Source organism: Pyrus communis, chromosome 5, assembly GCF_041283825.1.
Source record: "Pyrus communis isolate YQ-2024b chromosome 5, ASM4128382v1, whole genome shotgun sequence".
In the NCBI taxonomy this organism is placed as follows: domain Eukaryota; kingdom Viridiplantae; phylum Streptophyta; class Magnoliopsida; order Rosales; family Rosaceae; genus Pyrus; species Pyrus communis.
The window spans coordinates 20,715,546-20,787,634 of NC_142569.1; the positions used below are offsets into that span (position 1 = coordinate 20,715,546).

General features: G+C 37.7%; 4 protein-coding genes and 1 pseudogene across 4 annotated transcripts; 3 read left to right on the forward strand and 2 right to left on the reverse strand.

Moving 5' to 3' along the window:
- Nucleotides 1-10,246: 10,246 nt before the first annotated feature.
- Nucleotides 10,247-12,060, reverse strand: LOC137726853 (protein ALP1-like). The gene has a single exon (XM_068465809.2). It carries the CDS (start codon nucleotides 11,855-11,857, stop codon nucleotides 10,595-10,597), a length of 1,263 nt encoding a protein of 420 aa, XP_068321910.2. The 5' UTR covers nucleotides 11,858-12,060; the 3' UTR covers nucleotides 10,247-10,594.
- Nucleotides 12,061-20,976: 8,916 nt separating this feature from the next.
- MBR2 (RING/U-box superfamily protein) lies at nucleotides 20,977-28,438 on the forward strand. The gene is made up of 6 exons (XM_068464985.2): nucleotides 20,977-21,384; nucleotides 23,630-25,383; nucleotides 26,511-26,561; nucleotides 27,499-27,597; nucleotides 27,690-27,833; nucleotides 27,949-28,438. The coding sequence occupies exons 2-6, from the start codon at nucleotides 23,728-23,730 to the stop codon at nucleotides 28,078-28,080; spliced, it is 2,082 nt and encodes a 693-aa protein (XP_068321086.2). The 5' UTR covers nucleotides 20,977-21,384; nucleotides 23,630-23,727; the 3' UTR covers nucleotides 28,081-28,438.
- Nucleotides 28,439-36,527: 8,089 nt separating this feature from the next.
- On the forward strand, nucleotides 36,528-39,751 carry LOC137724944 (transcription factor bHLH95-like). The gene is made up of 3 exons (XM_068463580.2): nucleotides 36,528-37,019; nucleotides 37,731-38,198; nucleotides 39,578-39,751. The coding sequence occupies exons 1-3, from the start codon at nucleotides 36,597-36,599 to the stop codon at nucleotides 39,674-39,676; spliced, it is 990 nt and encodes a 329-aa protein (XP_068319681.2). The 5' UTR covers nucleotides 36,528-36,596; the 3' UTR covers nucleotides 39,677-39,751.
- A 17,724-nt stretch (nucleotides 39,752-57,475) lies between these two features.
- LOC137726137 (U-box domain-containing protein 26-like) lies at nucleotides 57,476-59,100 on the reverse strand. Its single transcript, XM_068465015.2, has one exon. The coding sequence runs from the start codon at nucleotides 58,951-58,953 to the stop codon at nucleotides 57,703-57,705; it is 1,251 nt and encodes a 416-aa protein (XP_068321116.2). The 5' UTR covers nucleotides 58,954-59,100; the 3' UTR covers nucleotides 57,476-57,702.
- Nucleotides 59,101-63,625: 4,525 nt separating this feature from the next.
- On the forward strand, nucleotides 63,626-64,591 carry LOC148696963 (uncharacterized; annotated as a pseudogene).
- The last annotated feature ends 7,498 nt before the right edge of the window (nucleotides 64,592-72,089 follow it).

Below are 72,089 nucleotides of genomic sequence, written 5' to 3' on the forward strand. Positions count from 1 at the left end.
TGCTACTTCATTTCAATGTCTTCTTCTAATAGCTCAATCTTAATCTCTTTTATGGGCTCATTAGCCACTTGTTCTATGGGTTCAATAACCTATTTTTCTTTATTCTTATGTTGATCAGTTTCCAAACCTATTTTCAATTTCTTTTCAAGGTGTCACTTGACTTTTGCTGCATTCTAAGATATTAGAGTTCTTGTTTCATTTTGGTAAACTTACTAAGTAATGACTCATGGTCTCTAGAAATGACTTGAAGGTTGTGCTCAAAAGAATGAATATAATGCTGGCTTTGATGGAAATTAAAATTAAAGCTATCAAACTCTTGTTCTAAGGCTCTAATTAGTTTTTCATGACCTAACCTTATGCTTGGCTGTTTGATTTGGATATTCCAAAAATTATCAAAGAGAACTTGTTGCATATCAGAGAGTTTTGGTACCCTAGATCTATACCTCAGAGTTGGATTTCTGATTCCTTCAACAAGAGTGTCATTAACGTTGAAAGTGGGTATTAGTGGTGATGTTGGTATGCTTATTCTATTTTGGAATCCATTGAATGATGGAGGTCCATGGTGCATCATTATGCTATTGAAAGATGCTCTTTTACCTTGTGGTCTTGTGCTATTTGAGGATGATGGTTCACGATATTCCATTCTTGTTCAACCAATCTTGATAAAATATCAACTAATGTATTGTCACTACCTTTTATATGTTCAAAATTTGGTTTAAAATCATTTCCTGTAATTGAATCAATAAAAATTAACTCATCTTCGGGATGCCTATTTATTAGCATGTATCTTGTTATAATGAGAAACTATATTTTGACAATTTGTTATAATCGTAAATACTTCATTATGTAAAAATAAAGAGAATGCTTCAAGTGAGTTAATTATTCCTAAAATTTCTAAATCTGTTGATGGTAATCTTAACTGTACACCACTAAATTTTCCTAATGAATATCTGCAAACTTGTTCGTAAGACTTTGGTGACTCCTTGTGTTTTTTATGATATAGTATATTTGCCCATCCCAACGATGAAGCATAAGTTTCAACTATTTTGTAACTATCATCTAATAGTAATGTTAATGGCTTAAGTTGAGTAATTTCTTCCTTTATATTTTGAACTAATTTAATATCTTCACTATTAAAATATGTTTGTCCTATTTTGCTAATTTTACTATGTAATATTGTTATTTTTCTTCCTAAATCAGGGATAAAATTTCTTGCATAATTTAACAATCCTAAAAATGATTATAATTGCTTTTTGTCTTCTAGCTTATCTGGAAATTCTAAGACCTTTTTAGCGATATGATCTTGTAATTGTATTGTACCTGACTTGATATACATTCCTAAGAATTATATATCTTGCTTTTCTAATTCTATTTTATTTTTGCTAATCACAATTCCATTATTAATAAATTATTGTAAAACTATCTCTAAGTGCTTTGTCACATCCTGGCCCGGGGCGGATCACTTCCCGGGCCTGTTCCACCACCGTAGCACGATATTGTCTGCTTTGGGCTTACCATTCCCTCACGGTTTTATTTTTGGGAACTCACGATCAACTTCCCAGTGGGTTACCCATCATGGGATTGCTCAAGCCCCCTTCTCGCTTAACTTCGGAGTTCCTACGGAACCCGAAGCCAGTGAGCTCCCAAAAGGCCTCGTGCTAGGTAGGGATGAGAATATACATTTAAGGATCACTCCCCTGGGCGATGTGGGATGTCACAATCCACCCCCCTTAGGGGCCCGACGTCCTCGTCGGCACATCACGACCAGGGTCAGGCTCTGATACCAAATTGTCACATCCTGGCCCAGGGCGGATCACTTCCCGGGCCCGTTCCACCACCGTAGCACGATATTGTCCACTTTGGGGTTACCATTCCCTCACGGTTTTGTTTTTGGGAACTCACGAGCAACTTCCCAGTGGGTTACCCATCATGGGATTGCTCAAGCCCCCTTCTCGCTTAATTTTAGAGTTCCTACGGAACTCGAAGTCAGTGAGCTCCCAAAAGGCCTCGTGCTAGGTAGGGATAAGAATATACATTTAAGGATCACTCCCCTGGACGATGTGGGATGTCACAGCTTCCTATGTTCATTTCTATTTTTACTATGTACTAAAAATATTATCTATATAAACATTACAAAAATTATCATATTTCTTGAAAATTTGAAGCATTTTTAAGTTCAAATGGCATAACAAGCCACTCAAAATGTCATTCTGGACAAGTAAAAGTTGTTCACTCAATTGATTCTTCTGCTAATCGTATGTGACAAAATCCTGATTTACAATCAAATTTGCTAAAATATTTACTCTCCTAAATTTTATTTATAAGTTCATCCTTAGTTGGTAACTTATAACTATCTTTATATGTATTATTATTTAATCTCTTGTAATTGTAAACTATTCTAGTCTTACCTCTCTTTAGCTCTGAATGTTTTCTCACAACAAATGCTGCTGATTTATATCTAGACTTGGAGGGTCTAATTACTTTTAAATTTAACAACTCTTCTATTTGCTGCTCAAACTCTTGTTTATCTAATAAATTACAAGGCATATCAGTTGTCTTAATGGTTAAATATGAATTAATTATATCTAATTTTGATAATATTTTATTTTTACTCCAATGTAATTGTGGGTCTTCTCCTATGATTCTAATTTGTTCTGCTAACTGTAACAATTTTTTTAAACTCTTTGGTCTATCTAACTGTAATATTTCCATACGGGTTCCTTCTTCTAAAATCGGATATTCATGTTCAAATATTTCTTCATCAAACTCTTTTATATTATTATGCTCATCATTTTCTTTTGAGTTTTCTAAATAATGATTATCTTAGTCACTAGACACTTCTATACTTATGTTTTTGTATGCTTCTATAGTATTAATTTGATCAGTTATTGTAATGCTTCTTTTGAAAAATGTTATGTTAGAATTTATAAATAAAACTTTTCAAAAAATTAAACCTAAAAATGAATGGGTATGATCCTACTGTTGAAACAAATGTTAATGGTAAATTAAATTGTTGTTTTTCTACTTTAATAGACTCATTATTAATACAATATGTTAAATAAATTGGTCCCTCATCAAACTGTGTTATTCTCATTGGTTTTACTAATTTTTGTCTATATTTTTCTGGTACTAACTCTTCTCTTATGACACTCTTTATGCTTCATGTATCTATCATAGTTGTTGTTTGTATTTTGCGTTCTTTTGCTATTTCTATTTCACAATTTATGGTAATTAAAGAATTATTTTTTGGTTTTTCTATACTATAAACAATATTTCCTAATATTTCAGTACTTTCTTATGATTCTGCTGAATTAATTTCTAATAACCTATTACTATAACACTTTTCACACAATATTGAATATGTATTATAATATTTATTTGGAACTAACTTGCTACACTTATGACATTTTTTTGGCCAACTTAAATTTATATATTTATACTCTTCTTCATGTTGTTCTTTTATGACTGCAAACATATATTCTTCTAAATCACTATTTGAACTACTTGAATTTTCTGAGTCTGAATATATCATATTGATACTTTCTATACTATAAATACTCTCATTATCACTTAAATCATCTAAACTATATATCGACTGTATATCATCATCCTCTTCTAACTTAAACAACTCTATCAAATGTACTTTATCTCTCGGTTGTTTACCTAATTTTGGATATTTAGGTCTAATATGCCTAACTTCTCCACATAAATAACATTTACAAATACTCTTATCTTTTGGTGTTTTATATTTTCTAATCCAAGGTCTGCCCCTTCTTTTCCTAAATTGTTTTGGAATATGTTTTCTCTTCCTATATGTTCTTGAAGGTCTTATTGCTAAAATTCTTATGCTGTTTATATGGTTTATATGACTTATATTTTTTGTTTTTTATATATTTTCTTATACTTATTTTTCTTGTCACAATCATATTGTTGTGGTAAATCTATATTTTTAAAACTTATATAAATTTTTTTCCTAATTTGTCTCTTAGCTTTTATTTGGCTACATTCCTGTCTATGTGACATCCCACATCGCCCAAGGGAGTGATCCTTATATGGATATTCGCATCCCTACCTAGCACGAGGCCTTTTGGGAGCTCACTGGCTTCGGGTTCCGTAGGAACTCCGAAGTTAAGCGAGAAGGGGGCTAGAGCAATCCCATGATGGGTGATCCACTGGGAAGTTGCTCGTGAGTTCCCAAAAACAAAACCGTGAGGGAATGGTAAGCCCAAAGCGGACAATATCGTGCTACGGTGGTGGAGCGGGCCTGGGAAGTGGTCCCGCCCGGGCCGGGATGTGACAATTTGGTATCAGAGCATAACCCTGGTCGCGTGTGTGCCGACGAGGACGTCGGGCCCCTAAGGGGGGTGGATTGTGACATCCCACATCGCCCAGGGGAGTGATCCTTATATGTATATTCGCATCCCTACCTAGCACGAGGCCTTTTGGGAGCTCACTGGCTTCGGGTTCCGTAGGAACTCCGAAGTTAAGCGAGAAAGGGGCTAGAGCAATCCCATGATGGGTGATCCACTGGGAAGTTGCTTGTGAGTTCCCAAAAACAAAACCGTGAGGGAATGGTAAGCCCAAAGCGGACAATATCGTGCTACGGTGGTGGAGCGGGCCTGGGAAGTGGTCCCGCCCGGGCCGGGATGTGACAGTCTAAGTATGTAATATACATTTTGAATTCTAAGTCCTATTGCAATATCATTTTTCTTTGGATGCTTTTGCATTCATTCCAAATCTTTTCTCCTATTGGTCTTTTTATTTTTGGCATATAAATATATAATAAATTAATATCACTAATTCTACATGTTCTTCCTAAATATTTAAATAAATCGGTAGTATACACAGCTATATACTGTAAATCACAAATTTGTAATTGTTCTAAATTTCTAATTGCTCTTATTTGTTCTTGTTCGCTTCTGTCATCTAACCTATTATGATCTAAAAATTCCTGTTTAATCAAAGTAACAAAACCATCAATATTAAAATGCATTTTAGCTATCTGATGCTATTCTAGTTTTTGAACTTTCCATGACTGGAAATAGTAAAAAACTAAACCATCTAAAGTATGCTCAAAATAATTTAACATATTTTGTGAATTACTAAAATCTAACATTAATGATGCATGTAAGCAACCTTTCTCCCATCTCTCAATCGTTCTTTCTCAATCTTGTGAATTTACATTATCTAAATTTAACATATTTCCTGCTATATTAATTTGTTATAATCCTCTCAAATATGGAATCCTATTTTTTGTAGGTGGTTTCATCGTACTTTCTTCTGTGTAATCTACTCCAGCTTGTTCATTATATTGTTCATTTGTTGGTTTCAAAAATTGTTGATCAGTTCTACTTGTGTATCCTGGATTTTCTACTCTTGATGTACTACTTTTTTCTACTGGATTACATTCTACTTTCAATTCTAATAGATTATTATATTCTTTTGATCCTAAAATATGTTCTAATTCTATTTCTAAAATTAATTTTTTCATCTCTTCATTTGAAATTCTATGTAGTCCTAAATCATATGTCTTATATTTTTCTAAATATTGTTCTTCATCTAAATGATCAATATTTTCTATAAGCTGATCTACAATATGATCAAAAAATTTCTCAACTAAATTAATATCTAAATTATCAAAAGCCATATGAATACTCTCATTTTCGATCTCTCTCATCCTCTTTTATATTTTCTAGTTGCTTGTAATTACTAAACCTAATTGTTGCTTTACTTGTGCTAGTTTCATATATTTGTACTTTATCTGGTTGTCTATTTTTTGTTACTTGTAAATTAGGTAATGTCCACTAAGTTCATTCTAAAAAGCTATTATCTATAGGTTTTGCTTTTATCATATTTACATGTTTGCAACCAAATGTTTGAACTAAATTTTGAAATTCTAAATTGAACTTATGATTATATTTATCAAAAACTTTACCAATATACATTAAGCTAGTACACAAATTTTTATACTTTCCTTTTGTATTATAATTTTTTGTTCTTATGCTTACTTTAATATATTTACTAAATTCATTTATTGTCATAACAGAATTAAGAATACAACGTATGACTGTTAAATTTAAACTTAAATCTACTTCAGCTGTTGTTATTGTTGCTTGTTGGTGATTATCCCATCTATCATCATCTATGTATACTAAGGCTTTTGTGCCTACTTGTGCATTGGTTAATCCTGCTATTCCAATTAATATTGTTCCTATGTGAATCTGATTGAAATGTGATTTTCTCAATGCATAACTGCTTCCTTACTAAGTAAATTAAGTGTAACTTCTTTATCAATATAGTTAATTTCATGTTGACTGATGCTACTTACAATTCTACTTCTATTTTTTTAAATAAACCTAATTGATATAAATTGTATTTATTTTTCTGTGTTTTCTTGAAACCTCTTCTAATAAATTCTTGTGCTTCTTCTTCATTTGGATAAATATCTTCAGCTCTAACTACTTCTTTTCCTTTTCTCCTAAAGAGTTCCATTTTATGTTATCCAAAGGATTTATCTTAGGTCTTCTAATATGATTATTTGTACTTAAAGTTAAATTTTCTAATTTTTCTAACAAAGATGGTGGAAGTGATGAAGATGCGTTATGTAAAACTTGATTTATTTCTGCTATTTGTTCTTCAACTTGATCTAATTTTTCAGCCAAACTTAAAACTAATTGAATAATTAAATTATTTTGCCTAATGGGAATATTACTACTAGCTACTTGTGTTGAAAAATTTGTTAAACCTACTGGTCCTTTATCTAACTTACTAATTTCTTTCAAAGCTTGGATATATTTTCTACTAGTTATAGAATTGGTCATTAAACTAATAATCTATCTATTTTATTATGCAGTTTATCTACTTGTTCACTCAACTCTTTTTGCACTAATTGATTTTTTGAACTTCTAATTTTAACTGCTTAACTATTCCTAATGATCTGAGTCTACTTGCTTAGGCTTACTATCTATGACGTCAATAATCTCTTTTATCTCTCTTTTGCTAGCAAATCTTTGAATATTTTCATTATTATCTTCTAACTAAGATGTAATATAATCTCTAATTGTTTTTATGGAAATTTTCTGAAAATGCTCTAACAACTGGTTTAACAAATGATTATGCTTATTATTTTCTAATTTTATAACTAATAATAAGATCTATAATACTATTGGCTTGTGGATTTTCTTCACTATGCAAAATATGATTATGCTTTCTCAATGGAAAATAACAAACTAAACTATTTTGATCTAAGGTTATTTTTCTTTTTTTAGGTTCACTAATTTCTAAATTAAGGTAATTTATCATAAATTATAGTCTACCTTTCTCTAAAGTTACGGCTAACTGGCTTCTTAGAAACTCTCTTTCTTCTTTCAAGGTCTCTAAAACTTGATATGTTGCTCTTTTTGCTTCTAAAACTTTATATTGCACTTCTATGTTATTATATTTACAAATAAATGAAGGATGTTCAAGATAACCAAGATAAAACTTTTGTTTCTTCAAAATCCTGCTAATTCTTTTGGATATATATGCTAGTCTTCTCCTTATACTAGTTATAGTTGGGTGTCTAGGACAATAAGTAACCGGTGGTTGTTGTTGATAAGGTCTATAAGGACAATAATATATGTTATTCATACAAAATTAAACAAGTGTGATATTAGTTATGTTAATGACTTCCGTTCTCAATGTACTTTACTATTATAATTATACTATTAAAATGCTAAACTTGGCTCTGATACCAAATTCGTAAAGCAAGCCTGGTTAAATAATCAAATGGCCATTATAACAATTAGACATAAAATCTTGCACATGAAACTCGACATGTTTTAACATGACAGCCACTCACAATGCAGGTATAAGGTCTTAACTATTGAACTCAAAGGTACGATGAACTCAGAGGTACCCTGGTTAATGTTCAATTATTTGTATGACAAGCATTCAACTATAACAGAGTGCTCAAACAAAGTATGAACATCAATTTAGCAAGTTAATAATATAACTACAATAGTGTTTTTCTATTTTGGACTAGAAGTTGAATTAAACAAATACACTAAAGAAGGAAAAAACTTACTTAAGACTTGGAAATTGCTTGAATCTGTACACTTGAACTTTTATTGATATATAGAATGTTTACAAAGAAGTGTTTACAAAGGATGCTAGGAAGGTTTCGGATGCTTGAGTGTATGACGATTGAAGTATGGTGTGTGTATGGTGTGAGTATGGTGTCTTTACAATGAATGGAACTCCTCTTATATAGATTGAATGAGGATGCTACGAAAAAAAAAATTTCTTTAAAAATGAATAATGTGGACATCTCCTTGGTATTTGTCATTTGTCACTTTGCTTCTACTGTTGCTGAAATTGTCAGCACTGTTTTTGAAACGTGATCTAACTTATTTGTCTTCTTTTGCATGTGAACTTACTTGTCTTCTTTTGCTTTGTCTTGATAAATGCATGTGAACTCTGCTTGCCTTTTTCTGTTTGAAGGCCTTCAAAGGCAACCTTGGCATTTTTGAAATTATTTGTCCTTATGGTTAAATGAAAGTTTTCTAGGGTTAAATGAAAGTTTTCTAGGATGTTTTGGATAGTTTTCCATATATAATGTGTGTATATATCTACCACAGCTAATTTAATCATAAAAGTTGAGTTGTTTGGTGAGGGAGGCTGTTTCTTGCTTTGATTTTGTTGTGCTTTTGGTTCTGAAGCGCGTGAAAAATAGGCAACGCTTTTTCTGTCCCTATCCTGTGGAGTCGGTCCTCAGCAGATCAGACTAGTCTAACTGTCTAAGAGTTCTCCACCAACCCCACTAGCTGGCTGCCTTTTCCTTGGAGCCACAGGACATCTCTCATTGCCTACTTATATAGTCGTTAATATGTATGCACAAGGATTTTGCTAACCACAGTCGCCCACTTGCCCTGGGCAACTCGCTCGTTCTTGTATATACACTTGCCAGGACAACTGACTCATACTCGTATGTACAATGAGTTTTGTTAGGAGACGACTGACTCAAGCATTGTTCCACTGTACACGATGTCCATACGATATACAATAATGGTTACTCTCACAACCTTTTCCCATTGATCCTAGTATGAGGTGGTGATTTTGATGCACTGTCTGTTCTGAAAGAGGATTTCCAACCTTTGCTTAATGTAAGGAGGCAATCTAGTTAGCAAAGCAGTGAAAGCACTACTGCTACGATCTAGGAATACCGAATACAGGACTGTCTACATACGAAAATGAAGCCTTAATCATTGTCACCAACACCGGTACATCACTAGAAGTGGTCATCAAAGCCTTAAAAACATGCTTCAGTGAAAGCACTACCGCTACGATCTAGGAATACCAAATACATGACTGTCTACGTACGAAAATGAACCCTCAATCTGTCAATCATTGTCACTGAAGCCGATACATCATTAGAACTGGCCATCAAAGCCTTGAAAACATGCTTCTGGGAATGGATTGTGTAAGATAAGAAGGGACTAGAGAATAGGACTAGGATGCAGTGTTAAGACTGACTGAAGAGTAATGTGAATATTATTTCCACTCTGGTTTCACGTAGGCTTTGAGGGTGTGCAATGTTGTCTAGAGGCCGACCGGCACTTCAAACTGAGCTGCATATGAGCATAGCCTATCATTCTGGAGGCAGTAGGTAAACTTGTATAAAATGGTTAACCAGTTTAGCAGTCTAAACCAGTTCCATAAGTGCAAGGTAGGATTGTGTACAAAGTAATACCCCAGCTACCATTACCCGAAGAAAGTAGCAATTGTGAAAAGCAAGGTTAAGCTGCTATCACACGGTGCAGCGATAGTGAATTGTACAACTGCTAAGCTATATAAGAAAGGGGCAGAACAGTCAACGAAGTTGGCTTAATGTCAGATGCTACAATGTGCAGTTTCCGCTATGGTGTTTTCGGTGTTGCTGTTGGCCAAGCGCAGTCAGCTTGGATAGGATTAGTAAAGGGAGGTTAGTTTGTTACTAGATTAGTTTCTGTTCTGGAAGATAGACGAATTTTTATTAGACTCGGGGCTTCGTTTTGAATGGGGAAAATACCCCATATTGTGCTCTGCATTCTGCAGAAGTCAAAGGTAACAAGTTACAAATGAAAGTTCTGCATTCTTCATACTCTTTTTTGTAGTTCTATAGTCCACAAGCTTCGCCGTTCTTGTTCGGATGTTGGTACACAGAGAGCAATATATCACAGCAAAAATACTATCTCCATTGTAGATAGATTAAGCCTTCATCAAGAAATGAATAACAATGTCCAACTAATAGATTCACATTCACAACAGGAAAAATCCCTATTTCCACCTTGATTATTGTATTCTGACATCACATGGGTACATCTTTAAACATAAGTTGTCAAAAATTGTTTGCAAAAGCAATATTTATTCAAAAATAAATTAAAAGAATGGGAAATAAACACCAGAGCAAATTGCAGCAGCAGTATTTAATCTATGGAAGCATAACTGTAATGCCGAACGAAAAAGTATCCAAATTTACCTGCTAAAACAAAATTGTTCTATAGCTACTCCCTCTTGAGAACCAATCTCCATGGTAGATTCAGTTGAACAAAATTCAAAAGTTTGTGTCTTGAAACTATTTCGCTTTCGTAGCCAATGCACTTCGAATAACAGAAGCCTTCCTCTCAATCGAATTCTCCTCCAAACTAGTATCCCTATAATACTGAGAGCTCTGATCATACAAGGAATAATCATCCAACCCATCACACAATGCAGAAAAGTCCTCCCTCCTCAACAAACCATTATGCAATATCGAACAAGCACCGATATAAGCCACTGCCATCTTCATCTCCTCTTGTATTGGCCGGCTCAAAACACCCCAATTCTTCAGACTTAGAATCGTCCTAAGCGCCGAAAGGCGCATCGCATTGTGTGCTGCATTGAAATGCTCTTCGGGTGAGCCCTTCACAGCATCAACGAAAGGGACCATAAGCCAAGGAAGCAAAGGGTACCCTCCATCTCCTATCAAGTACTGATTCACAGCCACCCCATTGACAGAAGCCGGAGGAGAATTCAACAACTTTCCCGCTTCAATATCCTTGTACAAGGTCGACGACCTTAGTACTCTTGAATCACCCTTATTGCCACGAAAACCGGCGACAATGCTGAGAATTCGTGACGAAGAATCCACCATGATTTGGGCAGCAATGCTTTCTTCTTGCACACCACCATTTCTAACAATCTTAAACCTTGTGCAGTCAATCACACCGCAACAATTGGGCAAACCAGTTTGGGTTTCGAAAGCCGCCGATACAGAATCAAGCTCATTTGGGTTGGGAAATTCAATCCAGAACCGGTAATTGGTGCAAAGAACTCGGCACAATTGCTTGGCGCAGAACCTGGCCACCATCTCCGAAACCCCGAATTGCTTTGAAATTTCGGGGTAGCTGGAGCCGGTGGACAGCCGAAACAAGCCCATACCCAGACGGAGATCGGCGGAGAGATTGAGAGGCGACCCAACTGGGTCACGACACTCGAGCAACGGCTCGAGTAACCCGCAGAGCCATTCGAAGGTGGACGAGGTCATTCTGAAGCAGTTTCTGAACGAGTCCGGGCTCCGACTCAGACCGAGTCGGACTGAGTCACCGCCGCCAAGTTCATGATCGCTGTCATGGTCATCGGGCTCAGATTCCCGTTCTGAGAAATGGGTTCGCTTTCGTTTCCGGGAAAGGGTGAGGAGGGAGAGGGCGGCGGCCGTTTCGTGGGATGAGAGGAAATTGTTGACAATTGGGAAGGCATTAGCGGCGGAATTGGAATCGGCGGAGTTTGGAGAGAGGAGGAGGAGGACGATGAGTTGGGAGATGGAAGAGAGGAGAGCTACGAGGGTGGCGGATTCCATTTTCTCATGAGCGTTTTGCTTTTGATTTTGTTTTTTTTTATTTTAGTTTCTTGGGATTCGTGGGATTGAATATCTCTGGGAGATGGAAGTACAAAGGCACACCTGGCTCTTGGTTCTTTGTACACTACTGGTATTTTGCCATCTTGGAAGAATCTTTTGGGGCACGTGAGAGTGTTTTTGGGAAATTTTGGTGGACATTTTGATGTATTTCAGACTTATTTAGCACTTCACGGTAATATTGTAGATCAATGATACATTTATATATGTTTAAATTTCTTATATAGCGTCTTATAATTAGATTGAGATACGATTACTTTGATGTCATCAGTTCATGTAAGTCCTCTCAGAAGCACGTGAGAGAATTCTTTACTTGGAATTTTTTGGTGGTTTCCTAATGTGAAAGATTTTGTGCTTGAAGGGGTTAATGACTTACATACACTCTTTAAGACGTCACTATGCTATCGTGAACCAATCGCATTGCATTATTAGTTTTAAATTTTCTATACCATGTTACATTATTGGTTGAAACACCATTATTTTGACATTCTTGTTTTACGTAAGTTAAAGGTCACGTGAAGAAATTCTATATTTGAAAATGTTAGGATACATTTTAATCTTAATGTGCAAGATTTGGGTCTTCAAGAGACTCCAAATTTACTAGCCTTCCATTCATTGTTTTTCAGTTTTTCTTTTTTACTTTCTTGCCTTTTCCCTTCTCCCAAACAGAGAAAAGAAAAGTTAAGGAAGAGACAAGGGAATGTGTCTTGAAGCTTTGAACTAAATCGACGCGTATACTTGTTTAATGGATCATTTCTTGTTAGTTGTATACGGTGTTATTCACATACTTTTTTTTTACTTCCTACATATATTTTGGTAATTTTTGGTTGTCGATTGAATGGATTGAGAATGATTAAATGTTAGAAATTAACATGCGACATGTGAAAGGTAAAAAGAAGTGTGTGATAGTACCATCCATACCATCCATACTAAAAAGATAGGATTTATATGAAAGAAAATATATTCGTTTTATGATCAAAATAGTAGGGATTTGTTTTTTTTTTTTTTTTGTTTCATATGCTATATTCCACCTTTGATGTGAGATTTAAGGTTAAAAATTATAATTGTCCTTATTCGTTGTGGAAATTTCAAGCTCGAACATTTGCACACTTGCATGTTCAAACACGAAGCTAGTTCATTTAACTATGGAAAGAAAAAAACACAAATGGGTTATAAACATACAATCCATGATCTATTACTGTGCCAAGTCGTGGGGCAATTGTTGCATTTTGTTGGTTAAATACGCCCTAAACATGAACAATAAATTTTATCTATGAGTTCTGTCTTATATTGAATTGGATTAGAATGGATAACTGCTATATCGAAAGCGCATTGAAGGTAAAGACCAAACAAGGCCGTATAAAATTCAAGCATACTTCTATGAGAAAAATGTGCTTTAATAAACCAAATGGGTCAAACGGACTTTGTATATGGGTTTAGGTTTCGGAGCCCATCTTCGATGTATAAATTGGAAGAGTCATCTGAACAAAGTTAGGGCAAGTGTTGGATTGGCGTTAAAAGCATTTCTCTCCAACCCACCGTATCTTGGTCGAACCTTCTCTCCTTTTCCTCCAATGTAGATTAATGTAGACTATCGTTTGTAATTATATAACCAAATTGGGTCAAAAAAACAGTAGAAATGTTTGGTTAAACTGGCTCACTAACAAGCTTGGATCATGTTAAAAACCCCATCAGAACTGTGGGTTACAAACTCTTAATTCATTTTGCCAAGGCCCAATATTGCACAACATGATTTTTTTTGCATATTGTAAATAGGAGTGCTAGCAACCTTTGCACTAATCTATGCATTGGGGACCTTTTCACTTACCAAGCGTCACATGTTATTTTGTACATAAAAAACAAGATCTTTAATGCTTTTAGCTAGGGATTAAAAATGAAAAACATAAAGGGTAATGTTATTTAAACCATATTTTGTGAACCAGAGGACGTGGTTGTTGGTAAATGGATTATTACTTAAGTATTGATTATTGTACTTATTTTCTATTGGCGGCACATCAAATTATTTGCAATTTTGATCTAAAAAATTGGCTATCTACATTACTCAAACATAAAACATAATTTCAAAAGCATTAAATGTTTTGTTTTGTATAAAATAATATATGACATTTGATAACGGAGTACCACATGTCTCGACAAAGAAGACGATCCTCATCATCCAAAAAACCAAAAACCTTAGGAAACAAAATAGGGATTGCAAAAAACCCGATGAGATTCGACGAGAATCTTGGCCAAGGGTCGTCAGGGATGACTGCAGATCATCGAGGACAGCTGTTCTCACAAAAAATTGGTGAACCATGGTGGTCTGGTCTTGGCTTCAGGCGAGGTTGGTGATGACAATGCCGAAACGGTGTCGTGCTTTTTGAGTTCAGGCTTAGAGCAGGGAAGCTCCATGTGGGCTCAGCTCGGCTCAGGCTACTGGCCTAGGTGCTGGTAGCTTGGCGGCGCGGCTCAAAACCGTTGATCGCATGGGTTTTTCAAACCCCAAGTATTTTTTGTTTTTTTTGTTTTTTGTTTTTTTATGTTTTTAATTCATAATATCAATTCACATAATAGCAATAATTTGAGTATAATGCATCCACTATTTATGTAAAATTTAAAATTCATAGAATGTAGATTTCGGTTATGCATTATGGTGAAAGTTTATGCCATTATGGCTAAAAAAAATATCGAGATAAACACCATTGTTTTGGAAGAACCTGGATTGTGTGATGATATTGATGAACCAATTTTGTATCAGAAATTTCCTTTCAGATTTTGTAGCGCAGCGTAGAAGTGTACTGATAACGTGTTGTGGCCTATATTTAACTAAGGAAAAGAGAGGGGGTGCAATAAAGAGAGAGAGAGAGAGAGAGAGAGAGAGAAGAGACTATAGAATGCTTAGTTATTCTCGTGTGTATTCCTCCCTATGCAGTGCCTATATAGAAAGAATAACTAGAGTAATAATAATCTAGAAACTAAATTTATCTAGGATTTACACAATCACAATTAAAGAAGGGAATTGTTATTGGCACTCCAAAGTTCTCATTTGGCACTCTAAACTTTTTATACTTAAAGGGAAAAACACACTTGTGAGGAGTGCAAAATGAAGTTTTTGGAGTGCTAATAACAGTTCCCTTAAAGAATAACATCTTTCACATTATTGATATTTTATTTTTTTGACAAATAATAGAATAATCTACACTAAACTCGTCAAAACTATAAGCGGGGAGATTCAAACACAAGACCTTAGGTGCAAGGGCGAACATTATGGTACCTTTGAAATGAAGTTTCATATTTTAAAATCTCTAATTTTTATACACGAGCTATAAATGAAAACGAAAAACTACTACTACCAAAGGCCACATATAGCAGTTCAAATACTTTTTTTTTTTCGAGCTCTCATGAAAGGTTGCACTTCACTCCAAATTTATAAAATCACAAGGGAAAAATTATATTAAGAAGTGTAGGATGATATATTTGGATTGCCAATAACAATGCTATATTCAATAAAAAAGAATAACAACACTAAATTCAATAATAAAAAAATAACAACACTTTATCTAATTTTTTTTTTTTTAACAAGCAATATTATATGCACTAAAGGGGTAGGGGAGTGGACTAAGCCTCATAATGGGCAAGCCATAAGAATGTGGTTCAAATTTAACTTTGGCGAGAATCGAACCTAAGATCTCTCACTTACAAGTGAAGATGAATAACACCAGACCGTAGTATTAAGTAACAACACTTTATCTAACTTAAAAGTGTTGATGGTTGATAAACCACGGAGGATTGAATCTTTGCTCCATTGGGAAGTTCCTCTTTCAGGTTGGTTTAAGATTAATGTTAATGGTTGCAAGAAGGAAAGTAATAATTCTATGGAGCAGGTGGTGTTTGGAGAGATTCTGATGGTAAATGGATTTCTAGGTTTTGCGCCAATTTGGGAACAGGTGAGATTCTCAATTATGAGCTATGGGATCTCTACTTGGGCTTACAATTGCCATGAAGATTATGAATTGATAAATTACTGGTGGAATCAGTCTCTGCAATCACAGTTCATTTGGTGTTGCAAGCTACTGGCAATAATCATCCTTTAGGTCCCCTTGTGTTGGCATGTCGATATTTGCTTTTAAGATCTTGGCAATGTGAATTTCGGCATGTCTACAAAGAAAAGAATTTTATGGTGGACAATTTAGCGACCTATAGCCCTAATTTAGATTTAGGTCATTTTTATTTTGATACTCCTCCTTGTTCAATTAGTTTTATTTGTGAGGATCGACTTGGGATGTCCCAGTCTAGATTTATTATTGAGTAGGTTTGTTTGGGCTCTTACTTTTAGCCCCTTTTTTAAACCGAAAAGAAATTCACATAATAGTAATATTTTGAGTATAATGCATGCACTATTTATGTAGAATTTAAAATTCGTAAAAAGTAGAGTTGGGTCATGCATTATGGTAAAGGTTTATGCAATTAAGGCTAAAAAAACATCGAGATAAACACCGTTGTTTTGGAAGAACTGGATTGCGTGATGATATTGATAAACAGGTTTGTACCAGAAATTTCCCTTCAGATTCTATAGCGCAACGTAGGAGCGTGCTGATACCACATTGTAGCCTATGTTTAATTGAGGAAAAGAGAAGGGGTGCCTCAAAGAAAGAGAGAGAGTGAAGAGATTGCAAAATGCTTAGGGATTCTTGTATGTAGTCTTTCCTATGCAGTGCCTATATAGAAAGAATAACTAGCAATAGATAATTTAGAAACCAAATTTATCTAGGATTTACAGAATCACAATTAAAGAAGTGAATTGTTACTAGCACTCTAAACTTTCTATATTTAAAAAGACAAATAAATTTGTGAAGAGTGTAAAATGAGATTTTTGGAGTACTATTAATAGTTCCTTTAAAGCATAACATTTTTCACATTATCAATTTTTTTTTTTTTTGGGATAAAGGATAGGATAATCTACACTAAACTCGTCAAAACTACAGAGAAGGAGATTTGAATATGAGACTAGGGGTGCAAGGGCGAACATTATTGGACCTTTGAAATGAAATTTTCATATTTTAAAATCTTTAATTTTTATACGTGAGCTATAAATGAAAATGAAAAACTGCTTCTACCAAAGGCCACATATAGCAATCCAACTACTGTTTTTTTTCTTTCTTCGAGCTCTCATCAAAGGTTGCGCAGCTCACTCAAAATCTATAAAATCACAAGGGAAAATTTATGCGAAGAAGTGTAGGATGATATATTTGATTGCCAATAACAACACTTTATTCAATAAAAACAAATAACAACACTTTATCTAATATATTTTTTTTTTGAACAAGCAATATTATCTACACTAAGGGGGTAGGGAAGTAGGTTAAGCCTTACAATGGGTGGGCCATAATAATGTGGTTCAAATTCGCATTTGGCGAGAATCGAATCTAAGACCTCTCACTTACAAGTGAAGAGGAAAACCACTAAATTGTAGTTTAAGTGGCAACACTTTATCTAGCCTAAACATGAAAAGATTATCAATAAATAAAAAATCCCTAATTTATATTTAGACAAACTTAAACTTGATTTTGCAAGCAAATTCAAACTTAAAATAAATAAATAAATAACCACTACTAAAAAATGCCACATTTAATAACCTAATTATCGTTTCTTTGTTATTTAAAGTAAAAACGAACAAAAAAAAAAAAAAAAAAAAAAAACTAACCCCTTTATGTTAGGGAATGGATCTCCTTCTGGACTTAGGAGGTTGAGTGACACACCCCGACCGAGATCGGAGCGTGCTGGCCGTCACACAAAGGTGACGTAGCCATGTGCACGTGCGGAAGCTAGTAAAGTAGTAATATAAAAGTACGAATAATTCAAAACTAGCATACAAGGTACTAAAATAAGTGCTAGCATGTGATATACAAAATCAGAGCAGGTCTAAAGCAGCCCAAACAAAAGACGATAACAGTAGTACGCCCGAAGGCGGCCCTACAATAGGGAGTGTCTGTCAGAACGCCGAAGAGCCCTCAAAGGAAACCACCGCAACGGCTAAGCAACTAGAACCTGGAGGGGCGCAAAACAAAAGCGTGAGTGGGCAAAAACAAAGCTCTTTGAAAACCATTTAGCAAAATACAATCTAACCCCTCGCCGTAAAACCTGTATACTTCCCAGAAAATAAACATATGTACGTATGTATAAACATGCACAACATGCTCAAGGGTATGCCAATCATGCTCAAGATATGCCATGCCAAAGCCTCAATATGAATGTAAGTGCCCAGGTATAAATCATATCAACATCATAACATCTGGCAGCCGGAGTCACCTAACGTGACCTGTACGGCTGCATCTAGAGCTCAAATCTCAACTCTACCACTGAACCTGCCCACGAGTCGGAACCACCTAAAGTGGTCTGTACGACAGGCCTGGGTGTAATACATATATATACGCTCTAGTGCTACGATCACGTGAAGGCTGTGCGAATAATCGCGGGTCACCTACGAGTCGGAACCACCTAATGTGGTCTGTACGACAGGCCTATGCACCTAACTTGGATCCAAGCTGAGCGTGTGGTGCGGGAGGTGAACATCACGTGAAGGACTGTGCCCTACTATGGGCGGGAGCACTAACACCGGGGGTGCAGGTTATGAGCTCTCTAGGCATCTCAAACCACTACTGAAACATAAACGTGAATGTCACTTACCTGGCACTTACCTGCGCGTCCACAGCACCCAATATGCATATGTATATGTATGCCACTAATAAAGCATGCAATGATGCATAAACGATAATAATAAAGTGCATGGCATAATGTAAAATAACCCTTTTTAATCAATTTTTGGGAATATAAACGTATATAGGTATATACGGAAAACAAAAGCCCACTCACTGGTATGTAGAAGGGTCGTAGCCCCCCTGTCTCGCGTGTGCACGCTCGTCCTCTGGGTACGTGTCACCTAAATGCGAAACAACTATAAAAACGTTAACTTTAAAGCACATAACCCGTTTCTCGTAATAACTTCTCATACATTGCTCAAAATGGACAAATGAATATACCAACGTGCTCTACACAACCTCAGGATCACACCCATATTTTTAAAATAATTTTTGGACCCCACACGCGCCCCCACGCGCCAGCACAGGCACGGACCTACGCGCCCCCCACGCGCGGCCACGTGCCAGGCACACTGACGGTGTCAACAGACGCCGTCAGGAATATTCCGTTAAACTGACGGAATATTCCGTTAAAACTAACCGGATCCGTTAACGGCGTTAGGAATATTCCGTCAGAATTGACGGAATATTCCGTCGCCTTCTTCATTCGATCGCCGGCGACGTCGCCGGCGCCGGAAACTGGGAAAACCTGCAACTTGGGTTTTCTCGCTCATTTTTCATCCGTTTTTCGTGATTCTTGGACCAAATGAAAGCCCTAGACTAGTAGAACATGTCCCAACAAGTTTTAAGGGCTAAAACTAAGAGATTATACCTTGTCCAAAAACTCCAAGTTCGGCCAACTTCGAACCAGGCCTTCCCGACGTCCAAATTCGTCCAACGAGCTACTCCGACGCTCCTGGGAACCTCACCAACACACCTACAAGCTTCAAATGTCCAAAAACTAAGTAAATTAATGTTGCATGAACAGTGCTCAAAACGGACATCGCGATATCGACGTGAAAACGTCGAAGTTCTTACCTGAAAGTGGTATATTCGTGCTCCCCTCGACCTCACGATCACAATTGCACCCTTGGTTTCCTCGATCTGCTACGGTTTAATGGTCCTTGGTTTGTGTCCGTACGTTTACAGGGGAAGTGGAAGCTCGGGGGAGAGAAAGAGAGACACGGGAGAGAGAGACAGAGGGAAAGGGAAGGACAGAGAGTGTGCAGGTGTGTGTTTGTGGCCCAACACATGCCACAACACACAAAACAACCCCACAACGTGACGAAAAACGCACTAGGGGCAAAATTGTAATTCCACGCGTACGTGTTAATAATCCCGGGACGGGATGTCACATTGAGCCTCTTGAGCAAATCACACGCAAAATCCAACGGAAACAATTATTATAATTTTTAGAGGGCCCCCTGTTTGTAGTCGTTGAATCAAAATCTAACAACCCGTGTGATTTGCTTAGGAGGCTCAGCCTCATAAGCTCATGAGGGGATCCGTTCCCTTTATGTTAAGAGGGAATTGAACCTGGGTGGGCACGGAAATAAAAACAGCACAATTTTTTTTTTTTTTAACAAACAATATTATCTATACTAAGAGGAGTGGATGAGTTTAACCTCATAATGAGCTAGCGATAATGTAGTTCAAATTCATCTTTGATGAGAATAGAACCTAAGAACCAATTTAGCATACAAGATATATCCATAACTGTGATGAACATTTGTTATTTATCTAAAACAAAAACAAATCCTTCTACTTATATAAACCAACATAATTTTTTTTGGTGCCCCTCGTTTGTTGGGGCGTCGAGTGGTCGCCTTGGTTGTCTTAAGCCAGGGTTGGCTTTGCCACCCTATGAATGAATTCAAAGTTTGAGATTTTGTGTCTATGCACTACACAAATTTTGAAATTTTAAACTCATCCAACGGTGATAAATAAGATGATGAACATCACTATCACTTGAGAATAGCGAACAAAAATATTCTCCAAAAAAACTACCTATGTAAACCATATAAGTTACAAGAGTAATGTTAAGTAAACTAAATTTGTAAACTAAATGACGTGTTTACCAAAATAAGCACTTTAATCAACACTTAAGTAACAATTCAATCATCATCTTGCACATCACTTTTTTTTTTTTTTTTAAACAAACAAAATTATCTACAATAAGGGGGAGGTGGTGGACTTAGCCTCAGAATGAGGTAGCAATAATGTAATTCAAATTCGCATTTGGCAAAAATTGAACCTAAGACTTCTCGCTTACAAGTGAAGAGGAATACTACTAGACCGTAGTACTAAGTGACTCATCTTGTACGTCTTTTAATTTACAAAATTTAATCTATACATTTATTTAATTTCTCTACCATTACCGAATTTATATATATACTTTAAATAGATAGTCCCTAACATCACCCTATTTAATTACATCACTCTTTTTCTCTCTCTAATACGTTACTCTCTCTCTCTCTCTCTAATCTATCTAACATTACCCTTTAACCTTTTCATTTGCATTGCTCTCTCTCCCCTTAATCTCTCTCCTTAGTTTTTCTCTCTCTAGTCTCTCTCCTTAAACTTTCTCTCTATCTCTCTCTCATCCGTTGGGCTTTGTCGTATTTCAGTTATCTCTTTCGCAGTAAATTAATTTTATATTATAATATAAACCAGTATCTGAAGGAAGAAGAAATTTCAGGTGGACTCAGAACACACAGAACAGAGAGAGAGAGAGAGAGAGAGATAGAGAGAGTGGGGAGACGTTTCCTCACCATACCATTTGATCCTGCCACTTCCATCTGTGATCTTTCATCCTCCCCAGTATCTCGGCCGGTAGTTCTTCTTCCTCATTCTTTCCCACCATTAATTCCTTGGATTATCATCTTCCATTTTTTATTCAATTTTTTATTTATTTTTTATTTGTTTCTGTGGTTTTCATTTCTTCCGAATTGGAGAGAATTAGGAGGATCGGAACCGACCCAAATGACCATGATTTTAGTTGGTAATTGTCCGTTCTGGGTTTGGTTTGTTTTCCGGGGTTGGGTCGAATCATTTGAAAAGAAATCAATTTGGTCCGCTTTTTTTGGCGAGAATTGCAAAGATCCTGGGTTGGGTATGCTGAAAATTCGAACCCAGTTGAAGAAATGGGTTGGGCGATTTATCCCAAGTTTCTCATTTGCAATTTTTATTATTGGGTTTTGTGAGCCGATCAATTACTTTGCTAGGCATATCATGGGTTGGAGGTTTTGCATTAGCAGCATTTACGATTACAGATGTTTAACGCTGTTTGCATTGTTGCTTTAAACATTTGATTGATTGCTATAATATCAGTTCTTGAATTTTAACTCACGGCTTATGTGTTCTTGACTCTGTGGTGGATTTTGATTTTTTTTTTTCCTAAAGCTTAAACCTTTGTGGTATTTGATTTATGATTCTGTATCTCATTTCGGCTTACCAAATTGCATTTCTCTTGTTTCTTTATGCTGTCGTGTTAACATTCCGTTGGGTATACAAAACACCCTGATTCACTGGAAAATCAATTTTCGTTGTAGTGGTAACAACTGTTCTTCATGTTGTGCGCACCACTTTGTTTTATATGGTGCATCGAAGTTATGTCATTGCATAATTTGATATAAATAGTTGAGTGTAGTTGAATAGAGATGCCATTTGAGTGTAGGGATGCAATTGACAGTGTGAAAGTAGTGTGTGGTGTTCTGAAACTCTCCTGTATATAAGGATTTTTTCTCTCATCTTGCTTTTCCTGTGTTGAGCAATAAAACAAAGGAGGTCAATTTAACATGCATAAGTATCTTAATTACGACGGAAGTTGGATAAAGTAATTAGAACCTTTTGTAGATTTGGGTTTGGAGAGGCATTGATAATCTTAGATTGTTTAATGGTCTGAGTGAGTCTAATGATGTTGGAATAAGATTTTCATTATTGGTTAGACATAAGCAAGAGTGTTTAGAAATTAAGTTAAGTTCATTTGATTTAGTCTTTTTGATCAAATAGAGAGAGTTACTTCAGCTCGCCTGATTCCTGCCAAGCTGCAGTTGAGTGATCAGTTTCGCTAGAGTGTGACCAGATTGCAAATTGAGGCTGACTTAGTCTTATTGAGTTCAACCAGATTCTAACCTGCTCCGACCTATTCTTTTCATTAATTAAGTCTGCCTGAGTAAGCTTGAAAAAAGGTGGGGTACGTGATTCTTGGTCTGATAGACAAAATTGAGGTGGTTATCCTTTTATGGTCAACCAGACCCAGTTCAACTTTATTTTGGTGCAAAACTGAATTGACTTGAGCACATTAATACTGTTTACTTAAAAAATTCACACTTGATTGTGTAAGAATCACAAGATTAAACTACTGAGTAAAAGTTCACATATTGGAGGTAAACTAGGCTGAGAGTTCTTAGACAAACTTATAGTTTATGACATCCTAGACCATATCAAGAGAGAAGTTTGTCAATATTCCAAGTTTGAAGCTGCTTGTTTAGTTTTTACCAAGTTGATAATGTGTATTAGAATTGATGGTCAACTGGCTTTTACTTGTAAAGTATAGTACTAGTTATATAAGGGTTTATAATGTTTTAGATATTTAAGATGCTATTTTGTAAGAGGGTTAGATTTCTGGCATATAAATTAATTAAGATTACTGATTGAGAATAAGTTGACTGTTCTCTGTGTTCTAATTTTCCTTCGATTCTTACTTTGTCCTACGTTTGTTTATCATTTCCTTCCCTTGTTAAACTTCTCATACTGTTTCATTTGAGGTGTATTTTGCTGTAATTGCTCTGCTAATTGTGAGCTTACATCTTCCTGAATGACCAATCTGCATGTCACTAGTCTCAGAACCATTGTTTCATGCACCTTCTTATTTTATCCATCATATTGATTTATTATTATTATTATATCAGTTTCCAGGGTCAGGGTTTTCAGTTGAAGGCATGCAGATAATGCAAAGAATTGATTTTATTTCATCTTATTTCCATTAGTAAATCTGAATCCTATTTTATCTCTTGCTATATTATGTAAAAATGGATTTGAACTAATGTTTAAAATTTTGTTTTGTTACATTCAGGGTACCAGCATTGCGTTGATATTCCAGATCTTTCACTTTATCTGAACCACCTGTGAATACCTTATAGTGTCTTCTGAGTTGGGCATTTGTTGACACTAATGCAAGGTCAAGGGAGTGGTATTGATACTTTCCTTGAAATCACAGATGTTGGGCTTGGATCTCTCTCCAACAGCACTAGTATGAATCAGCAGACTTCTTTAAATAATATGCTAAATCCTGTTGAAAACCAGTTGTCAAGCTATATGATGACATCTGGTGAGATTCCGTGTTTAAATGCCTCTAGTAATGACACCCAGAACTTGAGTGGTTCAGGTGAACCTAGCTCAAGATTGAATCTACGAAACCCAGTGGACGATGATGGGATGAAAATGGAAGAAGGTTGGTCATCTCCGTATAGTGCTTGTCCTGTTATTGGTCAAAGTTCAGAAGAAAGACGAGTTGAACAAAATATCCTTTTTCCTGGGAGAGCTCGTATTGGACAAAGTGGCAATCAGATTCAAGGCGGGCCTTCTTTTTCTCAGGACTCTCAAAATGCAAATATAAATTCTGCATATGTGGGAAATAGTGGTAATAGTGCGCCTGGCATGGAAACTGATATGTCAGGTGGATTAGAAACAGAACAGACATCTTCTGGCAGTGTTTCGCCTGATATTATTGGGACTTCATCCAGAAGCACTGATTTTCTGGTTGAGGAAAATGATGGTAATGCAGGTTCTTCTTTTGGAACTTGGGGCTTATCGTGCAAGCGAAAGGCCCTTGAGGGTACTTCAGGCCAGGGTTATTCTGGTGGAAGTTCTAGCTCCCTTCCACAAGCTGAAACTAGTGCATGGAATACTGGTCCTGCTCATTACGGTCCTTCTAGTAATTTAAGTTTATCTACACCCTTGCGTAGTTCTCCTAGTGGGTGTCCTTCAGAACAAAACTCAAGAACCAGGGTTGGTTTGAGACTTGGGACATCTGATACCTTTCCTTCATTAGGTGCAACAGGAAATGGAGCAAGCTCACTGCGGGAATTTTTTTGTAGGGGGGGTTGTCCTGGGCCTCAGCAAGAATCTGCTCCATCCAACTTATCATCACAAGGGAGATCAACAACTGCAGCTGCAACAAATTCGGTTGGTCCCCAAAGCCAGTTTCCTGCTATGCATATGAGTGGTTCGTCAGTAAACATGCTTCCTTTTCCTTGGACTGGTGCTTCCAGTTCAAGAGTGGGCAGCTTATCAAGTTCTCTTATGTCTGGATATAGAGGTGCTGAGTTAAGAGAAGAATCAAACTTAAGAAGCATTCCCAGAAACATTGTGGAGCATTCGATGTTTGCAACTGCTACTGATATGAGAAATTCAGCACAGGATCCCACAATTTGGAGTCTGGCCCCTGGAGAATTTAGCTCTTCTGTAGGTGCTCCTTCCTCTTCAACAATTGGCTCCAGTTCGGCCATTCGTTTTGTGCCTACTCCTGCATTGATCCGTGCCAATAACCCTCCTACCGAAAATCATCAAAGAACAATAGATTGGTCTTTGTTTCCTTCTGTTGATTCTCAACCCGGAGGTCATAGTCATTATAACCCAGTACCTTCAGGACCTGCTTCCTCACAAGATTCAGGAAGTTCTTCTGGATCTAATAACCAGGGTCGTCATCTACCACATCCTAGGTCAGCATTCTTGCTGGACAGACAAGGTGATGATGCTCTTAATATGCCTCAGTCACTGCGGGTATTAGCAGCCGACATCGAAGGGAGGCGCCGACTTATATCTGAGGTTTGTGTTTTTATTTCTTCCTACTTTTCAAGTACACTCTCATCGTACATGTACTCTTTGGAGGGTGTATATCATGGATATTACATTTTTGGAATTAATTTTGCAATGGATTTTCTCAGTTGCTTTTGTCATTTGGATTTTCAGATTTCAGAGTCTGACTATACATTTTTGAAATGTCTCTTAGTTACTGAAATCTTTCGCCCCATAAATTTTTTGCATGCTAAACTTGAATAAGAGTATTCACGCAAAAATTTCTCATTATAATATTGTACATATTCCCACAGTTGTTGATGGACAATAAAGGTATTAAGTTTCCACTTTTCAATTTGTGTTTCCTAAATAAGATACTTCTGCCGTGAAAATGGTCCCTTTTCTTTTGAGGAGCTCTATTTCAACCTCCCAATCTACTTTACCCACCCCGTAACTTTTTATTACAAATTTAGCATTTCACAAAATTACTTTAAAGGAGACCAATTACAAGAAGCCAGTACACACACTGGCCTTTTTTTTGCTAAAGGCGAGCACTGTCATCTGCTATCAAGATAAAGTTTGAAGGTTACAAAAAGTGTTTATATGGTGGGTAGTTGAGTTGCTAAGTTAGAGATATTGTAGGAATAATGGGTAATTTAGTTAAAATAAAAATAGTATACAAAATTTTGTTGGGGTGGCAAAACAAGGTGGCTGGGTAAATAAATAGGGGTGATAACGGCGCCTCTCTTTTTCTTATGAGTATTATCTTTAAAGTAAGGTGAAACTCCCAGAGTGAATATGCACTGCATTGAGTGGGTACTAAATGGTGGCGTTAATGGTAAAATAACATTTTATGTGTTTATGGAGCTAATTCTAATTTGTACTGCTACATTAAAGCAGATTGTACTTATCTTTGGCCTCTTACTGGGAAAATTAAACTATTCTTTACTGTTTTGGTATTTTTGCACGTTAAGGATCAGTTTTATGGTTGGATATGGGGTTGAGTGGATTTATTTTGGATACCACTGAATGGTTCTTGCCTCTGACCGGTGATACGATGGCATTAGTGTTTCAAGTTTTGTTCTTCTATTTCCACTAGATTTTGCAAAAGAATCATTCCCTCTGGAACTAACAATTATAATTTTCTCGTGTGCCAGATTCGTCAAGTTTTGAATGCTATGCGCAGGGGTGAGAACTTACGCGTCGAGGTTTGCTATTGACCTCTACATTAATTCTGTTTGCTTTAACTTTGAGTTTATATGTTTTGTTGCAATTGCAAAAGGCTGTTTTAGTAGCTGGCTTAGGCCGACAGTCATTTTCTTTTGACAAGTACGAAAACATGGAGGTACAAGGTTGGATATCTTGGATGCAGCAGCTGTCATATTTTATGATTGATTTAAAATTAGATTTTCCATGATCCCCATAAGTACATTGGAACTCCATAGAAGACACTGAGCTTTGTTTATGCCATTTCTGTGGCCAAATCTGGTGACAGTTTAGCTGCCACCATGTATACAAACTAGCTTGAGTAATGGGTACACTAGCTGTGACATGAAAAAAGCCCATTAGAAATGAATTTACTACAACAATTTCTACGTAAACAATCTTCTGATATGTTGTGAAGGTAGGCAGTTTATCATATGTGCCTGTTTGCAGTATATCTGTCTGCTTTACTAAGTTAACATCCAAACGTAGCAAAAGTATGTCTTTAGAAGAAAGCAGCATGGAATACTGGTTATTCTACTGTTCAACGCCCCCAATTTTTTTGGTGCAGCACATGGGACATTGGTGTTTTGTGCATCAGCGTAACATTAGGATTTTTTCTTGAGTAAGAATATCAAATATCTGGATAATCAGTCATCTGCGATCTCCATGAAGTGGACTATAATTTGATGGGGTGGATTAAATGGTATGTGGGAAAACATTATTGAGTTGGGGAGCAAGATGAAACTTATGGTTGTAAGAGCAGCATAATTAAGCTGCAAGCATCTGGGTATGTTTATGAGTAGTTACAGGCTTGATTGTTCTTTCTGTTAGTATCTACGGTTAAATACTTTTGTTGAACAATGGGAAAGGGGCTTGTCTTATTGCTGAATACAGCAGATTACATTTAGTTGACAATCAAGATTCATGTGGTGATGTCAGGATTATATGCTCTTTGACCCATTCATATATCATGGCATGGCTGAGATGCATGACAGGCACAGAGACATGCGCCTTGATGTTGATAACATGTCTTACGAGGTAAAACGGGGGCAAGTATTTTTCCATAGGTTTTTTTTTTTTTTTTTTCTCTGTTTCAGAGCAGTTCTAATAACAGTACTTTTGGACAATAGGAACTGCTGGCATTGGGGGAACGTATAGGAGATGTTAGCACTGGACTGAGTGAGGAGACTATTATGAAGTGCATGAAACAGCGAAAATTTCTTGCTATTTCAGAAGAATCCCCAGCAGATATGGAACCGTGCTGTGTCTGTCAGGTATGAGCTATGTGACTATCTCTATCCGCACAAGAACACAGCTAGTTGCTTTCGCTTACTTCAAGCAGCTGATTTATTTATTCTTGTTACCTTGTTTGAATCCTTATCATGGCAGGAGGTATATGCTGATGAGGATGATATCGGCACACTAGATTGTGGGCACGACTTCCACACCAGTTGCATCAAACAATGGCTAATGCAGAAGAATCTGTGCCCGATTTGTAAAACAACAGCCCTGCTTACTTGAAAGGGAAAACCATTGATGTCCAAGCCTGAAATTTGATTTTCTTGCTGCTGTATCATTAAACCCGAATGTTGGGGGAGAATCTAGTCCTCCCTCCTTGTCTGAAACTAGCCTTATTTGTGCATGAACTGCATGGTTTCATAAAAAGCGGAAAGACCAGCCGTCTCTGGAAAAAAATAAAAAGAAGAAACTTTGCTGCGTGGGTCATGAAGGGATTTATCTACCAGCTGGCCAAGGGTACCTTTTTTATTTTTTTATTTTTTTTTATTTTTATCACTATGGGAATAATGAATGTATTTGAATAATGTTTCTGGATTTATGAAGCCTTTGCTGAATTGGAAGATTGACTGTTTCATTTTCATTGTTACTTGTCACATGCATTGATTTTACTGAACTTCAACGCATGATTATATTAGATTGTCGCCGCCATCGCAATCTCATATTTTGTTCTCGTTTATGGTTAACCAAATCGTCGATTCGATCAGCTGATTTGTTGAATTTGACCAGTTTTTAATTCTAAAACATGGGTGGACAGTCACCTTTTTTTGGGTTTGAAAAGTTAATTTCATTAATCTGATAGAAGTTTATAGGCCAACACAAAGGAAGGGCAAATAACCCAAATACATTGGAGGGAAAAATATACATAAAAGCCCAAATACATTGGAGGGAAAAATATACATAAAAGCTCTTCCCAATTAAATAAATTAAAACGAAAACCTAAATCCCTAATCTCCGATCGCAGAAAGCAGCATCCGTCGCCATCACTGTCACAAAAGTCTTACCAGCAGCTATCGAAGCAGCAACACTAGAGAAAACGACCGAGTGGTGAAAACGACCAAGACATCAGAACACAAAAGTACCAAACCTGCAACTAGGAGCACACCACATCCATATTTCTTCACCAAAGACGTCGAACAAAAAGATAGTCACCAGATCCAAATTTCATTCATGAATCCTTGCAAATATATACAAACATAGTTACACATGGACAAAAGGTGAGGCAAAGAGGGTATATAAAATACGCTTACTTTGGCTGAAGCCACAGTACACTTGGCCTCGAGGAAAATCTGGCATGCTGGTTGGGAAAGGGACAGTGGGAGAGGGATAGTGAGGGAGGGAAATAAATCTGGCAACCATATTCGGCCCGAAGTCTATAGATTAGAGCAAAGGACGGGGTGGGGATGGTTTATGGAGAAGGGAAGCAGAGGAAAAAAGTGAGGGGAGATGGAGTTTTCAGTTTGGAAAAGAACAGCCAGAGGAGAGGGAGGGGTGGAGAGAAGGGACAAGAAGTCCAAAAGTGAGACAAACTCACGAAAAAATTGAGACAAAGCTCAAGGAAAGTGAGACAAATCTCAAGGAAAAATTGAAAAAAAGAGAAGGAGATCAGGAGAAAGAGGGAAAGAGGAGAACAAGGAGATTTGGACAAGGGTAGCCACCAGCACCTAAGCCAAAGGCTAGGGCCGGCGGCAAGGATGTTTGCAAAGTTAGGAAACCAGAGAGAGAGTCTTATGCGTTTTTTGGAAAGTCCCCTTTTAATGAAAGTTTTTAAATGGAAATCCTACCTTCCCATCCCTTTGACAAGAGTATTGAATCCACCACAAATCTCTCCACCACATCTGCTGTCAAAATGTGATCCCACCATTCTCTCCATATTATTTATGTAAATAATCAAGAGTTATTAGTTACCTTTAATGTTGTACAAAGTCAACTATAGGCTTGTATATATCTTGTATCAATATGATAAGCAAATCATGAAATTCATTTGTAATACAAACGGCTTCTCCCTACTCTTCTCTGTCTGCCACTATCTATTTCTCTATACCCTTCTTCTTTTCGGCCCCTTCTGCTCCTCCCAAGTCATGAGCTTAGTCACTACTAAAGAATCTGACGGAAAAAGTTAAGATTCACGCGGAAAAGAAATGAAGAAGAATCAAACTTGCGTGCCATAAAGATGAGGAATGAGACAGAAACAATTGAGATTAAAAGCTTGCATGCCCCAAAGATGAAGAATCAGATACGGATCTTGAAATTCATGAAAAAGATGACCTGCATGCAGATCTTGCAATTCTCAAAGATGCAGACCTGCATGCCCTAGCGAATCAGTTGAAGAAGAAAAATCAACTGCGACCCGCCCACGGCCCATCCCATTCGAACCACTCACAACTTCCTCTGCGACCCGCCCACTCCATCCTTCGTGATCCATTCAAATGATGGATCTTGTAAGAAGGGAGAGAAAGAACTAAGTGGTGGTGGTCAATGACGGAGCCACATAGAGCCCAGCAGTGGCCAGGCCTATCCTGGAATTTCAGCCATTTGTATGTACTTTATGCAAGTTTTTGCAGAATGCTCATTAATTAGTGGGATATTGCAATTCCAAGCGTCCATGGTGCGAGACTTGCTGGTATGCTGCAATCTTTTAGATGTTTCTAAATTGAAAGAATAAAATTGCCCTTATAATTTTCCTTATTTTTTACCATATTAAACTAAGCTTTTTATTTATTTATTTTATTATTAGTTTTTTAAAAGCCTTATGTTTTAACATATAAAAATCATACCCCTTTTTTAGCCATTTATATAAAACAAAGGCTTATACAGTCTAGAGCAGAATCTTATTTTAAGTAACGACCTTAAATTTTTGTTCGAATGTAATTAATGTGTTAATCTTTTTTTTATCAAAGGTCATAAACAAATTTTGATTTATGATATAATCATTTCAATACTAGGTTTTTCATACAAAATTTAAAGCTCTACCATTCTTGTTTGATTAAAATTTTCCATGCCAAAACAAAATAAATAAAACTTTTAATTTTCTCCCATTAGTTCTATTGCAATCTTTCATATGACTTAAAGACCCCTCCTAATTTAGTATTCTGGCTCCGCCATTGGTGGTGGTGGTTGATATGAGGTTTAGGACTTGGCAGAGAGAGGCAGAGAGAAGTAACTAAACCCTTTCTTCTTTCCTTTCTAAAATAAAAATAGAAACAAGTTTTTATTTTAATCTTTGTTGGTCGTTGTCAATGAAATCAGTGCTCTGCACACCATGAGTAGCTTTCTTTAACCAACAATATTATTTACACTTAGGAGTGAGACTTATTCCTTCATATTTGGCTCATTAATTAGGTTTCTTAAATACATTACATTAGGGTTTAGGATTTCTTAAATCAATCCCAAAATTAAGAGAAAAAAACATACATTGGACCATGACCAGATTCTATATTGTATTAAATCAGCCCAGATATAGTTACCTTGTTTGGTCAGATTTATATATAATGAAGCTGCCTAACAAATTAATAGAAAGTAACTCTTACCATATTTTTATCGAAAAAGTAGACTGGTGTGATGAATCCACTGATTCATTTTTTTTTTTTTTTTAAGAAAAAACAAATGCAATTTCTTATTTCAATGGTTTTAGAAGGGTATGGGGAACTCAATTGTCACCTAGAGAATTGTTTGAGCAAAATGGAGACGTACGCATTAAACAAAGTACATTCGTATGGGCATTTCTACCTTGAGCACCGATTTTTAAATTATGTAAAGTACAATTTGATGCAAGTGGTACGGTACGTGGTTGAGTTGCTTAATTTGACTTAAAAAATCACATTTTCAATTAGAGTTGTTTTATTAACACCTCATATTTGTTGAATACACCCTATAATTGAAAATTTTCTATATAATTCCAGTTTTAGCCTTCTTTTTGTTAAATCCACCCAGCCCACCTTCCAAAAACAAAAACAAAAAACTCACAACCAACCACCCTATCACAACACCATGCCCGGTGACTCCATTGTGTCCTTCGAATCATCTGAACCTTTGGAAGAGGCAATAAAAGCATTGCCTGTACCCTGTTTTCTAAGGAGCTTTTTCTGTAGGTTTCTAGAAACTGTATTAGGAGTTCATTCCTAGCTAATTGCTTTTGATAATGACTTGAAACTAAAATCATATCTTATTATCCAGATTTCATGCTACTACATTAGGGTTTTGTTCTTATTTTGTACTTTTTCTTTTGGATAATATTCATATCCTTGCTTGGGAATTCCTGGTTGGACTTGGTATAGTTCTCAATTTGAAAATTGATATGAATATTCCCACATCTCAGTCCGTATAGCAAGATATTGTCTATTTTGGGCGATGTCCTCACGTATTTGTTCTTGGGTTTTTGCACGAGAACTTCCTAGGAGGTCACACATCCTAGGATTGCTCTTGTCCAAACTCACTTAACTTCGGAGTTCTTTTGAGATCCGAAGCCAGTGAGTTCCCAAAATGCGTCTTGCTAGGAAGAGATGGGCATGTACATATAAGACTAGGGACCAACCTCCACCCCGCCGATGTGGGATCTTACAATCCACCCTCTTTGGGAGCCTGACGTCCTCGTCGGCATACTTGAATGGACGGTGAGTCTAGCTCTGATACCAAATTGCCACATCCAAACTCGACCCCGCTGTAGCACGATATTATCTGTTATGGGCTTACCATTCCCTCACGGTTTTGTTTTTGGGTTTCGGCACTAGAACTTCCTAGGGGGGTCACCCATCCTAGGACTGCTATCCCCAAACTCACTTAACTTTGAAGTTCTTATGGGGTCCGGAGCTAGTGAGTACCCAAAATGTCTCGTGCTATAGGGAGGAAAACATGTACATATAAGGCACATCACCCCCTCTCTGTTGGTCGATGTGATATCTTACATATAAGGCCATGGACCAACCCCCATCCCGCCGATGTGGGATCTTACACTTTCGACTTGGGAAAATTGGCTTAAAAGCTCCAGTTTCAACTCCTGGGTCCGGTGCTGGCGCCCTTCATTTACGATTTTTGCTAATTAATATATTCTTGGAAACGGCTTCTTTTCTTGTTGAATCTGTTGCTGCTTCGGATTGAACTTTTTTGAACTTATACGTTGCCACTGATAACAGGTAGAAAATGCCGAAGGTAATGACTAACCAAATGAAATACCCAGAAGGTTGGGAACAAATTGAACCTACTCTTCGCGAGCTACAAACTAAAGACGAGAGAAAGTTTATTTTATTTTATTTTCCAGTGTCTTTATTACATGGTTTATTGAATTGAAAGAAAGTGTATGGTTAGACATTTTTATCCCTACTTTAATTGAGATTTGACAAAAATCAAAATTTTGGTTAAATTTGCTAATAATCTTCATGACAAGGATTTGAATCCTAACTTTTTTACCACAGTGCTATCTTTCGAATACCATATCATTATAAGGACCATTAATCCGATTTGGCTTTGAATATGCAATGAATTTTTAACATTAATATCCTTTTCTTTTCTTTTTTTTTTTTTAAAAAATTTTGCAAAATCATTTATTCTCTCCTTACCATTTGCTTTAGGAATCTTTTAGGCATTTGAAAAATGTAAAATGGGTAAAACAATATGTAATTAATGAATTTGCTTATATAGCTTTTAGTCACTAGATTTTTTTTGAGTAAAAAATTTATGTAAGGTTTTATATAAAAAAAAATTGAAATTGAGAGTTCAAAGTCATATTTTCATAAGTATAAACTATGCAAGATTATCAACTACGAAAACAATACAAATTATGTACGGTTATATCTGATGAAACAAATTAATGGAACTGAAACAAATGCTTTTGGCTTAATTACTTCTAATGATTAACAAAAAAAAAAAAAAAAAAAAATCTGTATACGTCGTAATCATGCTCTAAATGTTCATGAGGACTGAAGAGTGAAGCACTAACTATTATATAATATCTAATTACTTATAACGCACATATCATATAGGGATGGCTGAGCCAGTTAAGCTGAGTAGGACTAGGATTCTCTCCTGTTTTATTTCCATCATCTTTTATCTTTTTCTTTTATATTTTATATTTTTTCTTTTTTTTTTATAAAAAATTAATATAAAATGTTAACATGGCATAATCGTGATCATTCAAATAAAATAAGAGAGAAGAAAAAGAAAAAAAAAAGAAAAAAGAAGAGAATTCTACTTCGGTAGAGTAACCTAATTGTGCAAATTCTGCAGTTTCTACTGGTAAGTTATGATTACGCTTCCACTTTTTTCCTCAACTATATCATCATCACCATTATGTAGATGGAAGAAGAAGCTACCATCCATCCAGATGCGTTGTTTTTTGCTGCATGCAACTGTAGCTTTTTACGTGTTGCGTGGGTAAGACATCTTACTGCCTCTTGTCTTTCAGTTGCAGAGTTTTGATCCCTATAAATTTCAAAAGCACTACACGACAATCTCTTCCTGGTTTCTAAAGCAACAAAACTCCGTTGTCCTTCTTTCCCTTCAAAAAAATAAAAATATATAAAAATAAAAATAGAAACAGGTGCTTTTTTTCTTTGTTAGTCGTTGTCACTGAAATCAATGCTATGCTGACGATGAAAAATTCTTCATATTTTGGTTCCTAGGGTTCTTCTGTTGTGTATCTTACATATGGGTAGAGGCGGGTTTCTAAACTTGTATGTAATACATTGGGGTTTAGGATTTTTTAACGTGCACATATTAATGTTGCTCATTACTACAGTTTAATAGCATTCTTTTTAATGATATTCTTTTTATTTGAAATCGAGATGTTTTAAGTTTAAATTTCGTGAATACTGAGTTGGATACTAAATTATTTATTTACTCTGAAATATAATGATATAATTACACCTACATACAATAAAACATCTGATCTATAGTAATTATCTATATAGAAATAACATTCTTATAGTTATAAAAAATTTCGGTCTAACTTGGACTAGTTTTGGATAAGAATAAACTTCGCATTGTAATATGTCATCTTTCTATGTCTGTTATTGAAGAATCTCACCTGCATGTAACAATAATTGTCAATTAATAAATACAAAAATATGCAATGTCACAAATAAAAGTTTACGATGAAATAAAATATTTCTCTTAATTATCTGGGATAATGAGTTATTTTTTTAGAGTTGATACCACGCTGCAGATACGTAATACCTCGTCAACATGGACATCTTCTTGGTGCAGCCATAACGTTTCTAGCTTCTCAATCATGTTTACAGAGAAACATTAAAGAGCACTACATACATACAAGCACTAGATTTTAAAGATTCGATGCCTTTCTTTTTCCAATATTATATCTTGAAAATTGACACGCTCCACTAGTAGTTCTTTGTATCCATCTAATTTTCAGTAAGGATAAGTCAAAAAATAATTTTCTTTTTAACAACACCTTTATTGAATAATAACCTTCTTCAAGTTATAAAATTGATTTAGTCCAACATTATGGCAATATAGAGGTTTTACTGTATTTCTAAAACCAAAATCAAGAGGAAAAACACATGTTGGGCCATGACCAAGTTGGATTGTTTAAATTCGCCTAGATTTAGTTACGTTGTTGGGTTAGATTTATATATAATAAAGCTTCCTAAAACCCCTTATTATAACAGTCTCTGGACAAATTATTTACAGCAACTAATACTCTTGCAATATTTTAATAATAAGTCGAACGCAATCATTACATATTTTTGTAACGTTCGCATCTTTTCCAATTGATTATAGAGATAATCGGGTGAGCAAAATAGAGACGCATTAAACAAAGTGCATTTCTATGTGCGTACTTTGAGCACCGACCTATAAATTAGGTAAAGTATCCGCTTTCTGACAAAGGAAAACAGAAAATTTGATGGAAGTAGTACAATGGTTGAGTTGCTTAATTTCAAAAATCACATTTTCGTTTAGACATATACAGTATTCAACTTAATCACTACTTCATTAGCTCATAACTAAGTGGTGGTTTCATATATGCTAATCCAAAGAGTATAAGTGGTCACTAGTAGTATCTTTTGGAGGCTACGATATCAAAACAACACGTAGTTTTGAGTATCAGACAGTGCCGGATACACTGTCTTGTCTTTCATCAATAATAAAATAAGACGTAGCTATCCTTACCGGTACTTACGTATAACGCACTTCTGGTATATTGAAAGCGTTATTCTCATTCTTTCTTTTAAGGTATGTAAAATGATTTTAAAAACGTTATGTCCAGTACAGAACTACTATAACGGTGAATTCTTTTAAAGTAGTACGAGCAAAATCGTATCCCTGATTCAGAGACCCTATACCAATACCAATTACTAAGGATTGTTAATACATAGTTCCTATACCAATACCTACTCAGATTTGTTGAAAAATCCTAAAAGAAAAATGAGAAAATGGGTTTAATTTGAGGGCCGAGGGTAATTTGGTTTTGGGTATCAGGTGGTATTAGGGCGGATGGGGTCGGTGAGTGACCTTGTGGGGCCCTTGAATACGCATAGCCTAGGCTATCCGTTTTTGTTTTGACGCATAGTAACGGCATGGCAAAATGATTGTATTTTGGATTCATACTTTGCCAACCAAAAACATCTCTCTTACACACCCACACCCCCCTATTGCTTTGCCACCTTTTTAAACGCTTCCTCACCCCATCTCCATCTTTCATAGTTCATACCCCCTCTCCTTCTCTCTCTCTCTCTCTCTCTCTCTCTCTCTCTCTCTCTCTCTCTCTCTCTCTGTGTCTAGCTATAATGGCTGAAGGGGAAGCAGGAGGGTTCACTGAGGGTCTGTTGTGGGAAAACCAGTCATGGGCTAATTTGTATTTTATTTCTGACAACTCAGGTGGTGGTGGTGATGAAGAGAAAAATTTGGGGAAGGAGCAGGAGACAGCTGTGATGGAAATTAGTGCAGAAGGTCATAATCAGGAAAAGACAGTGCCGCCGCCGCCACCTGCAGCGGGGAAGAAGCGGAAAGGAGGAGGAGGAGGTGTGGGCAAGAATGTGAAGGCGAAGGGGAAGGGGAGTACTAGAACTGGTGATAAAGGAAAAGGTGTTGCAGGGGGAAATGAGTCAGATGACCATGAGATGCATATATTGACAGAGAGAGAAAGGAGGAAGAAGATGAGGAACATGTTTGCTAACCTTCATGCTTTGCTTCCTCAGCTTCCAGCTAAGGTAATACAATTAACCATTTAAAATTGATTAAGGGTTACCACTGAGCCTTGTTCCTTTGCATGTCTTTGGCCTCTCTCTCTCTCTCTCTCTCTCTCTCTCTCTCTCTCTCTCTCTCTCTCTCTCTCTCTCTCTTAAAAGGAGACTAGCCTTTCTACTTGCGTCTCTCTTTAGGTGAATCAAAGCTTTGGTTGGCCTTTTTGCATATAATGGGCAGTTAATGAGAAAAGGTTTCCTTCTTTTTTATTCCTTTCTGTGTTTCTCCCTTTCTCTCCTTCTTCCGTAGCTTTTGAGGAGAATTGAACATGTTTTAATTACTGATTTTGTTGAACTATCTGTTTGATATAGCTTTCATGTCAAAACAAAAAAAAGAGGGGTTTCTCTGGAAAGGTAAGGGTTTGTCAGCCATGACATATATCAAATTAAGATCTAACCAAAGATGGAGTCGGTAGATATATACAACCCATCTAGCTGAATTCTGAAACATACAATTCAAATTAAATGTTTGGGCACACGCTAATTAACCTCAGACAGTGTGAGTTCTTAGCTAGATACACCAATTCGCTAATTTCATATGATTACTTTAGGGCATCTAATTTTTTAAGATTTGGAAAAGTATAGATCTGAAGAGCAAGAACAACTATAGATCTACTTTCTTCCTTTTGTTTTTATATAGACAACTAATAATCTCTGATTACATATATATTATTACAGGCTGACAAATCCACCATCGTAGATGAGGCAGTGAGCTACGTCAAAACCCTACAGCAGACTCTCCAAAAGCTACAAAAACAAAAGGTGGAAAGGCTCCAAGGTGTCACAACCATCAATCTGGACCTAGACCCATCAATTAACACACAAGATGTCGCATTCAGTTCGAGAGAGGCATTCCTTGCTAATCATGGGTCCAGTAACTTGGCCACTGCTAGTACTACCCCAACAAGCAACCCATCCAATTCATTCTCAGCCTCGCATTTTGCTTCTATAAGCTTTCAAACTTGGACTTCACCCAATGTCGTAGCCAACATCTGCGGCAAAGAAGCACATATTAGTGTGTGCACTCCAAAGAAGCCCAGTCTCTTTACCGCTATATGCTTCCTTTTGGAGAAATATAACATTGGTGTGATATCAGCTCATATTACCTCGGACTCCAATCGTAGCATGTACATGATTCATACTCACGTAAGTATAAGTTTTTTGTTAAATTCTATTTCATCATGATTGTGCTACTCTATAATGCTAGTTAATATATAAGCAAAATGTCTACATTTGCAGAAATTTAATTAAAGTGCTATTGAAAATTTTTGCATGACTTTGTTCCAGCCAAAAATGACCGAACCCATTGTGTACACCGTTTGAGTCGCCTCTTGCGTCACGTGAGAAGCAAATGTATTCTATAGGAGATCAGTGGCAGAACTAGGTTCTTAGCGTGGGATGGAGTGAGATTGGATGAAGATGGGCTAGGATGATAGTTGTGTTGGATTAGGATTCCATTAAAAAAAGTAATAATTAAAAAAGAGGAAATTACATAAAATGGGATGAGATCCGGCCTTGTACAAAAACCAGCTGGTTACGCCTATGAGCGGAGTAAGCAAGTTTTCCTCAGGGCTAGACCTCTTGCGAATTATGTACCTAGAAACCATAATTAAATTTTCACCATAAGGTTCGTAGTTCCATTGGTAGAGCATATGCCCACACACTTACAACGAGTTCGACTCTTACCCTCCAAACTATTTAGCCTTTAAGCCTTCTTACTAATTCGTAACATATCAAGAAAATACTAAATTTTATTAGTTAAAATGAAAGAAAGACGTACATATACCTATAGAGACACCATACTATATAGTACCTATTAGCATTAACCTTACTAGGTTATAAGTTGGCAGCATTCAGTAGTTCGATCGCAACATGGTATGAAATTTCAGTACATGATACAAACTACATTGAAAAAGCAACTAGCTAGAGACACCATGATATTAAAGAGAATATAGAAGATTGTTGAAGAAAAGTTGTTTTGTGTAGTTCTGCTCAGGTCGAAATATCATTGAATTCATTCCTATCTTATTGATTGCAATATAGAGTAATATGGTATTTTTCATTACATGACTGCATAGACACAGATATCATTAATTGAATTGAGAAAAACCTTTATTAGGATGGGTGCGTCGCACATCCGCCCCTCACATAACTTGGTTTTGGATTTACAGAATGTTATGAGTCCCATGCTATTATTGTGACAAGCCGATGCACGCCCACGGCTAGTTCTGTCTGTCCATAGAAGTCTCTCCTTTTAATTTCATTTCCATACATGAATTGTTGAGTTTGCTAAGAAAGTTAGATCTGTGAAGCTTATATCACTGCAAATATCTTTAATAATTGAATTGAGAATAACTTAGGTGAGACGGACGAATTGTCCATTTACAGGTCATGTGCTATTCTTGTGGGAAGCCTAGCACACGGCTGCACCTGTTTGCCTCCGCACCACAGAAGTTTTTCTCTGATTGAATTTCATTTCAACATTAAATGTTGCAATTATACTTAATTACTGTGTCGCTTCGCAGGCAAGGGGAGCTCCAGATCAGTTTTTTGAGGTGTTTCCTGCAATGGAAATTTTCAGACAAGCAGTAGCAGAGATAATGCTAGTGGTCGAAGGTTGTTGATCAAACCTCGGCTGGAAACTCAAGTCCCCAAAAGTTGCATCTCAAATCGTTGGTAGTTTCAAGTTTTTTCGAAGACTGGTTCAGCGTCGTACTTAGCTTGCTATGGCGATGTACATGAACTTGTCTGTCTTTTTTTTTTTTTTTTTTACCTGGTCGACTGTCGGTTTTCATTTGCCCTTTTTTTCTGCTCGTATGAATGCATGGTAAGGATGTTTTGAACAAATTATGGGTTTTTAAGTCTTTATTGTCATGCATGATGTTCATTGGGAAATATTACTAAACAGATCAAGTTTGGTTGGTGTAGTGAATTATATATTTTGTTCTACCTTGAATAAACTTTAGGGTTAATTTGACTTGCCAGTCAGCCAGACTAGACCACCTAATCGGAGGTCAGAACTGATGATATGGAATCTGGCTGTTCAAATTGGGTTGATTAATTAAGGCTCTTAACTAGAGGAAGGGGAAGGAGCTTTTGATCAAAACCGTGGCTCAAGCTGTGCCACTTTGTACCATGCAAACTTTTTTTGTTACCTATGATGCTATGTGAAGAATTGAATCAAATTGTAGCTCAGTTTTGGTGGGGAAGAGAACAAGGTAAGCGAAAGATTCATTGGCTTAGTTGGCGTAAAATGTGTAAATCCAAGAGTGAGCGCAGATTAGGATTCAAAGATCTTTATGCGTTCAACCTAGCCTTGCTTACTAAACAAGGATGGAGACTTATACAACAACTCAAGTCACTTGCTTCTCAGTTGTTCAAAGCTCGATACTATCCAAATACTGACTTTTGGTAGGCCCTGGTGAAGACAAATTCCTCTCTGTTGGAGAAGAATTGCAAAGGCTTGCAAGGTTATTCGTTTAGAAGCATGATGGTGGGTGGGGTATGGCCCATATATAAAGGATTGGGGCGATGGTTGGTTGCCTAGGAAGAACTTTTTCAAAGTACTTAGCCCTATCCCTGCGGGGTTGGATCATATATTCTATCACAGTGAATAACTTAATCGAGGATGATGGTGGTGTTGCCTGGAATATGGATGTAATCAGTAGCATCTTCTGCGAGGAGGAGGCTAGGTTGATAATGAGCATCCCTTTAAGTATCTTCAAACCGTCTGATACCTTAATTTGGAATGTTTATATAGACGTTAGATTAGCTACGGACGGGGTTTGAACCCACGCCGCCTTTCAAGGGCTTAACATCTTTCCACCACTGTGGTAAAAGACCACTTGCTGAGAAATGCATATCACCTGGCACGTTCTTGCAGGGATGTCAATGGGGATGAACCCAGTGGGTCTTTGATTAGAGCCCGTGTGCCTGGAAAGTTAAGGTGTGTGTTTGGAGAAGTTGCATGAATGCGCTACCAACTAGGAATAACCTGAGAAAACGGAAAGTCATTACGGATGCGTCGTGTTTATTTTATGATGGGGGAGCAGAAACAGTGGAGCATGTACGTAGGGATTGCCCGAGGTCAGCTACTTTTGGTTCTGTAGCCCGCTGCGGATTAGGATTTGGGGCGATAGACATGGGAGAGTGCTGGTGTGGTATGCTTTAGCAGGCTTTGTCAAGGAATAGTTTCAACGTGGTGTTGGTCAGTGGCGGATCCAAAAAATAATATTAGGAGGGTCAGTAAGAATAGTACGCGCAAATTTTTTTTTACTAGAAATAGCATGCATATCGCCATTTCATCTAGTCTTAGTAGGCCTGAAGTCATTTGAAAAGGTATAATGCACACATGTTAATGCCTCATTTGTGAGAGTAACTACCATGTTCCAAGACTGCTTCCATATGAATGCTTAACAAATAAACACACTTATCTTGAACACACTAACAATGTTTGATATCATTGCATCCCATTAATATGTTTGTCCAAGAATGATGATGCTTTGTTATTCACTGAGATCATCATTTCATTCACTCTTCTTTCAGACATTTTATCATGTATGAAGCCAACTCTAATCTTTAAAGGGGCAACACCCAAGGTATCCATAGATATTCATCGAAGTTCGGAGGGTCAGCACCCAAGGTATCCATGGACATTCACCAAATTTCCTGGAGCATTTGGAAAAGTGAAACTCCTTTTTGTCGAGAAGCTCAGCTTTCAACCCCTTGGATATTCATTGCGAAACACAAGCTTGGTTGTAGGAATTCTAAAAATGGCATGACCTAGAAAAGACCAGTGTGGAGCCATAAATAATCTTAAAAATCATGGAGCTGACACATAGATTATTTCTCAAGAAAGACAAGACTACCCCTATTAAATAAGCAGGGAGCAGTCTCATTCACCACGCCCAGCTAAGGTAGAGCAGGCATAGATCAACAACTGCTCAAGACACCTCCGCCCGTAGGAAAAGTCAAAGGTATTTATGATAGAATAATCCCTTATTCTTATCATAAATACATTTCTAATAAGAGAAGACATCTTTCAAGTAAGTTATCCTAATTCCATTTATTTAGGATATTTACCTAATTATTTCAAGATATTTATTTACACAAATATCTTGGAATATTCTCATCTAAAATACCACATAGGGTCAGCCACCCCTAAACCTTAGAGGGCATTTTCTCATATAAATCCATTTATCTCCAAAATTCAGTAAGCTTTACTTACCCCTAAAGAGGCTTTTTGCTTCCCACAAACACCAAAGCCCCCCATTTATCGTGGGTGCATGAGGCATTTGACCTTAATCTTAGGTGTTATTATTTTACAGGTGCATTTTCGTCAAAGGAAAAGACGGTGGAAATTTGCATCCAAAAATTGGTGCTTTCATTGAGAGCTCTGATCCGAAGACTTGAAGAAGACTCTCCCTTTCAACTTCCTTCGTTCGTAGATCTACGACTACGATAGAAGGAAATTCAAAAACTACAACCAATGGGACCCCCTACGTTGATGGATCAATTGATGGAGATTACAACATGGCTCCACACCATCGCTCTTCGAGGCTCACCACAGCAAGGACTGCACCTTTGCCACCATGGCCATGCCAGTAGCAGTTGCCACCGCAGTAGTGGCCCACGGGGCAGCCTCCACTCAACGCGAGGAAACCCTAGGGCAGGTACAACATAAGTAGCCAGCAGGCGCAGACCCAAGCAGCTGCTCGCCCTCAACAGTAGCCTTAGGCGCCTGCCACCTTCACTTGGAAGCGAGTTACCCAGACTGAGGAGCCCAAGCCACGCCAACCGAGGTGACCTAGTGCCCTTGTGCTCGACCTGCTCCCGCAGCCCTCTAGATGGTCCAACATGGTCCCAGACCAATTCCACCAGCCAGATCTTGATTTCGAGGCTGACGGTTGAACCAAGGTATTTTCACCCCACCTTGTTGTAGATCTAACCTATCCTGGCTTAAGCTTTGCACCCGGAGTCCATTACACTTCCATTACTCAAGCAGACGTCTACTGTCCCAACTTTTTCACTTCAAATGGTGAACAACACCTATGCCGACAAGTCGCCGAACTGACAAGCACCCTCGCGTAGTAGACAACCTTGGTGAATCAGCTCTTGTAGTGCACCGAGATGCAGCATGCCCATATAAGGTGTCTCGAAGTTGGACAAAGGTAATTGATGATGTTTTTCCCCAGCGGTGTCCCAACAAGCAGCCTTTCGACCAACTACGAACTGAGAATTCTGGCAGTGTACACTCCCGCTTGGGCCCCCGAGATAGCGTATATACTCTCGTTTTAGCACACGAGTAATCCGCTCACCTGCCAGGAATGTACCATATGCACCCCATCTAAGGAATAGACGATCCGAGCATATGAAAGAACAGCCGAGACCAACAGGTCTAAACCAAGGGCAGCCAGAAGCCGCACTGCCCCAGTAGAGGCAAATTCAGGAAGAAGTAAAGAGGCTCATAACTAAGTGATTGTGCGGATTCCAACACATCAAGATTATAGATGAGGCCCTTTATAGGGACGTGGCACGTATGGGTATATCACTTTTCACGGACGAGATTGAGCAGATGGAGGGAGACGGAGTCTCTAAAAGGCATTTGAAGCACTTCTGTAGCATGATGATCCTCTACAGAGCTAACGTTGCTTTAATGTGCAAGATATTCACCACTACTTTGCAGGGTAAGGTGCAAGATTGGTTCCATACCTGCCTCCACAGTCTATCTGGAGTTTCGATAAGCTTTTCGTAGTTTTCACTAAGGAATACTCATCTTACCATTCGATCAAGAAGAAGTCCGATCATTTCTTCAACATAAAGAATAATTTAAAGGAGTCACTCCATGACTATGTCAAGAGGTTCAAGGCAGAAAAGGCGAAGATAATCGATTGCAACGACTCGATCGCTAGTGCAGCCTTCCAAAAGGGACTCCCAACATATCATCCTCCATTCAGAGAATTAATCATGAAGGAATACCTGACTTTAGCAGACTCGTTCGTTTTAGCAGAGAAGTATGCACATTGGGATGATGCCCAACGAGCAAACAAGGCACCTGAGCAACCTTATAAGGAGTTTGAGATAACTTAGAAGAACGTGGACAAGAAACAGTCCAACGATCGAGGCAGGCAGGGGACCAAGCGTAGAGACCGGTCCCCGGTAAGAGGAAGTTAGGCCACCAAGAACTATACTAAGTTCTTAATCTTGATCAACTAGATCCTCCACGACCTTAAGAGTGAGCCTTGGTTCAAGCTGCCAAGATAATCCAAAGGAAACACCTCAAAGACGGATCACACCAAGTACTACGCGTTCCACCAAGGTCCTGGTCACACGACCAACACCTACTATACTTGGAGGGATTACCTAGAGAAGTTAGTGAATGAGGGTAAATGCAACAGATACCTAGACAAGCCAGCTGCGTAGCCTAGGAGGAATGCAGATATAGAGGAAGAACGACGCTAAGACCATTAGAATCAACGGCATCTTCGCCGAGTCCGAATACTTAGGGGCCACAAACAACTCCAAGAAGAGGAATATCCAGTAGGCTATAGCAATCTCCTAGGTTCAAGCAACAGATGCCAAACATGGGCCCATCGTTGGTTTTACTGAGCAGGATGCTGAGGGAGTTGATATCCCACACGACGATGCTCTGGTAATGTCCGTTCAACTGGCACACGCTATAGTCGGCAGAGTGATGGTGGACAATGGAAGTATAGTAAATATACTTCAACTATCCATTATTCAGAAAATGGGCCTGGAAAGCACAATAATACGCCGAGCAGAGGTACTTACCAGATTCAACAGATAGACCTCAACTGTTATTGGCAACATAACACTCGATGTGAGAACATTGTTAGTAGTCTTAAAGTAGACATTCATTATAGTTAGCGACTTATCTCTCTATAATGGGATTCTGGGAAGACCCTGGTTAATGAAACTAGGCTCCATAACCTCCGTTGAGTACTAGAAAATCTAATTCTGCATCTCGAAATAAGGAGTTGGAGAGATCAAGTCTAACCAAGCCGCATCTCGATGATACACGATGTAAATGTTGAAAGAGTCAAAGAATAAGTCTTTAACCCCTATAGGAACTACTGAGGTTGAAAAGGACGAGCCTACAACCAAATAACAATTATAGCAGGTGGATCAAGATGATGGCATTTAAGATGACACATCGAGAAAAGAAAAATGATGGATGCTAGAAAAGGACGTTGAATACATGATTCTTGATCCTGGGCAGCTGGAGAAGATGGCTAGAATCGGCTCACGACTGAGCCCAAAGGAAAAGGAAGAATTCACACCCTTCATTAGGAAAAACCATGACGCTTTTGCATGGTTACCTTCCTACATGCCTAGCATTGATCCCAAGATAACCTGCCACAGGCTACATGTCGATCGTGCTGCTAAATCGATGATCCAGAAGGGAAGACACATTGCTTTAGAACGAGTAACGATCATTGAGGTAGAGATAGATAAGCTACTAGAAGCCAGATTCATCGAGGAAGTGGCGCATTCAGTATAGTTAGCCAATGTCGTGCTGGTAATGAAGAAAGAGAAGGGAAAGTAGAGAATATGCGTAGACTACACTGACCTCAATAAGGCTTGCCTGAAAGATCCGTTCCCAGTCCCCCGAATTGACTTATTGGTGGACTCAACCATAGGGAACCAACTACTTAGCTTCGTGGACATATATTCCAGTAACAATCAGATCGCCATGTTTGAGCTCGACAAAGAGAAAACTGTGTTTGTGATCAAGCGAGGCACCTACTGCTATAAGGTTATGCCTTTTGGCCTCAAGAACGTAAGAGCTGCCTATCAAAGGTTAGTAAACATGATGTTTAAGAAGCAGATTGGGGTTACCATAGAGGTCTATGTCGACGATGTCATGGTAAAAGGAAAATAGTGGTTAGACCACCTCAAAAACTTGGAAGAGACATTCAGTATCCTTAAGGAGTACAAGATGATGCTTAATCCTGCCAAATGCACATTTGGAGTCTTTTCAAGCCGATTCTTAGGGTATCTCGTAACCTAAAGAGAAATCAAGGTGCATCCTACCAGGTCAAAGCAATCTTGGAGATAAAATCCCTAACCACTTTGAAGGAGATCCAAAGTCTGACCGGACGAGCAGCCGCGCTCAACTGATCGATATAAGCTTTTTTTCAAGGTCATCAAGAAGGCCCAGAGAGATAAGTGGGACGACAAGTGCAAAAAAGCATTTCAAGACTTGAAGATATACTTGACATCACTGCCGCTATTATCCAACTACCAATATTCTACACTTCTAAAGCTCTTCTCAATGTAGAAACAAGATACCCGAGGATTGAAAAGTTAATTTTGGTGCTAGTTGTTGCAGCTCTGAAGCTTAGACCATACTTTCAGGCTCAAATAGTTGTCGTCATGATTTAATATCCTTTACGATCTATCCTACATGGTCTAGACGCTTCTCAACGAGTGATAAAGTAGGCGATGAAACTCGGCCAATACGACTTGGTTTACCAACCCCGCACGACGATAAAAGCTTAGGCCTTGGCAGACTTTATAGCAGACTTCACTTCCGGCTTAGAAGACGTAACAACATAACCCAAAAGTGTCGTCGAAGCAATCGAGCATACCTTGGCTGCACCAACCCTTTATGACAAAGACTTTTGGCGCCTGCACGTCGATGATTTATCCAACTACAAGGGCTTTAGAGCAGGTTTGGTTCTCGCCACTGTAGACAGCTCGATGCTCGAGCAAGCATTCACTATAGGCTTTAAGGCATCAAACAACGAAGCAGAGTATAAGGCCTTATTGGTAGGCTCCGAATGGCATAAGATCTTGCAGTCAAGAAGCTCGTAATCTATTCTGATTCTCAGCTCATCACTAGCCAGACTATTAGGGAGTATGCAACAAAGCATTCAATAATGGTACTATACCTTGAGAATGTATGAAAGCACCTTGAGGCATTTCAGACTTACACTTGCACACAGGTGCCACAGGCAGACAACGCTCATACAGACGCCTTGGCAGCCTTAGGCTTCGCTTTGGACTACCAATTCAAACGCTTCATCCTGTTCAAGTATTTAGGAAAACTGAGCATGGAAGAAGAACCTGGCAGCCGAGGTGTTACAAGAAACACAACCCCAAACTGGCAAGACCTCATTATCGACTATCTAGTCAATGAGACATTCTCTGCAAAAAGATTAGAAACTAGGAAGCTCCAAATAAAGGTGACACGCTACCAAATGTGGAACGACATTCTCGTTTGAAGATTCTTTTCAGGCCCACATCTTCATTGCCTAGCACTTCCTGAAGACTTGAAAGTTCTAAGTTCGATCCACGAAGAAGTTTATCGAAACTACTCAGGAAGCCAATCCTTAGCACAGAAGGTCTTCAAGGCCAGCTACTACTGGCCCACCGTGCATCAAGATGCTAAGGAATTTGTTCAAAAGTGCGATAGCTGCCAACCCTTCAAGCCTGTACTCGCACTGCCTGCCAGCGAACACTACCCGCAGACAAGCCCATGGCCATTCATGCAATGGGCAATCAACCTGGTAGGGCCCATGCCATCCGCTACTAGGGGCAAGGGCATGATGATCATGGCTACCAACTACTTCACTAAGTAGGTATAGGCCGAGCCCAAGACCACCACTACTTAATTAGACATAAAGCGCTTCGTATAGAGGAACATTATTTGCCGATTTTGCATCCTACAATCTATCGTCACAGACAACGGTTCGTAATTCGTGGGCAAATACTTGGCGAAATTCTTCCAAAAATATTAGACCTGGCATTCGTGTCGTGTTTCTCATGTTTGTGTCATTTTCATGTCATACCCGATAACTTAACGGGTTATGTCGTGTAATACCTGTTAAAGTAAACGGGTAATATGACTCGACCCGAAATCAACCCGTTAATATTATCAGGTAATATAACTCGACCAATTACTCGTTAAGAAAAATATATTTTAAATCAATAAAAATGAAAATGAAAAACATAATTTGACCCAAAAAAATGTAAAACATAATACTAAATTAGTATACACATACTAAATTTCGGCGTTGACCCCTTTATGAAAGTTGTAAAGCTTTTCATTATGAGTGATTACATTTTTCATACTTCTACAATAATTATTATTAATTTTGCACTCAATTAAAAAACATTGTTTATGAGATTTGAAGGGTTTTAAAAATCTAAACAACCATGTAACCAACATCCAAGTGTTGATGATGCAATTATGAACGTTTATTATGCTTTCACATCTTTCAGACTTATAAATTAAGGATTATGAATTTTGTTTATTCTGAACTCCTTTAAAAATATTATGCATGAGAGTTTGTATGGTTTTAAAAATTCAAACGATCATATACCCATCCTTAAAGCGTAGATGATGCGACTACGAGCGCTTGCATATTTTTTCATCGTGCCGAGCATCAACACCATACTGTCAACTTTGGAGCAGAACAGAAAAGAGATGGCTACAAATCTAAATCTAGTAGAGGAGGAACGCGAGAAGGTTTTCACTTGCAATGCAGCCTACCAACAACAGTTCCTCTCCAGCTACAACAAAAAGGCAAAGATCTGGCAGTTTCAGCCTAGAGATTTGGTCCTAAGAAAAGCATTCATCACTGCCCGAAAAGAAGGCTCCAAAAAGATGAATCCTATTTGGGAAGATTCGTACAAGGTTAGAAGAGCAGGCAACAAGGGTAGCTACACCCTCACCACCATGAACGACAAAGAGATCGACAAGCAGTGGAATACCTACAACCTGCATAAGTACTACGCATGACCTCCCACTGCTCCTTGAGCACTGCTTGGACGAAATAAAGCTCGAAAACTCAAGTAGCTCGATAAGAACTACCTGGTAAGCCAATGACTATCTAGTTGTTACACAATTTCTACCTTTCAGCTAAGTTCGATATCATTCCTTTCATTTTTTTCAATGAAGATTTACAAAGTTATTCATCATTTAGCTCAATTGCGTATCTGCAACAACTGTCTACTTCTGCTCTTATTGAAGATCACATTCAATCAGGGACCTATTGCAAGAATTACGCCTCCTAGGGACCAACCATGTTCTCCAAACTATGTACTTCGAATATTTAGACATGGATGTGTCGGGCTGCCTTGGTGTAACTAAAGCACGATGGATTGCGACGGCATCCCTAGAAGTAGCCACAATGATCTTTTTCAAGGCTTAGTTGGATTAAAGATTTTAGGCCTTTGGCTTAATCCGCGGGGACCCGGGCTTCAGAGACAAATAAGGCATGCATCGCACAGGGTTCAGTCGGTCGAGCATCCTTCATATGACCAGCTAGAGTAAATAGCTAAGCATCTTGTATGTGACCAACTAGCGATCTCTGCATATCCCTGGAAACCTAAAGCAACGAGCATCCTACGGTTTCTGGAAAATCCCTAGGAACCTAAATTCGCTGCCTATTCAACGAACAGCCTACGGTTTCTCGAAGGTACATAGGAATCTAAAGTTGTTGCCAATTCAATGAACAGCCTATGAATTCTAGAAGATCCCTAGAACCTAAAGCCACTGCCAACTCAATGAGTAGCTTATAGTTTCTGGAAGAATGCCTACAGTACACCCTTCGAGCAGCTACCCACATAAACCTATACAACCGCACAATCTTATGAAATGTTAACAGGTTACCGTGTATATGACTTGCCTAGCGCAGAACAACCCCTTGCATTCACACAAATTCCTAAAGTGTTGTGCTACTTGCTACGCAGCCTACAGAATTGGTTACATAAAGTGCAAATCATTCTTTTGAACCACTGCCCACAAAATTCCATAGAACCACGCACTTTTGATGCGAAAGGGTATGGAATTTTGTGTCCTAGCAATCTTTAGTATGTTGTGATGAAGGCCACACATCTTAAAGGATTAAAGAAATGACGACCAGTCAAGCAACCAATGGTCAGAGTGTAACAACACGAGACAAGGCTCAACAATTCAATGCCTTAGAAGATCAAAGTTAACAACCGAGCAGTCATGCAAACTCACCTACTTATGTAAGTAAGGCGCTTGGCTATTGACTCTCTGGTTAACAACTTTGTAGAAGTCCTAAGCCTAGTTTAGTAGTCAAGTAGGTCGTTCAAGCCCATCTGTTATTAAAAAGTAGCGAGTTTGCTAATGACCTTGTGATTAAAGATCTAGTAGACCATGACATGAAACATGCAACTACGGAGGTCATTCGGCCGTGCAAGTTAGAAGTTTCAAAAGATGCCTCAAGCAAGTGAAGATTCGTACCCAACAACTCGCAGTTAGTGCCTAAAGCAATGGAGATGGGTTTGACTACTTTGTTCAAAGTAGCTTGCTCAATTGTTCACTCTATGGCAAAAGCTTGAAGCAAGACAAAGAGACAAGGATGAAGTAAAGCGAAGAAAAATAGTTTATTAATTTCCAGCAAATTGGTTAACTAGCATAAAGGCAAACATAGTTCAAGCAAAGGAAAAAGGAGAGTAGGAAAGGAAAAGAAAGTAAATCCTAAAGTTTATCTAAAAAGACTACTCCTCATCAGCTTGGACATCTTCAGCAGCCGCATCGCTCCCACTAGCATCAATCTCCTGCGCTTCATTTACAGCTGCACCTATCCTGAGCAGCACCGTCACTAGCTGGCCCTGCCTGGGCGACACAACGTTCGGCCACACCTGCCTTGGCAGCCTGATCCTCAGCTGCTCCACTAACAGCTTTCTCGAAGGAAAATTTAAACAAATCCTCAGAATAAATAGCAAAAAGCTCGAAGTCCTTATCAGAAAAAGCGTAGTCAGAGGGCATGCTAAGGAAATTATCTATATAGCCAAACTTGTAGAAGTTAGCTTAGCCTTGGGTAAAGACAACCTTATGACTGAACTTCTCGCTCTTCACCTGCTTATTCTCCTCAGTAGGTCAGCATTAGCTTTTTACATTTCATCTAGTTCATTCTTTAGGTTCTCGCTGGCAGACAACACTCCTTACAGCCCAATTTCCTTGGACTCAAGTTTACTAACAGTTTTCTTGAGTCGAACAACGTCATTATGCATGGCGAGAAGTTCTATATCCTTGACATCATGAGCAGACCAAAATTCTGAAATGGTATACTCAAGGTCCTACACTAGCAACAGTTGGACTTCAATTTCCTTCTCTACAATGCCATACTTCCTTCGGATTGCATCAAGATGAGCCTTCAAGTCATTGATCTCTTGGTAAGCAGTCTCAAGTTGTTAAGGGGGCAGAGACATCAGATCTCTTCAAAAAGATAAGTTCAGACTCTAACTCTTTAATTTTATCAACAGCCGAGCAAGCTTTTACTACCATGACGGTTGCTATCTCCTTAATAGCTTTGGCGTTATCCTGCTTTATACGCATATACTTGGCTGCCAAGATTATAGATTTTTGCATCATAGTAAGCAAGGAACCCCTTCGCGACTGATTTTCAAGCCTCACGAAGAAACTAGAGTCGACAACCTTGCTCACATCAATAAACTTGGCACATGCTCTTGTATCCTTAAGAAGATTGGGCTTCAACATTGCATAGATCTTGAAAAACTCCCTAAGGTTGGTTTGGCAAGTTAATCACGATGCTTATATGGGCAGATGCTTCCTTCTCAACATAAAGGGTCGACCCTGGCACCACCTTGGTAGTAGGATCACCATCTTTGCTTTTCGCTATTGCATGAACCTCTAGAATCAGATCTGACTTGGGCACGAAAGGCTGTCTTGGAATAAAACTAGGCATAAGGGGTACAACAGAACTCCTTCGTTACCCAATCATGTCAGTAACTGCTCTAGCGACCCTTGAAGTAGCAGGTTTCACAAGCTCAGGTCCAACAACCTCTTTCTTCCCCTTGGAAGAAGTCAAGTCAATCATGAACCTCCTATTAGTGGATGAACCCTTACGAGCAGCAGATGAAGCTTTCAGCTTTTTCTCCACTGATGGCTCTCGAGCAGGCGACAAAGATCTCTTTCTCCCATCTTTACTTGCAACAAGCTCCACAGTGGCAATCGGACAAGCAAACACCTTACCCTTGATCCTCCTAATCTCTTCTAACAGGGGCAACCCACCTTTCTCCCTACGAAGAAGACTGAGCAGCCAACGCCACTTGCGATATTTAGCAAGGATCCCCTAAGTAATGTGCACCTTCTTCATGTTTGGAGAAGTCTTGAGAGTTGATTCAAATTTTGAATCTAGAAGGCAACTCAACAAAAGATACAAAACAGCTTAAAGACTAAGCAGCCTACTTACCATCGATGAAAGCAATCACCCAGGCGAAGAGTAGGATTTCCACTCTCTACTGATCTCTAGGGTCTCTATAGACCATTCATGATCCCCTTTGCTCGAGTGATGAAAAAGCTTATGACGGGTCCTCAACTGCCCAACACCATCGATGTGGCCTATGTCAAAGAAGTACCAAAACTTGTTGGCAGTCAGGTCTAAGTCAAAGAACGTGCTCAAGTTGTGGAACCTTACCATCACGAGGATTATGTTTGGAGAGCATTGAGTAGGAGCACACTTTATGGAGCAGATCACCTCTTGGAAGAATCAAGCCATAAGAAAGGTGAACCCTAATACGAAGTAATAAGGGTGAAACTTGATAGCTTTCTTAGACCTACACAGTTCACGACTACTACTATCCTTGACCCGCTTCACGCGCACCCTAAACAGGATTGCGTGCTTAAACATCTCGAGGAAGTCTTTGAACTGTTCATTAGAACCTACCTTGACATAAGCAACCCTGAAGTAACCTAGTTTACTTATAGATTCGCCCTGACGATACAACGACGAAATAAATTCATCATTCTTGTGGCTCGAGGAAGACATGTTTGAAAGAATTCTACAACTGCGGAATGAAAAATTGTTAGAAGGCTACTCAAAGAAGAAAAAACAAGAATGCTCCTATTAAATGAGTAGGGAGCAGTCTCACTCACCATGCGTAACTGAGGTAGAGCAGTCAGAGATCAACGACTGCTCAAGGCACCTTTGCCTGTAGGAAAAGTCAAAGGTATTTATAATAAAATAATCCCTTATTCTTATCATTAATACATTCCTAATAAGAGAAAACCTCTTTCAAGTAGGTTGTCCTAATTCCATTTATTTAGGATATTTACCTAATTACTCCAAGATATTTATTTACACAAATATCTTAGAATATTCTCACCTAAAATACCACATAGGACTGGCCACCCCTGAGCCCTAGAGGGTTGGCCCATCTCCTCGTTTTCTCTTATAAATACTCCATTTATCTCCAAAATTCAATAAGCTTTAGCTACCCCTAAAGAGGCCTTTTACGTCCCACAAACACTTAAATACATTCTTTTCAAAATTCTAACTTTGGCATCAGAGATTCTTTGGCCAAAGCCCTCCCCCCACCCCCCAATTCATCATGGGCACGTGAGGCTTTTGGCTTTAATCTTAGGTGTTATTATTTTGCAGGTGCATTTTTGTCAAGGAAAAGACGGCGGAAATTTGCATCCATAACTAGCATGATGATTACTTCACAAAAATGGAAGGCACCAGATATTGGGTGGCTCAAATGCAACTTTGATGGGGCTTGGAATGAACATAGAGAACTCGGAGACGTTGGTGTGGTGTTACGTAACGAAAAGGGGGAGTTCGTGGCTGCAATGGCACAGAAGCATGTCAGGATTTCCTGGCCGCTGTTAACGGATGTAGTTAGGGGTAGGTTCGGTTCGGTTCAATTTTTGGTCAAAATCAGAACCAAACTGAAATTATGGTTTGGTTCGGTTCGGTTCGGTTCAATTTCCTTTCATTTTTTTGGGTTCGGTTTAACTTTGGTTTGATTTATTACGGTTTGGTTCCTTCTTTTTAGTGGTTAGAGTGGAGCAAAATGGCTTGTGCAACAGAAATCTGCAATGGTAGGCAAACAATACTGAGCATCAGAAATTATGAAATATTGTATGGCCAATTAGTGTGGATATGCATTGTCAGCCCTAAGTTGATCCTTTTTTGTAATTTTATCATACAATTGTAACTAGACATCACCTTCATATCCTTTTTGTAACTGAAACGGCTTGTGTAAGAGAAATCTGCTTAGTTTTGTAAGTGGCCATCAATTGCATATCCACACTATATGCATGAAGATGATGTACCTGAACTCTGATCCTTTTAAGTGAGTGGGCCATTACTTTTCAGTACGATGACATATGTATCTGAAAAATGAAGATATATATAGGGTTTGTTTATCTCATACTCATTCCTTCTTATACCCATTCATTCTCATACCCCTTCATTCTTATCCCCTGAGTGAAGTTGCCCTAATATCATTATTGATTACCATTTTAAAAGCTTAAGCTAAAAAGTGAGGAACCAAACGGATTAAACATTTAGGCCTCACTTGGTGTCTCTAACCCACTGTGTTGAAGGCATATTGAAGGAAGAAATTTCTGTCCACCTTGAAAGTAAAAGTTTGATTAAAACTAACCCATTCCAAACCCTCTAAAATGGTAGAATTACAGGTGACAATTCTACTTTATGTTTGATCCATTTTTAATCCCGTCAAATGAAAAATCATTAACTCCTACTTTCAATTTATCTTGATTCCATGACTTATCCACTCCAAAACCAATTCTAGGGTGGAGACCAAACAAGCTTTTAGTTGACTATATCTCCAGACAAGGGTTAGAGTGTTTGTGGATCAGGAAGTAACTATTTAGTTTGTTCAAGAGTGTTTCAGTTCGATTATTAATTTTTTTTTTTTTTTTTGAACAATGGATATTATCTACACTAAGGAGGATGCGGATATTTTAACAACCGGTATTATCCAAACTAAGGGGGATGGGGGTGGGCTTAGCCTCACAATGGGCCCTCAATTATGTGGTTCAAATTCTCCTTTAAAAAAATTGAACATAACTTTTCTCACTTACAAATGAAGAGGAATAATACTAGAATTATTAGTTCAATTGGCATGGTAAATAAAAGTAAAATCTCTATTGGAGCCCAGTTTTTCAAAACTAAACCCAATCAACTAATGGGCTAGATTCTCATGAACCCACGTATCTTGGGTTTTCAAATATTCCGTCCGCATTCAGCAAAAACAACTCAAAGTAATACCAGGCTCTGTCATGATTACAGCAAAATGGTTGGTATATTTCCAATTGAACATGTTGCGTTTGTTGGGGCATTCGGATGTTAAAACATCTTGCTGCTATCATCTCGTACCATTATTTTTTCACAGCACTGATGAACATAGTTGATCCACTTACTGACAACTTAAAGCATGCGATAAGCTTCTAGATTTTATTTAACACCTATTATTTTATGAAAGTATTCTTGTTTAGTTCAACGAAGCATCATCTCTTTCAAAACGAAAAGAACAAGTTAAATTTAAATCTAGGGTTCATGGGAAGTAAATCCTCCGAAACTCTCTTTCATAATCAAAATTACTTAAAGCTCCGTTTTGAATGAATAACCCCAACTATCATTGCATTGCAGTCTAGGGCAGTAAACCCCCGTAAGAGGTGGGGAAGATTCAAAGAGGAATTTCAGCCTTTTCCTGACCACCATCTTGTGATTCATTAACACCAATAATCGAACCCAGAACATGTTGTATAAAATACAGGCCTAAACTTTGTCCCCAACCAATAGGCTAACCTGTGATGGTTCACTAACATTATCTATTGAGATCCATCAATTTACTAACTAAAGAGTATAGGGTGTAGTTTAACTTGTCCCAAAGAATTGGACAAATTTAAATTTATGCAACAAAAACAGAACCATTTATAATTAGAAATTGTACGTTGTAGAGTGAAACAAAACTACCAAAGTAAATAATCATTTATAGTAAGCTGTAAACAAACCTAGCTATTTGATTTTTACTCCTTTCTCGTCTCCGTATCTCATTGGTCGAATATTTCCAAAAGAAATGTAATATGGTTGTTCTACATAAGTCATGCATTACATAGTGCATGACCTTACTACAGAGTGTGTGAGCAGTCTACTCTAGCAGTAGCCTCACGCGTGAAAAGAAGAGTTGTTCAAGTCCATATAAATATAATGTTTGCTTTGACTACTGGTGTAGTCCAAATCCCACATCGAGTAAAATGAAGTATGTAGAAATGATCTATATAAATACACCATTTTCATTTATTTTTTATTTTTAAACAAATGATACTATTTACACTAAAGGGGAGGGGGATCCTGGGCTTAGCTGTACAATGGGTAGCAATAATTTGGTTCAAATTTGCGCGAGAATCAAATATAAGATTTCTTACTTATAAGTGAAAAGGAATATCACTAGACCGTAGTACTAGGTGGCATAAAAACACCATTTAACTAAGCAAAAATTGTCTCAATGAATCAAGTATCATGTCCTCACTGGCCACCACCCAAGATATCTTGGATTTTTTTTTCCTCAACAACACTTTATTAAATTCACCCTTGAAAGAGGCAACTTTTCTTCGAGACCTAGAGCCTAGAGCCACTGAATGTCGTTGCATAATTGATCGTTTAATTTGATTTAACAACTTAAAATTTGTGATTAGGTAACTGTAAATTTGATTCAACAGCTTAAAGAATGTCGTCAAAAAAATATGGTTGAAAAAGATGGAAAGATGGAGAGCATAACAGAAAGGGTTACAAATCCCCTATTTATTGACAAAGTTAGAAGAGAGAAATTATGAGGTTGGGACCCAAATGTTGTAATATATCATATTGGTGGACAAATTGAACTCCCATATGCTATTGTGACTAAAAGAGTAGCAAACAAAGTTGGGTTGGCATGTGAGCACTAGTAGCCATCACAACACAAAGAATATGAACAAAGCCATGTGATGCTTTTATTCCACAAACATGTGACCATCATCTTCAATACTTTCAAGCCACATTATATGAGAAAATGTTTATATTGTTATTTTCGTATCGTTTCATTGAAACGGATTAACAGGCGGTTCAAGAAATTATCAAATCTAACCATTAGCCATCTTTGGAAACCTTAAACCACCCCACCCCCTCCCTCCCCCTCTCTTTGATTTTAGTGAACGGATTAACAGGTGGTTCAAGAAATTGCCAAACCTAACCATTAGCCATCTTTGGAAACCTTAAACCACCCCACCCCCCTCTTCTCTCTCTCTGGTTTTAGTGATTGGGCTTGTAAGGGCTTAAGTTATGGTGTTACTGAATTATAACTATTTAAAATTCCACAAACAAAAGGGCCCAGTCAAAGCTGGTCACAAACAAGAATTATGAATGATTTGATGTGCCACCAACTCATTCAAACGAGTGAGTGGAAATTAGGGTGGCCAATGACAATCACTATTTCATAATCTCCAATGGATTTTTCGTCTCACTTATGAGTGCAGTTCTATGTATGAAAATGCTACGAATTAAAATAAAATGATATTATCTACCTTTAACAAACTAATTAAACATTCGTTTTTTCTTTTTCTTTTTTTTCCTGAAAAATTAAAATAAAAAAAAAATCACGAGAAGAACACATTTAAACGTTGTCCTCTGAAATTTTAATTTGCAACTTTTCTTAATCATCTAAACAAAAATGCTTACATACAAAATACACAAAAAAATTACAATTTTTTTATATACCAATAACCTACAACCTCAATTTTCACTTTCCTTTTTCTTTTTCTTTTTTCTACTAAGAATCTGAAAATTTGAGATTAAGAAAATTAATGAGAAACGGAAGAAAAAACAGAAAAAGTGAAATTTCAAAAGGGCACTACGAGCTCACTGCAAACGAAATCGTCTGAATTTCCTACAGAGTCCTCGGGCCACGAATCCCGAAGCAGCTTCAGCAGCAGCTGCGCCTTCCGCTTGGCCCGCTCCGTACAATCACTCTGCACCAACAGCAACAGCTGCGTCAGAACCCCCGCCGCCACGGCCTCGTTTTTGCTCTTCTCCGACGCCGAGCACAGCGACAGCAGCGCTCCCGCCGCGTACTCCGTCGCCCGGTCCGAGATCTTCAGAATCGTCTTCACCAGCAGCGGCACAGTCAGCCCGTGCGCAGCAAACGCCGCGCAACCCTCGGGGACTCTGCATAGCAGCTCGATCGTCGCGAGTGCACGCTCCGAGTCGCATTTCTCGAAATCCGCCAAGACGTTGATTAACGTTTCGGGCGCGCCGGCCGATACGGCCTTATTTCGGGTCTCTTTCACAAGACACAGAGCGAAGACCGCCTTCACGCCGATTTTGAGGGCGCGCGGGTAGGCGATCGGATTTCGGAGAATTGAAACGACGCCGTGGTGGATTTCGTCCACATTGCTAACCTGCGCTCGTAGCTCCGCCGTTCGCGACCCGGCCAGGACGTTCTCGATCAACGCGGCCGAGTTGACTCGGACCTCCATGGAGGGGTGCTGCACAAGGTGAGACAGGTACGCGACCCGGTCAGGATCTGATGCCACCGCAGCGCAGTCGGACTCAGGGAGCGGGAACAGAACGAGAAGCGCGAGCGCCTCGTGAGTCAACTCGGACGATTCGGAATTGGTATCGGAGAAAACGAGCTCAAGGAGAATTTCGCGGGAGTTTTGAGAGGAGATGGTGGAGCGATTCTTGTCGAGGTCGCGGGCAAGGCCGCGCAGGCGGCGGAGGGCGGAGACTCGGGTCGGGTAAGGGTTGGAATTCGATGCAGATTGAGCAAGAAGGTGGCGGATGTGGGTGGGGTCGGCGGGCTGTTTAGGAGTGGGAATGCGCTCGACGCCGAAAGAGCGGTTGGCGACGCACCATTCCTGGATGAGGCGGCGGAGGGTGTGGTTGGGAATAAGAGTGAATTCGGAGAGCGGGGCCCGGGTGACGGGGCAGGTGATGTTGCCGGTGGCGACCCAAGACTCGATGCTGGGACGGTCGTAGGTCTGGCCGGTGCTGACCGTGACGGGGTCGCGCATGAGCTCTAAGGATATGGGACACCTAAAGTGGTATGGTATCTGTACCCCCAAATCCAACGGCTCTAAACTCCCGGGCATTTGTGCGTCTCTCTCTCTCTGTTGGTTGCTAAATCTTTGGGGGGTCTCTGCAAATTCTGATTTGGATTTGGCTAAGTTACGCTTTGCTGGGTATATGGTGGCTTTTATATTACAACAAGTGGAACAGAGGGACAAACCCAACAGGCCTCTCTCTCTCTCTCTCCACATACATCTGACTCCAACTTTGGCCACACGTGTGGTGTGTTTGGTGGGAGGACAACTTATCCGCTATGTGTATACCTCTATTCAATCGTGTTTCTGATACACTTTAAAAATCACTTTAGTAGCATTTAATATTATGATTTAGTGGTATTCTCTTCTTCAATTGTAAATAATAGGTTTTAGGTTTGATTCTCGTCAATGATTAATTTGAATCGTATTATTACTAACCCATTATGAAGGTTAGCCCATCTTCCCACCTCTTTTAGTGTAGATAATATCGTTTGTTTAAAAAAAAAAAATTTATTTCTGTATATGTATATCTTTGTATAATGTACTAGATCGTGTTTCTGATACACTAAAAAACCTTATCCTCTATGTGAAACAGTGCGACCGTGGTTAGGTTAGGGTTTGGTCAAATGGAATGGAGTGGACTGGACGACTGGGGTGGGACCTCCCTGTATATAAATTTCTCATAGCCATAGGCTCATTTATAAAATCTTACTCCTGTATACATCGTGGATTTGTTTTAACGTGTGCCTGTCATTGTTTTAGGAGATTGATTGGGCAAGCGGCATCATTCATTCATTATGGGTGGGTTGCTGGGTGGTGGTCTCTGCATTCATGCGCTTCATCAAACAGTTGATTCTCTTAAAAAATAAAAATAAAAATAAAAATAAAAATTATGTAAATGTATTTTACTTTAAACTAATTTAAATTACAGTGATAGGATATTAAACTCGAATATATATGGCGTAGACACATCCCTTTAGTTAAGGTGGCTACCATGAAGTATGCGTGATTTGATAATCTAATGTATCTCAAGAAAGTTAAATATGTGTTGTGCACCACCTACGCTTATAAGTCACTTAGTACTACGGTTTAGTAGTATTTCTCTTTATTTGTAAGTGAAAGGTCTTAGGTTCGATTCTCACCAAAGACAAATTTGAATCACATTATTGCTAGTCCATTGTGAGGCTAAACATACCCCTCCCCCTTAGTATAGATAATAATGTTTGTTCAAAAAAAAAAAAATGTGTCTACACTACAACTAATTGTAAAGGATTTTCTTAGAATTTGCGTATACATAATAATTTTAGTTAACTGTCTACATTCATATAATTTCTCTCCACAACCAATTTACTCTCTTCATTCATATTATTTTTAATTAAACTATCAAATCTCTTCAAACCAAAATACCTAAATTATTCTCACAAACTCAATTCAATATGTAATATCTTTACACTCATTTTCAAAATAAATATATAAAAAAAATCACCATTATTGAAAAAAAAAAAAAAGACAATTATATTCGGTGGCAAACAACTGGAATAAACATAAGTATTTAGTTAAATCCTGTTGAAAATTGAATTTTTCGATGGTATCTTGCTGAATAAAACATTTTTTTTTCAATGGAATCATGTTGAGCTGTTAAGCAGAAAAAATCCAGTGATTAAGTAGAAAAAAGCATGAACACAAACATAAAAAATATTGCTAATCAATTTATAATAACATGGTTTTTACTCATGTTACTAACTTACCACAAATTCAAAAACAAAGAAGCTAAATTCTTAAATTGAAAGCTCTTAACACTCACCGATAGGACATTGACTGAAGCAAGTGCAATAGAGCTTCTTAGGCATCAGCTGAATTTTTGTTTTGCCTCATATAAGAATTGAAATCAAAACAAAAAGAACTTGCATAAATCGATTCATACCTTAGTTGGAGGATCCAAAACTTCAAAATCACCATCCATCTGTAAAATAAATAAATAAATAAATAACATTTATTTTCTCTATGCGTCTTAGGATTTTTGCTAGAATAGAATGTTGAAAAAAGATTATATGGTGGTAATTATTCTTTTCATCTTGAATTTGATGGCAATTATGCAATAGAATAATAAAAAATTCATATTTAAAGTTTAAGTTGGGTGTAGAGAGAAGTTATATGGGTTCAAATATAATTTCTAAAACAATTTAAAATTTAAATTGGGTGCAAAGAGACGTTATACGAGTTCAAATAAAAATTTCCAAAATGAAATGATGTTACATGTGACAACCCGTCCCTAGTTTTCTATGTAATTTCTCCCGAGTGTGTAAATTGACATTTATGCCCTTGTTGGCAAAGTGATGTGGACATGATTATGCAGCTTTAAATTATTTTCCTCACTATTTTAATTAAATTGTACTCGTTGTTACGATCGCATGAACACGAATTAGACCAGAACCGGATTTGTAATGAAAAAGTTAAGTTACATTAAAATACATTAACAATGGGCAGAGTTGTACACGCGTGTGTTAATTATTTAGTACTGGAAACTACTGTTTTAGAGAGGGTACGTTCAATTTCATCTAATTACGATTGTACGTTTTCTTCTTTAAAATTGGACCTGGGCACTCAAATCCCTAACCACCAATCAATTTCACTCCTTAATTCTCTCACCCAACCAGACAACTTCCCTCACTTTTCTACCAATCAGAAAAGATGTCATTCTTTCTCTCATCTTCTTTCTCTCTCTCTTACCCATACCTCACTTTTCTCTACAACTACAAGGACCTTCATCAAACACTCACAGATCAAACTTAAAAATACCACCCTCGTAATCCTCTCACCTTCATGAACCCAGCTATACCAATCGATTCTCAATTGATCAAGGTTTGACCCATGAACTCGAAAGATCCGACTTGGTGAGTTTTCCTCCGACGAGTTTCAGGCTGAGTTACAAGGTTTTAGGATGTGGGGAAGCTTTCACATAACTCCCTGGAGTCCCTAGGCGAAGTTTGGAGTGAAGACAACATTAAGAAGCACTGTTTCAAGGAGTCGAGTTTTAGGCCGAGACTTTCAAGGCTTTTTGAAGTCATTTTACATCCATTTTTGGGCTTTTGAAAGGTATAATATTGTTCTTCTCCTCAAGAGCTTCATTTCCATATAAAGTTGGTCAAAAATGGTTGAGAAATGAAGAAGTTATGCGATTTTGAAATTTTCCAGAAATCGGCGACCTTTTTCTAGTTTCCGGTGACACCAGCCAATGGACGGCGAGACTCACCTAACGCCATTACTATTTAACGAAATATTCCTAACGTTCGTCAGACTTTTGTCAGTCACTGGCTTGCGCGTGGGCGCACGTGTGGTCGCGGGCTAGCTGGCGGGTAAGGGCACGTTCAGCCTCCGGCCGACGAGTGCTTAACATGTACAGGTCCGTGACGTCGAGTAGAACATTTTCGTATATTTAAACCTTTTGTTTGAGCAAGTTATGGGGAATTTTTTCCTAGCTTTTTTGTATACGTGTTATTTAATTAATTATCATTAGTTGTTTTGCATATAGGGGAGACTTACCCCGAGGACGCTCAAGGACAAACGAGGCTGAAAATGCGGTTATGTGGTTGAGATTTATGTATTGTAATGGCATATTCATATACATTTTACATGCTCATCAATGTTGTACTGTTGTTAAATGCTAAAATAATCCTACAAGATGCGCAAGTAAGTTCTAGTAAGTTAATTATGTTGATTGGAATTATTGAATCATCATGGCATGCTTATATTCATGTAATCTGCTCATCATTGCTGCATCCCAGTTTTAGTGCTCACCCTGGGCCAGGCCAGTCCTTCACGTGTATGTTCACTTTTGCACTGCATGCTCGCCTTGGATCCAAGTAGCTGCCAGTCCTATCGTACAGGTTGTATTAGGTGACTCCGACTCGTAGGTGACCATGCATTGCGCCGGTTTTCACATGATCGTAGCACTAGAACGTATATTATGGTTACACCCAGTCCTGTTGTACAGGTCGCATTAGGCGACTCCGACTCGTGTGCTTGCATAGATTGATGGACCATTAAGTCAGTCGTACAAGTCGCATTATGCGACTCCGACTTGTGTGCTAGCATAAATTGTTGAGCAGTTGATTATACTTATGCTACTATCGTGATATCGTGATTTGGCATGCTTCTGGATTTACTACTGTCTTGCATTTGATTTCATACCTATGTAGTATGATTTTCTGGAAACTATACATGTTTTACAGTGAGGGGTTAGTATGTTCAGAAAATAAATGAATTTTATAAACCTTTATTTTTGTGCCCATTCACCCTTCTGTTTTTTGCTCCTTTAGGTCCTAGTCAACTGAATTATCTATGGCATTCGAGGAATATCCGGCGATTCTGACATATCTCTATATAACGCAGGAACTTTTCCAGGTTATGTATTCATCACTTTTCTAGTCTTGACTGCATTACTTTTATGTTATGTATACTCTGAACATTTGTATTTTATGGGTTCTACCCACTACTGCGCACTCACTTTATTAGTTAAATAAGTTATAGTTCCGATTTTAGTTCTTTTGCATTTTTGCATCACTCACACTTTTGGTTACGTCACCTTTAGGTGACGACCAACATGTCTCAACTCCGGTCAGGATGTGTCAATTTGGTATCAGAGCATAAGTTCAGGCAGTCTTGCATTCCTCGTATGTGCTATAGGTTCTAATAGTTTTTTGTTTCTTATGTCAAAATCATGCCACCTCGTAAAGAGCCACATGTCCCTGCTGAGACTAATTTTCCCGATTTTGGACAACATGGTGAGGTTATTGCTAGTGTTATTTAGTCTACACTTCGTTCTCCCCAAAGGATTACCTTAGAGACAGTATCCCACCTTCAAATAAATAATTTCTTTGGCAATAAGGGACCTGAGAAATCTAAGATTTGGATTGACCATGTTAAGAAGACTTTCCAAGTTATGCAGCGACAAGGAAACCTTCTGGCGGAGAGATGGGTCGAGACAACGACTTGGTTCTTTCATTTGGGAGTAGAATCATAGTCTCAGGAGTCATGCCAGTTGTCTGCTCAAAAGGCCATGGATTGGGATGTCTTCAGATGCCTATTTAAGGCTAAGTTCACACCTCTGGAGTACAACGATCGAAAGAAAGAGGATTTCATAGACCTAAAGCAAAGGAAGATATTAGTCACAGAGTACCACCGAAAGTTCATAGACTTATCTCGCTATTGTCTCAAGATCGTTGGGAATCCCAAAGAGATGCTCCATTATTTTAAGAAGGGGACTTGCAAGCGATTGTGTTCTTTGGCGACCTCTACTCCCTGCTCTACCTACCAAGAATTCTTTGAGGTTCTGCTTCGTGTTGAAGATTCCAAGAATGCTCCTAATGATGACAATGATGAAGAGGATAACTATAATAATACTCAGAGGAATAATAACAGGGGGCAATCGTCTTTTGGCCCTCAAAAGACTCATAATTTCAACAGAAGTGGTAATAGTTCTGGATCGTCGAGCGGTGGTTCAAATTCCAATGCGCCGCAAAGTGGCGGTAAGTCCGCAGGCAGTTCCTGCTTTCAAAATTAGAGGAACCTTACCAATTTTGGTGCTCCGCACTGTCACAGATGCAATAACCATCATTTCGGTGAGTGTAAAAGGGGATACTTCTGGATTTATTGCTATTTTGCATTTGATTTCATACCTACGTAGTATGATTTTCTGGAAACTATACATGTTTTACAGCGAGGGGTTAGTATGTTCAAAAAATAAATGAATTTTATAAACCTTTATTTTTGTGCCTACTCACCCTTCTGTTTTTAGCCCATCCAGGTCCTTGTCAGCTGAATTCTCTGTGGCATTTGAGGAATATCTAGCGATTCTGACATATCTCTGTTTAATGCAGGAACTTTTCCTGGTTGTGTATTCAACACTTTTCTTGTCTCGACTGCATTACTTTTATGCTATCTATGCTTTGAACATTTGTATTTTATGGGTTCTACCCATGACTGCGCACTCACTTTATTAGTTAAATAAGTTCTAGTTCTGGTTTTAGTTTAGGGAGTGTTATTGGCACTCCAAAAATCTCATTCTACACTCTTCACAAGTGTATTTTTCTTTCCAAATATAGAAAGTTTGGAGTGTAGAATGAGATTTTTGGAGTGCCAATAACAATTCCCTTAGTTTATTCGCATTTTTGCATCACTCATACTTTTGGTTATGTCACCTTTGGATGATGGTCAGCATGCCTCGACTCCGGTCAAGGTGTGTCATTACATAAGAAGAAACAATGTGCCAAAATGATTTTTTTTTCCAAACTTATATTGGTAAATTGGTGAAGTTGACAACATAAGCAAGGGCATAAAGGATATGGATTTATGTAGTGAATAATAGAAATAAGAGAAAAATAATAGGGTTGTTGTGGCCTATTTTATCTGAGAGAAAGAAAGGGTGCGGAAAATATATATATATATATATATATATATATATATATATATATAGAGAGAGAGAGAGAGAGAGAGAGAGAGAGAGAGAGAGAGAGAGACTGTAGAATGCTTAAGAATTGTTGTGATTCTCCCTATAGGAGATGATTAGTTGTTCTCCAAGTAAGTACAATCCTATAGGAAAAGAATCATTAGAATAATGGATAATCTAAAAATCAAATCTATCTAGGATTTACACAATCATAATTAGGTAATATTTATAACAAGGGTTTAGGTGTAACATCAGGTTCGGCAAAATTGAGAAAGTCAACTTGTCAGCACTGATCTAGGAACATGCTAGCCTCAAACATGGAACTTGATATGGAAATAAGCCTCACAAAACCCAACTATGATAAAACCTAATAGTTTAAGGAAAACGGTGAGTTGGATGCAAAGCCAATTTAAACGCCTACAGGACGTACACAACGGTATGACCAGCTCAGAATTCGTGCACATCATCATTAAAACCTAATCAGGTAGCAAAAACCCAAAGGAAAAAAAATGCTCCTAATCGTAGGAGAAAATAGTACATAAGGCTAAGTGAGTATACTTCGGGATACACCCTTGAGTTTGACATAGTTCCAAAGAGCTAATAATGTTACAACTCAGAAAGTTTACGCATACCAATTTCTTGAACAAGTTTCTGAAAAGTAGACTTCGGCAGTGACTTGGTGAAAAGGTTGGCCAGATTGTCATGGGAACGAATTTTCTTGACTTCAATGTTCTGATGTTCTTGTTACTAATGAGAGAAAAAGAATTTCAGCACAATATACTTGGTGTTGTCTCCTTTGATGTATTCTTTATAGAGTGAACTTATGTGCCCTATATTGTTGTTGCAAGACTATATTGGTAACATGGAAGGTCAAATAGGTATTCTCCAAGAGATCCTCTTAAGTTAAATCCTCCTTACAGAACTTAAGAAGTGACTGGATTTGACAAACTTCATAATTGTACTTAGTCACAAACTTAAAGTCATGGAAGAGTAAGTGTTGCCAGTCTTGTCTTGCTTCAGGCAAGAATATATCTTTTTTGTGATAAAAGTAATCCTTCAAAGAGATCCATAAAGCTCATGGATCTTCCTGAGCGAGGTACTTAGTTTGCAATACGTTATGGATATGCCATAGTATGAAAACCATGGTGGTGGCTTTGTCAGCTTTGCCAACTGAAACATCTGTCTCAGCTTCTAGGTAGCTTTAAGGCTTTTAGCAGTACGATGGAGCTTCACATCTTGGACCCACTTTAAATAGTTTCTTTTGGAGGTTTCCAAAGCAGTAAAATCGAGTTTATTCAAATACAATACATCTTTGTCAAAGAAAAAATAGACAAGAGTGTCGTTAGTGCAATATAGACAAAAAATTATCAATCCATACACAAGGAGTAGAACATTTGGGTTCTATTAGGCATGTATTGGTTTACATTTTCATGAAAATTTGTGGGTTTTCGTGTTACGTTTTTCAAAAACTTCAGTTTGAATTTTATAAACTTCAAGTTTATTAGTTCTTGTAAGAAAATGCAACATATACTAGAAGTATGCAACAGATAAATGCATGTAGGTCTTCAAGGCCTACAATAAATTGATAATTGGTTGTTTTGGACTGCTGAACAACAAAGAAGAACCAGGCTGTAAGATCCCACATCACCCAGGGGTGAGAATCCTGTAAGCCTTATATGTATATTCCCATCTCTACTTAGCATGAGGCCTTTTGGGGACTCACTGGTTGCAGGTTCCATGGGAACTCCGAAGTTAAACGAGTAGCACATGAGAGTTATCCCAGGATGGGTAACCCACTAGGAAGTTCTCGTGTGAGTTCCCAGATACAAAACCGTGAGGGCGTGGTTGGGGCCCAAAGCGGACAATATCGTGCTACGGTAGAGTCGAGCTCGGGATGTGGTGAGGACCCTGGCCGGGATGTGACACAGGCCAAAGTGTAAACCTAATAAATAATGCTTAAAAAAACAGGTGTTGAAATTTTGGTGGTTTGAAACTGGACCTAAGCCCACACAGGCTGGGTGGACAGAAATAGGATCCAAGCCACTAGGCTGGATTTTGATGAGGGTCGAGATAGAATAGAGGGTTGCTTTGTTCTTATGGTTGAGTTGTTATGGCATAGGCAGAGGCCCAAGATAGGTGATGCTGCTTTATAGCCCAAAGAAAAAATCGAGGCCCATTTGGGCTCAGGTTCGATCTAGACCACCCAAGTTGTATTGGATGTGTGTTATTGCCGAAAAAATCAACGGCGTTGCTTCAGGCAACCTGGTTCTGGGTCAGGTCCATTCGGGTAAGCCACAAGTTCACCTGGAACCCTAGGTTTTTGACGAAAAATTAATTTCGACGTCGGATGTGTGGAGAATCGTATGGCTTAGATTGGAATCCTGCGACAATCAATGAAATTCTTCTAGATTTCGAAGAACATCATCGGAGACAATGAATTCAGTCACAAAAAACACGATCGCATGTCGTGATTTGCAGAAAGATGGTAAAGTTTTGGCTTGGCTTCAAGCGAGCAAGTTTGGGTTTTGGGGACAATGCCAAAAATGACGTCGTTTTGGTTCTCAGTTGGAGAAGATGGCTCTTTGGCTCGTGGCTCGACGATTGGGCTCAATGTAGGCTGCTCGCCTGGTGCTGGCGGCTTGCATAGCTCTATGATACGACTCGAAGTCACGGCTCGCTCAGGAATTTTTTCAAAACCCTAAATTTTGTTTAATTTTTTCGTCACAATATCAATTTACGAAATAAAATATTTTAATATAATGCAAACACAATTTATGCAAAATCTATAATTCAAAAAGCGTAAAGTTGGGTTCATAGATTATGGTGGATGTTCATGCAGTCAGGCTGAGAAAATATCGACAACTAAGACTATGTTTAAGAAGAACTTGAATTGCGTGATGATATTGGTGAACTGGTTTATAGCAAAGATTTCCCTTCAGATTCTGTAACACAACGTATGAGCGTGCTAATAACGTGTTGTGGTCTATTTTATCTGAGGGAGAGAGAGGGTGCGGCAATATAGAGAGAGACAAGAAATGGTAGAATGCTTTAGGATTATTGTGATTTTGTCTATATCAGTGCCTTTATTTATAAATTATAATAAACCAAGAGGAAATGATTAACTTACCCTCCAAGTAAGGATAATCATATAGAAAAAGAATTATTAGAATAATGAATAATTTAGAAATCAAATCTTTTTAGAATTTAAACAATCACAATTAGATAATAGTTATAATAACGGTAGAATAATAGAAGCATATATAAAATAGGTGGTGTGGATAAACTATAATTAGGTTCGTGAATAGTTGTGATATTAGCGTGGGTAGTGGCAGTGGGGGCAGTCAAAGGTCAAAATTGAACAGACAACACTCAAGACTCCAATAGAAACAAGAGAAATTAGAAAGAGAAAGAAACGATGTTTTTGTTTGTTTGATTAAGTGGACCACACACAAATTGCTGGAAATTGGAATTGTAGGATCTTATTTCTAACTTCTACTACTACTCAATCAACTGCGCACGCTAAGGCCAGCAATGTCAAAAAATAAACAAATCTCATAATATATATTCATTATATACTCAAAGGTGAGATTATGAAAAGAAGAAGAAGAAAATCAAATCTTAATATGCTCAAACTTTTCTCCATTGTTTCCTTCCCTCATACCAAAATTCTCTACACACGACAAGAAGCTAATAGGGTGGCTCACAAATTGGCAAGAGTTGGGCTATCTATGGAACCCTCGATGTAATCACTGATTTTTCAATTGAGAATAGTATGATTTTATAGTTGTTAGTGTAGAATGCTCTTTTTCTCTTAGACTGGGTTGAAATTATCGGCAAAATTGTTATCGAGGTCCACTTAATTACATCATATCCTCTAATTTGTACTTATTTGCTAAATCATATCAATGAATGTCGTACATTTCTTAACAAAAATGTGGGGTTGAAGGAAAAAAGAAAGAAATAATTCAAAAAGCAATGGAATTTACGGGTCAACTTAAGAGAATGAATTATTTGATTACATGATGAGATCAAGAGACGTTGTATATACGATTGGATTGGTCTCCAGTTTCTTTATTAGGCCGCATGAGAGAATGAGAAAGTATAACATCAACTGCTTTACGTCAATGATATATATATATATGTATGTATGTATGTATGTATGTATGTATGTATATGTATGTATGTATGTATGTATGTATGTATATAGGAAACCTTTAAGGGAAGGGATTCCCATTTTTCAAAAGAAATGAGAACACCCTCTTGACCATTAGATTTGACTTTAATGAAATTCTGTGACTGAAATTAAGCTTGTATATATATATATATATATATATATATATATATATATATATATAAACATATACATATACATACATATATATATATATATATATGTATATATATAGGAAAAATTAGTATCCGATTCCTAGTTACTAATGTTCATTGACTAAAACCTTATTAGTTTTCATATTTTGATCCAAGTTCCTAGCATTGAAGTAATAATGAATTTACATGTCAATTACATAATTTTTTAAAATACAAATTAATAATTGATTTAGAATTTTAATACTTACACCTTTATTAAACTCCTAACTAATTTTGAATTCAAAACATTTCCAAAATAAATAAAAAAATAAGAATAAGTTTGTACTCATTAGCTTTTTATAAAAATGTTTTCAAATTTTTAATCTTATATCTACCCATTCATGTAATTTTTTCAAAATTTTAATCTTAAAAATGTACTCATTCTTAAATATACCAATTTGTTATATGTAAAATGTACCATTTTTTTTTAATTTTTTTTATATAAAATCTATTCAACTATTTTCTAATCCATTTTTAAACTTATATGTGTCACATCCCGCCCCGGGACGGATTACTTCCCAGAACCACTCCACCACCGTAGCACGATATTGTCCGCTTTGGGCCCCGACCACACCCTCACGGTTTTGTTTTTGGGAACTCACAAGCAACTTCCCAGTGGGTCACCCATCATGAGATTGCTCTAGCCCCCTTCTCGCTTATCTTCGGAGTTCCTACGGAACCCGAAGCCAGTGAGCTCCCAAAAGGCCTCGTGCTAGGTAGAGATGAGAATATACATTTAAGGATCACTCCCCTGGACGATGTGGGATGTTACAATATGTGTACATTCTTTTTTCTTTGATTTGAGAATCTATTCATGTCAAGTTTAATTAAAGAAATTTATTGATGTTATTAAGTCTAATATCTTTGTCTTCTTCTTTTATTTTATTTATTTTTAATTTTTAATTTTTTTGTGATTTTGAAGAATGTACCCATGTTGTGGTACAATAATTTCTTGGTTAATTTTGATGAATGTAGCCATGTTTACACACACACACACACACACACACACACACACACAATAGTATATTTATATTTTAATATTTTTAATCCCACAAATTATGGTTCTAATTTAAAATCTCATTAAACAACTACACATTTCAATTTTTAATTTATATATATATATATAGGAAGCCTTTAAGGAAAGGCATTCTTATTCTTTTATAAAAATGAGGATTAGTTATGGGGTCCATACCACATCGAACTTTAATTATCCAAATTGTCTATGTTTTAAGTTGTACATCATAGATCATCCTTGCAAATCGGAAATATTTAAAACATTTAATTGGGTTCAAAGAAATGAACGAATACTTCGTTATATAAGAAACAATGAAATTTGATCTTGATAATTAAATAGGCAAATGATTTCGGATTGAATTGAATCTTTGCAAGAATGATCTATGAATCGAGACTAACAAAATAAATGGTTCGGATCGTTAAAATTCTATGTAGAGTGAGCCCACACCTAATGCCCATTTTTTTTTTTAAAAAAAAAGAATTCCTTTACATAAAGGGCCTATATATATAATTTATTTTTTTTGGCTTTATATATCTTCCCATTACAACCTCTATAAATCAAAAGATTTAAAGACTAAGCTCAAATAAATGTCTTTTTAGCAAAGTCATTTAAATAAAAAGTTCGCATGAGAGAATGAGAGAGTATAACATCAACTGCTTGACACTAATGCTACAATTTGTTTTGCTTTATATATCTTCCATTACAATCTCTATAATTCAAGGGATTTAAAGACCCAATTCAAAACAACGTCACTTTAGCAAAATCGATTAAAAAAACGTTCACATGTAGCAAGCTCTGGGCAATTCTCTTAAATAGGTCACAAACCAAATGAGTAAGGGATCACCGAGTTCCTTCCTTACTACTTTTATTACCTTCACAGCACTCTTTATGTTTTGTTAAGAAAATAAGGAAACTAAAAAACACAAGTAAAGTCTATTTTTTCTACTAATGTGAGAATCATACTGTCAATACAAAACCGCAATGACCACCAATACAACACTTTGGATAAAGGCAGTCCTTCCTCAACTAACACATCCACTGTGCCACTATTCCAATTTTTACCTTCGCTTTTTTCCCTTTACCAAAAGAGCTCCTCCTTTTTTGGGACATAAAAAATTCCAGTACAGCATACCCTTGGCAACCTCATGGAAAATGGGAACCAGGTGGGAACACAAACGCAAACAAAAATAAAAAAAAGAAAAAATAAAGTACTGTTTTCAGTTTCGGTTTTACCTGCTGCCGGATAAATCCGAGATAAAGATCCAACTTGAGTCAGAGATGAACAGCAGCAGCAGCAGACGCATATTAAGCACGGCGTCGTTTAGCGAACACACGGCTGGGTTAAGAGACAGCGCG

Coding starts and splice junctions, on each gene's coding strand:
- LOC137726137 (XM_068465015.2), bottom strand. CDS start 58,953: ATGCCCGGGAGTTTAGAGCCGTTGGATTTGGGGGTACAGATACCATAC.
- LOC137726853 (XM_068465809.2), bottom strand. CDS start 11,857: ATGGAATCCGCCACCCTCGTAGCTCTCCTCTCTTCCATCTCCCAACTC.
- MBR2 (XM_068464985.2), top strand. CDS start 23,728: ATGCAAGGTCAAGGGAGTGGTATTGATACTTTCCTTGAAATCACAGAT. Junction 25,384..26,510: donor GGCGCCGACTTATATCTGAG/GTTTGTGTTTTT, acceptor CTCGTGTGCCAG/ATTCGTCAAGTTTTGAATGC. Junction 27,834..27,948: donor AACCGTGCTGTGTCTGTCAG/GTATGAGCTATG, acceptor TTATCATGGCAG/GAGGTATATGCTGATGAGGA.
- LOC137724944 (XM_068463580.2), top strand. CDS start 36,597: ATGGCTGAAGGGGAAGCAGGAGGGTTCACTGAGGGTCTGTTGTGGGAA. Junction 37,020..37,730: donor TTCCTCAGCTTCCAGCTAAG/GTAATACAATTA, acceptor ATATTATTACAG/GCTGACAAATCCACCATCGT. Junction 38,199..39,577: donor TGTACATGATTCATACTCAC/GTAAGTATAAGT, acceptor GTCGCTTCGCAG/GCAAGGGGAGCTCCAGATCA.